Here is a 60,948-nt window from a genome sequence, read left to right on the forward strand (position 1 = left end):
CTTTTTGTCGCACTCACTCGGTGGCTTTTTGTTGTCCGGCCATGATGGGGAGACCATTTTCTTCTTTGTGCCCGGCCGGGTGGGTGAATTTGGAGGACGATTTTTCCGCTTTCATGCACCGATTCCGGTTGAGACCGCGTGAAAAGGCATTCTTCCGGGTGGGGTCTTGGCGCACCGAAAAAAAAAGGAAGGGAAAATCATAAACCCAAAATTCCATTCCGCCAGCCGCGTGGATGTACTTTATTTAACGTCGACCAGGGCGTACGCCGTTTGCTTTCATGTGGTACAAAGAATTCAATCCCGTGGCCAATGTGTGCCATTGCGTTGAGCGTAAAAATGGGAGGAATGTAAAGAAATTCACTCCCCCGATCGGAGTCCCGAGTCGTAAAAGCTCGTAGCCGCCCAGTTTCAAAAGGGCTTATTAAAATGACACGCGGCGTGAGAAATGAAAGGAAATCATTCCAGCCAAAAGCGCAGAATAAAGCGCCGATGGTCGAGTTTAATAAATACATGTTGGGTTGCGATTACTGCGGCCGAAACGAAATGACAACGCTTACATTCACCCCCATCGTCAAAAAGGATTAAATATCAGCCCGGTGTCACTGGACGCGATGAATTGATTACATCTGAAGTATTTTCAACCCTGTCACACACAATAGCGCCCACTGATCCGATGGCACAACAGATGATGGCTTGATTCTGGCGCAGTTTAATCACGCCCCCGCCATAATTGGGACATCAAATGGCACCGTTGAATTTGCAATCAACTTTTCACGTTAACGCGCTTTCATCGGGTTCACCGTTTGATGTCATTTTTAAAAGTTTCAATTCCCCGTTCGAACGTGCGATCGGTATAAATCCAACAGTCACCCTAAGCCTATGTCGCACGGTGCTCGTGAAAGTGGCTCACAAATTGGCTCATTTTTTCGATGAAACGATCGCTCTCCAGTGCGGGTTGAAAATGCGTCAAGAAAGGTTTCCAAATGCAGCAAAATTGAGTGCCGCAATTATGGTGCAATTTAAAGGGAAAAAGACTCCGTATAAACGACTCGCCGGATTACTGCAGGACCAGTTAACTAGATTGGATCGGGTGGTAAAACTGGCTTCGCAGGAACACAGCGTCAGGAGCAACTGCGCCAAAAAAAAAGCAGGCCATGGAATGCTCCCGAAACCACCGGCTCCACCATAAAACGACAACTTTCGGTAATGGAAACATAATACTTTCAGCTGCAAATCGGAACCGCTTAAATTTCACCACCATTTTCCACTCACGATAACAACGCGCGAAATATTCATCCTTCGCTTGTGATGCGCTTGTCTTCCACGCGTTCCAAGCACGTAAAAGGAAAGTACGCGACCTACACCTGTTGAAGAAAAATGATTTTCTCCTACCGAAAACGGTACTACCCCGTTCGGTGGGTATCACTCAATTACCACCGCCCCGTTGCAAGCTGCCCTGGCCCTTGGGGATGTCCTCCCGTTCGTCGCCATCAATCATTCGTCCCACTTTGGTCCGGCGCGCATGATTTATTCTCACAAATCTGCACCAAGCACGGGTGTATCGATAAGCGCGCCCCCGGTGGCCACATAAATAAATGTCACCCGCACCAAAGGGACAGAGTGCACAATATAAGAACAGCGAACGCAACAACAACAAAACAGCGCGTCCCATGATGATATAAACCGGAGCACAACTGATGGGGCTTCATCCACCCGAGCGCATTCCAACCGGTGTGCCATTCCGCTCGAATTCCATTCCGAACACGAATTCCCGCCCGGACTGACCGCAGAAGCGTGAGCCACCGAGTCAAAAAGGCTGAATAATGCGGTCAGGATGGGCCATGTTGTGATGGCTTTCGGGGAGGGTTTTTCGTTGCGTTATTTTTTTTTTTTTTGCTTTTTTTTCCCCACACCCAACTTCAGCCTCCCAAACGCCGCCAGAAAACCGCACCTCCGATTTATGAAACAAATTGCCACCTATTAGTGCCTTTGCGAGTCGCTCACACCGAGAATTCGCTCGGATCATTTCATGCACGAGTCACATTTTGCTCCGTTTAGCGTGGATTCGTTTCGTTCCGTCCACCTCGCGGTCACTGCCGCGTCTTGTACGGGGTTTTTTTTTGCCCACCCGTGGGGGTTTCGTTCCCGTGACCGCGTAATGTGGTTGATTAGGCGTGATTCAGTGCTCCAGTCCGGGCTGTATCACGGGAAGGACTAATATGCTCTCATTTTTTTTCTTGTTGTTGTTGCTGCTTTGCTTCTTTTCCAACCGTCCCCCGTTGGATTAGGAATTTTCAGGACCACCAGCCCCCGTTGGAACGGTGTAACGGTTCGTGTCTTCTTATCTCGCGTGGCACCGAGGTCGACCCGGTCCTATGTCCTACATCGCCGCACTGACCCATATTATCGGCGTGCGAAGGGCCAGCTCAGGGTGATCACCCGCTCTCAATCATTCTCCATGGCAACGACGCGCTCATGTGTGTATGTTCTACAACCCTTGTTCCGGATTGCTGCGATCAAGCGTTCTGCGTTTCTCGATAGAAAGAGAAATCAACTGCACTGCGGTGGGCGAGTCAAAGGAACCACCCCGAAAAGAATGCCAGTTCCGGCCGTTATTTTATATCAATGTCAGCCGGCTCACCCTTTCAGCGGTTCATCTCAACACCTTCGACGAACTTGCGCCGGTCGCATGCATCGCATCTTCCGGCGCACGTTCACGGGGCATGCTCAACCGACGTTTGGCGCTCATAATCAGCTTAAAGGGCCGCCAAAGCTCGCACGTCTTAGGCCTCACCCCAGAAGCCGGGCCCTTTGACGGCCGATTGAAGCAATGTTGGTTTTTCCTGCCACCCTATGAGTGGATGGGGGAAAGTGACGCTCGGGTGTTTCTTTTACCTTTTCTTCTCATGCCGAATCATCCCTTCTAGAGCCTACAACGCCCTACGCCCTGGCCAGATGTCGGATGCTTTTTGCTTTCGAGTGGGCTGTTTCGGGCGATATATGTTCGGTTGTGTATTTCTTCTAGCTCGCACATTTTTATTTTTGTTCGTTGTTCCTGCTTCTCCTGCGCCTTAACTTCCATTATTCTGTTCCGTTCGGCTTGTTAGCGTGTAAGTTATTGCGCCATAAACACGTGAGTGAGAAGTTTTATCGTGAGAAACGCGCAAACACACGCGCGTCCCGCCGTATCACGTATCTTCGCGCACACGGGACGAACGGATGGATGGGTGACTTTCATCACCTCCCAATCGGGTTGTGCCCATCGGTAATCTTTTCGCACTCGCGCCCCGGACCGGGTTGTGAAGGTTAGCAGGGCTTGTTCTCACACCCCCGCTTGGGCCCATCGAGATCTCGCTCGATGATGGTTTTATTCCGCGCCCGGAATCGTGCATTATGCCCGGTGCCCGGTGATAAAGATCCAGCCCCGTTCAGGTGCTTGCGATGTGCTCGAGCACGTGTTGGCACGTTTTGTGATGTGTGCCTCGGCTCGGCTCGGGGAGGGAAAAAGGCTTCGCTTTTGGGTGGCAAGAACGCGCTCGACAGAGTTTGAAAAGCAAGGCGGTCCTTGTTTTCACACCCCACGATTCACGGTTCACGGTTTGCTACTGCGATGCCTCTCATCGGAAGTGCTCGCTTATCATATGTAGGCCATCGGTTCCACCTGATCGTTCGCGCGGGAAAGCCCAACCCAAAATGCGATGCGTTTCCCGTGTTTTCGGGGAGCTCACCACCGTGGCTGGCCGCTGAAACGCGCAGTAAACGACGACCCACCAGCACCGACAGTTGCAATTGAAAATGAGTGTTTGATAAGGCGAGCGCAATTGCTGATCAAATATTTATCGCGATAACGGGCGCTTGGCCCTTCTCGAAATGGGGGCTTTTCACACGGAAACGGTGCGTTCGCCAGCAACATGCTTCCTCTACCGGCCACGCGTGGTAAACATGAGCAAACCCCCTTCGAGTATTGATAAACGTGGCCATCTGGACAGGAAGTGATTCGACGCATGAGCCCGTACCCACTGAAATGGCGCTCCCGCAAAGCGTTTGTCAATACGCTACTCCTCTTGGGTAGGTGTTTTTTTGTTGTTGTTGCTGGTTAGAAATTAAATTACTAACGAGAAGTGCACTCCGGTGCTCGGTGCTCAACAACACGGTCAGTGATTATCCACTTCCACAGCCCTCGGAACACGGACAAGGAAATCATAAACACAACAATTAAAACACAACCACTCGAGTCCCACTCGCAGGTGGTTGGAAAAACAGAAACACGAAAGGGTGCAAAAGAAGAAAAAAAAGGAACCTCAAGCGAGTAAATCATTTGCATGCGTCGCACAGTTTACGAGCGAACCGGAAGCCGCGGGAAAAACCACCAGAAAAGGCCTAAGGTGCCAAGAAGCATTGCAGTGCACACATACAAACCGCGGGTACACAACGAGCTTCCTGCAGAACGAAGTGAGATGGGAGTTTCAGCAAAGTGCCAAACACTGTTTGGTTACGTTCCGACCGGTGGTCACCAGAAGGAACCCGTGGCACTCGAGCCCGCGCGAGCCCTCGTAACAAATCCCATTTACAGCTCATTAACCGCCACGCATTTGCACAGCCACTCGGTCGCCCTTTTCGAGGTTGACGTCTTGCTAAGATGGGGGGGGTTTTCCCTCAACTCGGGGTCTCAGAATCACTTAAGTTCTCACCAGCTGAGGACGACTGTTCTTCCGGATTTGCATAGGCATAAAGGCTCGTTTTGTGCAAACATGTCGCGGAAAGATGAGACAGGCCAAAGGCTATGTGTGAGCCATTTTGTTTGGCTGGCCCCAAGGGCTCGGCTGGTGCTGTTTGGCCACGTAAACACGCCACAGTCGGGCACGTACACGTGGAACACTGCCATGCCCACTGAGCAGACCAGGCAAGTGTGAAATCTTATGCCGTGCGTTTCATTCCGAGGAAAAGCCAACTCCATTCCGTTACTGTGTGCAGAAGGTTCGTTTGGTATATGGTATGTGGAGATTTCGCGACCGGACAGTGGCGTGCCTTTCTCGAAGGGAGGAAAACTTATTGTGCGCTTTTCTTGGAATGCGAAAATTAAACAACCACCCGACTGGGTGACCTGGTTTCAAGAGACTGTGAATCACGAGTGCCATCGATTGGAAGATGATTAGGGGAGCTCGTAGTTGCGCTTAATGTTCATCAAACGATCAACTGATCGGGGCTAAACGTCGTGTCAGAAGCCATAAAAACGGATCGCGCACATGTCCTGGTGCAGGTGCAAAAGCGAACATTCCATCGGGGCGGGGGTTTTTCATACGCCACCGAATGCCTGTGCACCACGCGTGATATGTATGCAAATTGCAATCTATATGCGCGCGCCTTAGTGCCGCATAAATATGTGTCATGCGTTTTGCACACTTTTATCGCTACATATTGTAATTTTGTATTTATTATCCGCCACCACCGTCGATACCGTTTGTCGTCGTTTTGCTACCGCGAACTAGGTCACGAAACGAATCGTGTGGAAGAGAGAGCAAGAGAGAGAGAGAGAGAAAAAACAAAATCAAAACTATCCCTCCTTTGTCTGGGGCGCTGTCTCCGGTGAAAACACGCGCACCGTTTTCATTGATTTTTCTTCGTTGAATTTATTGTTCAAACGACGAACGGGTTGGAAAACGCGTTTTACTATCGCGATTCAAGCGCACGGGGTTTTTCCCGAACACGCGGCATAGCGCTTGGGTTTTGCTCTCGCCATCGAAGGTGTACCTTTGCCAGCTGTCGCCGAAACAGCATCCATATCGTCTGATATGCAAATGGGTTTGTCTGGCGTGCGACGGGAGCGCAAAACTAGTGGCTGTGCCAGACAAAGCGGACAAGTTAATTGCAGCCTGACGCAAATGTGTGATAGAAGAAAAGTGTCGTAAAAACAAACGCCAGCTTACTAAAATGCAAATTTTATCTCCATTTCTTTCACAGAAAGCGAACTTCACCAATCAGGTAAGTCAGGGCGGGCTTATAGTATGGTGGAAACATTGATCGTTACAAAACGAATGGCGTGATGTGAAGCTGTAGAAAAAAAACCTCTATTCTGCATCAACAATCTGTTCGAACGGTATTTATCGCTCGCAAGGATGGGCCAGTTTCTTTTTGTAATCAAAATTTACATCCATTCTAATCGGGGGGGGGCATGGGGCCTTTTTCCATCCCCATGATGGTAAGATTGCAAGCGTTGAGAGGCACTTATCGTAAATCAGTGGTGCCGACAAAAAGCCCCCACAACAGACCAATCAATCCCAAAGCCATAACTCCACGATATAACGGTGGTCACAGGGCAGGGGGCTCGAATAGGGCCAAAAATCGCCACGAATCTTCTCCACCAAGAAGCAAAGTTCCTTTCCGTCTGTGGCTGGAATTCTTTTCAGGCCATCCCATTCCTTTTCTAATCCCCAGCTCGTGTTCCTTTTTGATGTGCTGCCAAAAAAAAAGGAAACACCCAAAAACCCGATCCCGGAGCCCTTCTTCGCACGGGCGGAAATGGGTTCGTGTATCGGTTTCGGGTGGCATTAAACGGGTGATTTGCATGAAATCGAACTCCAGCAACGTTCAGCATGGTTCGCATTTTCCTCGGTCGCCATTTTGCCGATCCACCGGTTCCTAAGGGTGAATTATACGTGAGCAATCACAGCGCACGGCACTCGAACCGGGTGGCACAATACGAATTTGAATATTGCGTGGCGAATCCGGTACGCGGCACGTGTACCGTGGCCACAGCATCCAGCGTACGTCACGTTTCGATTCGGTTCGGGTTCGAAGTGGATCGGCTGCCGTCTTTCCACCGGGAGCGTGTCGGAAGCCAGCGTTTGCCAGGCTTTTCTTCTTTTCTTTTCTGTGATCCAGCGAACCAACGAACTCAACAATCGCCTTAGCGACCTGGAGCTTGATTCCATAAGCCCAATCCCACCCTGTTAGGGGTTCAACGGGCGGGAAAACGCCAGCAAAGAAAAGGAACGCGTCAAAAATTAACGGTTAATTGAATATAATACACATGCCAACATCGATGATTGCTGTTTGACGATATTATTGATTTCGCGAGGCAAGCGAAAAGAAAAAGCCTCCCTTTGTGGGGAGCTTTTTTCTCTCGCTTGTACCCGTGTATGTGCGTGTGTGCGTGTGTGTGATACGGCTTCGTGAAATTAATCGCACTCCCATCCCACGACCGAACCGCGAAAGGGCGCCACGATTGTAAAGCTCGCGAATGTCCTCCCAGTTCCTTTTGTGCCCAGCCACCGATTGCCACCCATTCGCGCGTGTGGCGCGCGTTTTGTTTGTCTCAAAATCAGCGAGCTTCCATTTTTTTTCTCCTCCTTCTTTCTTTCCATTCCTTTGTACCACTCCGAATGCCCCATTCATTGCATTCATAGGGGGTGGCGCGCAACCCGAGCTGGTGAAATAGCGGAGCTCCGGAGCGGTTCGGGAAAGGTGTTTTGAGAAATGTTATTAGAAGAAATCGGTAAGCATCAATCAATCAATCAAACAACGGTTTGTAACAAAAGTGTAGGTTTTCTTTCCACCATTTCCACCCGCCCCCCCCGTTTAGGGGGTGGCACCTCGTTCATCGACTCCGTTCGTCGATTCGGTTCGTGCTGCCGCCCCGTGGTGAAAATTCCACAAGCCTTCCGAGGGCCGCGCGTGATTCATGGCTTCACACCCCGCCGTTTTCGATACACCGTCGTTTGTGGCTGTTAGTTTTTCTCATTTTATTCGGTGTGCCCCATCGCAAGCCTGCGTCGTACGCCGGATACTGATTGGAATCCGTACCTCCCACCACGAGAAAGCCGAGAAGGTCTTAATCTTTACCTTAACTCGCGAACGAGGATGCTGCCTTTTTTTATTATCATTATTATTGTTAACGTATTCCCTCTCGTCGAGGGCCGCGATGCGACGTGGCAGTGGCTAACGGCACCCATTTCCCGGTCGCGGTGAATGATTCTTGTCCATCATTCATCATCATATGCAACCGAGACGAGCGGCACATTCTCAAACACGCCTCGAAAAAGGGGCCGCGGTTGGATCCACGCTGGAGATGGGGCCCTTTTTTTTTCTTTTCCCTGTTCCCACCCGTTTAGCAAACTCATCGCGCCATCTGGCGGCGGTTTTCGCGAGCCCCATTAACCACCCGCCTGTGGTGGGGAGGAGTGTTAACGGAATGTGACATCCGATTACACTAACCGCTTATCACGATCTTCCCCTTTTACGGGTCTCTTTCACCCACGAGCGGGCCGTGGGGCCTCCGTTTAACTTCGGCTCGAAAGTCACGCGGGAAAACTGACCCGCGCGCGCACCCGAGAAGCTTTCCCGTTTGGCGTTTGTCAGGTGACATGACGGATTGGTCTTAGTAGGCGGTGTGCGGCGTAAAGAAGCCTACTGCGACACCGCGGATGCGAAGGGCATTTGTCAGATGAGCAAAACAATCTCTGCCCGCTTTATTCACCCGGACGAAATCAATGAAAGCTCCCATATTTCATCCACTGTGTCGATTTGCGACAAACAAGCCAACTGTGAGTGTTGTAACGGGATGCGCCCGATGGAAGGGCCCGGAAAAAGCGCACCCGTCATTCCCGGAGCTTCGTTCCGCAGTCATTCGGTGGTAATTGCGTTCTGGGTGCTCCGTACGCGCCCGATCGTGATCTCAAAATGCCGCCTCGGATCGCTCGATGGCGTCGACAGGAAACCATAATGGACCTCACCCGTCACGGTTTAGAAGTGGTGCGGTAGAACAGGTTGCGATAAGTGGCAAAAGTTGGCTGGAAAGTCGCTCGTTAACGGCGTTCACTACGCTACTTTGGTTCCTTTCTCGAGTTTCCCGAGAGTCCGCCACCGCCGCCGCCGCCCGAACTTTAACGGGTTTCAAACGCTCCAACTTCAAGCTCCTTGGCGCATCTTCCTTGCGCCCATTTTCCCAGCGTTTCCTCGCGTCAGCCGGGTGGGAAACTTTCCCCGCTAATCGGAAAGACAAACAAATTTCCCACCCGCGTGCAGTTTTCGGTGGATGAAAATCCGGTTTCCCTTTTTGCCGGAGCCGGTTCAGTAACCCACATCGGTGCTGCCCGGGATTCCGGAACCGGGTGGGCGAATCGGGTGCTAGCTCGTTCCCGGTAAAACCCATTTAGCTTATCTCTGGCCCACTTCGGATGGGGAAAATGCCAAGCCCGAACCGACGATTACCTCCTGCGGGATGGCGTGCTCGTGGTTACGGCTGCCGCAACAGGCTAGCCAGCTGCTCGAGCATCGTGTCCCAATCACATCGTTGGGCACCGAACAAAAGGCCCTCTGGCTTTGGCCAACGGGTGCATTTGACAGCGTCATAAGAAGGGCTGCCAACTACGCCCACCGTACGCGTCCTGGAACGGTCGAGCTTATCCGAAGGGTCCCGGAGGAGTCAAGATCGACCCGGTTCCGTGGGTTCACGCTACGTGGCGAAAGGAGAGCAACAAGCTGGGAGGTTGGCCGGGATTCCAGAGACTTCCGAAGCCAGCTGTGGCCCGCTTCATGCCCGCGCGATCGTCTTGGGGCGAGATGATGACGGCTTAACAGGTAAATTACACCCCGGCATTGCTCTCGGATTGCTGCCGCGAATTAGAGTGCATCCTTCGCGACATGGTCCGGTCCGAAGGGCTCGTTTCGAAGCGAGCAATTTTGCAATGCCCCCGTCCGGGTAATCTGAAGTTCCGCGCAGCTACCAAAGCCACCCGAGCGGGAAATTTGCATCCGAATCCCATTGTGGCCGCACAATGGCGATGAAAGGGCGCTGAGCGTGCATTGCTTTCGCGTTAGGACCTCCACACGCTGCTACCGAACAGCGAACATTGTATCATACTGAACAAACAGCGTTTGCGGGAAGTGAGACGAAAAAAAAAGGATGCTCTTTCCCGGCGAGCCCGAAAGGAAGTGATCGGAAGCAGCTGGAAGCATGTACAAAACGCCATGTTGTTTGAATTAATTCCCGCACTCAGCTGCAACAACACGGCTTCAATGGCCACCATAACGTACTTTGGTCGGTTAGTGAAAGTTAGTTTCGACGCGTCTTCTCGCCCCACGGCCCCACCGAGAAGGGGTTAGAGATCAGATAAGTTCTCTGTGGCTCTGCTAAGGCAGCCTGCCTCCACACTTCTGGAATGTTTATGTTTCTCTCGCCACCGTTTCGAAATGGTGCTTGACCTTTCCGATGGCCACCACGGTGAAGGCAGAAGCGCCTGGTGTGCCGCATGGAATATGATGTCAGCGTTTGTAGAATACTTTTCTGCTTCGAAGGGGCGTTGGAGTGTGGAAAGGATTCAAGCCAAACGCAAAGAGAAAAGCGATTTAATTGCGGCACAAGAACGCTCGCATAGACGAGTAATGGCCATGCAATGGAGCAGATATCGCAACGACAAACTGCTAGACAAACGGGCTGTGTTTCGTGTTTCGCAGTGCTTCTCTCCAATTGTTATTACTCGTTTCATACGCTTATCCTCATCATCGTTCCATTTATGTCCTCCCACGGCTCCCCGTCCAAGGATGGGAAAGAAAATAATGACGGCTAAAAACCGCAAAACCCATCCCCGCGCGGGCTCGTAAAGTTGTACACGTGACGTTAATCCTTCCCCGTTTCGTGCTTTCGTGCATAAAATCCCTCCCGAGGCGGGGTAAAACGAACGGCATTGGATCGATAATATTGGATTAAAAAATAAATAAACATATCACTTTATTATATGCCGTACCGCGGATCAGCGGCCGGCGCTCGAGACCGTCCCAACGGTTTCGCGGGAAATGTTTTCGAAAAGAAGCGAAAAAAAAATCAAGCCAATGTCAATTTGCTAGCGACAAGAAACGTGGCATCATAGCATGCGCGTCGCCTAGGGAGCGCGTTCTCTCATAGCAACCAGTTTTAACAACAAATATGCACTATGGCGGTTCGGAAGCGGGAAAATGTCTTCCCCACCGAATGGAAACGCATTAGCGGGCGAAACGAGCTGCCCGATTGGAGCCACCCCCCGCCTGAGGGAATTAATAAATAATGCGTAATTGTGTCGTTACAGCGGCAGACACGCCACATCGCGCGCGACCACTTGTTGCTGAGGTGAAATGCAATCTGTTTATACTGGGGCTGTATTTACGTGCAGCACTTACGGGCAATTTTCATTCTAATCCGCAGCGCGAATTTATGACCGCTCTCAATTAGCACAGCTTTAATCGTACAATATTGAGCCGTAGAGTGGCCATTTTCAGTGACACCGTGCGTCGGCAGCGTCGTCTTTAAAGCGCACCTCTTGGGTTTAAACTTTGTTAACAATTGTTAAGCCGAGTTTCCGCGCCAAGCAAAATACGGTTGGAATTTCACCGCGTGAAATTCTCACCTCTCGACATTCTGCTCTTTCCGCAGGTAGCAAAGAGCAAAAATTTCCATTGAAAATTATTACGAGCAGCTTCCGCTGCTCATTTTCTCGCTTCTCAGGACTCCATCCACGTGGTGTGTGTGTATGTGTGCTCGAACGTTCAAGCTCGACTTTTTCGCTTGTTTCAGCGCCATATTTTTGCTTCTCTCGCTCCACGCCCACCCTACGCCATCGCCAGCAGCCTAAACTTTCTTCATTTAGCATCGCAACCTTCCCGGCTACACCAGAAGGGTGGAAAAAACATGCTACACGCGCTTGGTCGCACGCGCGCGCGCGCGCGCATAGTTTCATAATCATAAACTGACGAGCTGGGTGTCGAGTGGTGGCGCTTCCAGCGAACGGAAACACTTTGCACGTTCGCAATACCAGTGCCCGGCGATCCGTACACTCCCACCCACTGAGGGGTGGCTTAAACGAGGGCCTCCCTCGCGTACCCTAAAAGTGCACAAAATTACACCCCTAGTGTGACCCCGCGCTCCCTAAGTGGATGGGCAAACTTACGCCGTGGTGGCTCACACGGATGCACGAGAGAGAAGGGGGGGGGGGGGGGGGATATTTACGATTATTGTTATTAAACTCAAAATATCTAGGCCCCCTGGGCGAATCCATCCATTAACTGGTAAAGAGTGAAGCGGCCTCCGGGCTCGTCCGCAGCTCGCCGATTCACCTGCACTTGGGAGATCGGTTTGTTTGCGCTGTCAGCGCTCGACTCCGAGGTTGTCTTGGGTTTGCTCTGCCCAAGGCATAAGCTTGGGGTTGCGATGAAACACTCCGTCCTCGTGGTCGGTTGCACCGTGCCACATTATTAACCTGCCGATCGCGAAGGCGCGAGGTAACAAACAGCAGGAACCTGCTTTTGATGCTGGCCCACGGTGAAGGGTCTGTCGTGGTTTCGAATGAGCAAGAGAGAGAGAGAGAGCCCTTTTTGGGTGGGGGGGGCTTTTAAATTTCAAACGCGTACCCTTATCGACAGCTCGAGAACCTCGATCGGGTGTGCTAAACATTTCCGACACTGTCAATCGGAACGCCCCGGGGTACGCGAAGGTTGCCCATTTCCTTCCGATTTGACCCGTGCAAGACAATGGGAAAACTCACCCGGTTGGAAAATGTGGATGGGTTGGGAAAAAAACCCGCAAACCCTAAACAAGGTTGGCAGTTAAATAAGTTGAAATGGAAGGGGTAAAAAATGACACTTTCCTTTCGCCGTTCTTCGGGGTCCTTTCTCCCGGGCGACCCACTACTTTTGTACGACCCACCAGGACCAACACACACACACTTGTGGTAGCGAGCGTGGAAATTATGAACGAGTGAAAATCGCGAAAATCGTATGGAAATAATAATCAGCCCGCTGTCAGGCAGCCAAGAAGACTCACCCTAGAGGAGCGATGCATAAAGTTGCATGATTTATGATGTGGCCCCTTTTTCTGGTCCCCGCCGGAAAAACGAGTTCGAACTAGCGGTGGTAAAGAAAAGTGCGAGAGAGAGAAGAGGTGAACCAACGCAAACAAGGGTGACATCTTGGCGGCCCCGAGGCACGGCCACCGGTTAACGAATGTCAAATGCGGTGGCTCAATTTTCCATCAGCCCAGCCCGACCACCGGCGTCGACGTGACGTTTGGCACGTCGTATTTTTCTCTCCCCCCATTCCGTGGCGGACGCCCGGTGTGGGGTGGCTAAATAAAGACATACGTCCTGGTCGGGTCCGTGCCGAATAAAATTGACGCGCCACCGTCTTGGCCTCGGAGAATGGCTCGATTTATAATGATTTGTAATAATTTTGCTCCCCACGGTGCAGCATCATCGAAAGTTGGCTCCCTTTCGGTCGGGTGGATGGTTCGGTTTACTAATTAGTTATTGGAAGCCCACCGAAGAGGTGAGGTCTTGGCCTGGCCTGGACCACCGACGGGTCGTTTATCGCGAGTACACGCGGGCCAAGAGATGGATGGGGAAAAAACCGTCAACAAGACGTCATAATTTGGCCCACACTCATCTGCCTTGAACACAGGGGGGGTGGGTTCGCAAAAGGGGTACTACTCGATCTCGAGCTGCGAACCTGACGCCGTGACGTCCACTCGAAGGGGCCCGTGCCAGCTTGCGCCGGGAAAACGCCGGAAAGCTGGTGGCACAAAGCGGTGCGGTAATAAATGAGGGTACGTCCAGCTGGCCTTGTGCTGGATGTTAGCCGTTGGCCGGTAGCCGGTGCCCTCGGTGCCATCGAGAGCCGGTGTTGACTTTCTCGTTTTCTAATAACAATCATTCCGTCGTGCGAAGTACGCACTCGACGCATTACGCGCGGGGCGATGATTACACGATCCGTCCGATTTACGGCGTCCGTTCGGTGGTTCGGGAGGGGTGAGTTTTCCGTCCACTTATTTGACCAACAGGGGGAGGATCACAACCCACTGGCCGGCGGTGGTACCGGGTGGCTTACGCGACCGTCGTCATCCTTCGTTATTGGCTCGTCAAAGTCAGCGTGTTTGTGTTTCAAGGAAAGTAGCGCACTTTTGACGTTTGAGGATAGGAAATAGGAGTGAGAGAAAAAAAATATTTTACACAGAAAACAATCCAAACTGTTTGCCTGTTTGACAATCACAGCAAGCCAAAAAGGCCGATGAAATGACAGGAAAAACAGCACCCAGAGACGGCGTGGGCGTGATGGATTCGGAGACGATTCAACAACGGCCTAAAATGATGGTTTCAGCATAAAATATATGCGCCTCAAATGAATTTACCGGTTGCTTTAAGGAGCCGTTTTCACGCACTTGTCATAGCCCTTCACGGTTGTGTGGTGTCGTTCAGCCGTGAAAGATCCACGTCAAGTGTGAGTAATCATCGCAGTAAGCTTTGACTTTAATCGCTCGATCGGTACAAGTGGAGCCATCCCGTGGACTTCCCGGGGACCACGCGCCCGTCAAAGCCAGATCTAATCTTGCTCCGGTGGCAGCCTGAATCGCTTTTCTAATCATTTGAGCGAAGCGCGGCTGCCTTTAGTGTTTAGTGGGGTGCCAGACGATGAACTATTAATTGAATTAACCTCCCACGCCGTTGTACGCGACAGCCAGGTTCATCAGGCAAAGTGCTAATTCCTTCGGTGAACGCTCCACGCTCGGGGGCTCCCTGGAAATGTACGCGACAAGTTCCCTAAGGGATGGCATCTCGCAAGGGCTAACCGACATTGACAACGGTGTCAAGGGTGCCCCGTAAAACGCTGCGGGATTTTATCTGCGAAAAGTGACGCTCGGCTTCTCGCGTATCCCAACCAACGCGTTTTTCGATCACCTAACGCCTTGGTTTACATAATTGAATTTCTTACAGCTCGTTTTATGCGCCATCCCTCGAAGGGGCATCTGTCCGTTGTCCGATGAAATGAGGCCACATAACGCGCGGCATCGTCGGTAATCGTCGGTTAGTGAAAGTACAAACCCCGTAATTCTATATTTGAGCCCGAAGGGCACAGGCTCATTTTATGGGTCGAAAATTGACAAGCCTTTGCTTGGCCCTACCATTAGCTAACGCATGGCATTAAGGAACACGTGTAGGGGCAGCTTCAGTGGTCAAACCAACCATGGGGTCCAATCAGGTGTACCATCGAGAGAGTTAATCGATTTTAGCGGTGAGACTTTCGCGAAAGCCCGCGTACAATGTAACGTGAGCAGCATGCAGGGTTCGCCTGGACGGTGACACCCTGTGCTGGTTTGCGAAAGCAAAACCACCCGAAGGATGCCGTTATGTGATGCAAATTCGAAACCTGTATCAAGCGGATCGATTGCACGTTTCCAGCCGTTCGCGAACCGGAAAACATCGAATACTTTGTTCACAAAACGTGCCTTTGGGTGTTCCGCTTGCATTGATACGTCTGCCAGCTTAATGTTAATCGTTCCAACATATATGACAAAACATAATCCAAGGACATGACAGGATGACTTGAATGAGAACGAAACCTGACAGCAGCAAGCCATCGAAGTAGCCGGGGAAAAACATTGTTGCCTGTTGCGCTCAAAGCTTCTGCTAATGGCAGCTTTTAAAACAAAAAAAAAGTGATGTGAAAACCTATTCACGCAAGAGTTACATGCCGGCCAATTACACGCTTCCACGTGATAGCCCCTGGAGGATCGAGAACTATGTTCAAGCCACATCACCGTTCAGAGAATTTCGCTTGATTTCACCATTCATACGGTTTCGAAAGAAAAATCTGTTACACAAGCTCCCAATTACTTGTGATCCATTGAACCAACCAAAGCGTATCTAATATCCATCTTCACGTGTAGTAAGGCCGCGTGAGTGCCAAGAACGGTTCCAAGAATTCACCGACCCTCCGTCCGCCATCGCTCAAACACACACACTTGACGTGTTATTGAAAAACTTACAGCAAAATCCCTTTCGATTGGGCTCCGAACGGCTCGAAAGTAGTTCGCCTTTGGCGCACGTGCCAGCATCGTCCAGTAACTGGATATTAAACGACCTAATACCTCGAATGTTCCGGAGCAAATCCAGTCAACTTCCAGTGCCGGAATCGAGTCCTTCGTTTGTTCACCGGGTGGTAGCGGAAAAACTGGGCAAGGATTTGCTCGCACTTGAGACTTTGCCCGGCGCTCTCGGGTCTCTGGAGCGGGTGAAATCGTTTTATTGGCGGATTGGTTCACAATCCGTGTAATGTCGCCACAATCGATTCCCGATCGGTTTTGCTGGCTGGGTTTTAGTGAATGGGAAAAGCTGAAGACCCCCCATCGAGCAATAAATCATCGCTCACCAACGTGATGTGCGCGTTAGCTTTGCGCGTATCTTGCGATCGTGTACTAAAATTAAACGACAGCCCGGTTCGTCGCCGAGAGGAAACGTTAAAAAATTAGCATGTAAAATTAACGCCCCGCCAAAATGGCAGGATGCGTTAATTTTTTTTTCACTCTCTCTCTCTCTCTTTCTCTCTTCAAAAAGTCCTCAGAATACGGCTGGAAACGGGCCGCAATCTCCGCCCAGCTCGCACGCACCGGGCAGGATAAGATTTTACGAGCTTCCGCAAACCATCAATTGTGTCCGTAGCGTTGGTCAACCACGTCAGTCTAGGGCCGGCTACATTGGCCCTTACCAACCGGGCGTCGACGAACTTTCGCGCAAATTTTGGGCCCATCGTAATTTGCCACTTGCCAATGGCATTTTGATTGGCAATTAACCTACCCGCCCTGGTCGCTAATGGTGGCGTTCGCGATCCCAACCGGCACGCAAAATTCACCACGTTGGCTCGAAACCCCGTCCCAGCCGACCACCGCGTGAACGGTGAATTTGAATATTCAAATATTCCGTAAAATGTTTTCTCTCCCCAGGCATTCCGTGTGCACAGGGCTGCCGCGAGGCGCCGTACCCGCCCGAGACAAACATTCCGCGACATTGCACCACAAATCACTCAGCAAAAGCCTCCGTCGGGGACACTGGGGGACACCCCAAGCACATTATCGCCTTCGGGAATCTTGCTCCACGTTCGCTCGTTTTCTCCACATTATGGCTGCAGTTCTGGGGTCGGTTCCTTGGGCCTCCTTGCTTGTCCAACCAGCCAGCCGGTCGAGGTTCCCTCGAAATCAATTGCCAGCATTCCGGCGGGAACCCGGAGCCCCATAAAGCTTCACGTTTTGTGGTTTTCGGCGCTGCTAACGGGATGCAGATGGTATCGTCGCTACCGAACTGCGGGGGTATAAAAATTTAAAATTAGCAACTTTTCGTCACAAACACACCTCCCCCGCCAACCAACCAAACTAACCCCGTCACGCACGTCACAATCACATAAAGTTCGCCCGAAAGTTACGATATTGGTCTCCCCGGTGAAGGACCGGGAAAGTGTTTTGTAGGCTTGACGGCGTCACGAGACCCTTCGAAGTGGTGACATATTTATTGCTACGGTTAGCGAGGTCATCAAGGGGGGAAAAATGGCACTTTTTCCAACCGCTCAAAATGGCCTTTGGATGGGGCTTTGGAATTTAATAAGCCTCTTTGAGCGCAGGTGAACGAAATAGACAGCCACCCAAACCCAAGCGACACCAAACGTACCAAAACTTTCCAACCAACGCGAAGAACGCACCCCAATGGGGGTGAAGGTGATCGAGGTATCCCCAAATTAGCTGTAAATCATTTTCCGCTGATTTGTGGGCGAACGATTAACGGCTGGCGTGAGCGGGGAAGACGACGAGAAAATGGCAGGAAACCACCGCTCGTTCGCCAGGGCTAATGAATCTGATTTGTGCTTCTATCTTTCCGTTTTTTTTTTTGCTTTGCTTTGCTTTGTTTCGCTGCTTGTTGCCCTTTCGATGTTTTCGGCCGGTTTTCCCTTGAGGCCCATTGCAGCTCGATCAATTTACGAGCCGCCGACGTGGGTAAGTGGCCAATGTTGGGAAAAATTGGCACGCCAATGTTTTTTTTTTTTTTGGCGCGCGATCGATCGAGATCGAGAGCACCCGGTGGCCCCCGCTTGACCCTGAATTTAGACCCGCTGTGCGGGTGGTGACCCTGAACGCTGCGTACTATCATTATTTCGTCCCAGTGCTTCCAGAGACGTGGGACCTTGAATCCGGGCGCGAGTTTCGCAGCCCTGGCACGCTGGCAAGTGTTTCTGAGGGCAGCCTAACAAACGCCGGCAGCTAATGAACTTCCTCCTTTCCAAATGGTGGCAAAAAAACGGCGACCACTTGAACCACCCATCACATAAGGCTGCTGGAGGATCCATATGGAGGCCACCGAAAAAAGGGAGGAAATCCACGAGCGACCGCGAGAGAGAGAGAGAGAGAGAGAGAGAGAAAAAAAAGCACACCCAACGCCACACGGCAGCAAATGGGCACCGTAATGAATTTCCGCTGGACGCGCTCGTATGATGGAGGTCTCGTTTTGGGGTGTTTTTTTTTTGTTTTTTGCTTGTTTTACTTCAATTTCAAGCAAGCTCGGAAGAGCAGGCCGAGAAATATGAGTAATATCCACCAAAGTCCGGTCGAGAAGGCGCGTGTGTTTCAACGTTTCGTTCGGAGAAAACGTCTCCTGCGTCCGTCGGTTTTAGGGAGGATCGTACCCATGCCAAAAAGGAAAACGCGACAAACCGGTGGCCATCGAGTGGGAGTGATGGAGAGGGCGTGCGAGGAGAGAAGAATTAAATCAACTCGCGCCTGCGTAATGAGATACAGCCCCAAATCGAAAGCGCACTACAACCTGCCGTTTTGCCGTTGAATTGGGCCAACGCGATGTGGTGAATTTTAAATTTCCTGCAACCGTTTCGGTTCGATCCCGGGTGGCCGGATGGCCGGGTGGTCGAAACGAGGGAAAAGTCGTACCGCCGATGGGACGGTAGCACGTGACCAAGGGTTTGTGCCAGACCCGGGAAGCGGACGTGAAAGTGTGTTTACGAGTCAATATTAGGGACGTGTGGTTCAATCTTACTCGATGGCGCGTCTAGGAGGGCATTAGGGAATGATTTACCACCCGAATCAGGAAAGCTACAACGGGCTAATTTATAAGAATGGTCTCTTAACACCACACCGTCCATTCGCACCCATTTACCGCACCGGAAACCCTGGAACCACATGTCGGAAAATGCCCTCACCCCCCCGAAAAAGCGGTTCAATTAAAGCGATTTGCGGTTTTTGGATTTTGCGCGAAACTCAAAACCGAAAGCGCGTGCTCCGCGTGATGCGATTATCGGAGTCCACCCAGGCCGCTAATGGATGGATGAAATGCGAGCCTCATTCGATGCTCGGCAGCCGAATCCCGGCAGGCAGCTGACCTTCCGATCGGTATCGTGTTCCGGTGATTGTAAAACGCGCGCACGCGTGAAATCGACGCCGGGTTGGGGGTTGCGAATGCGCGTGAAATCTAAACCACCCCCGAAAAAAAACAAAAAACAGGTGGAATGTGAAGGTTTTGCAGGTGAACAAAACGATGACACGATGAGGGTTTGAAAAATTTGTACCAACTCAGAGTGATATTTGAGAGAGAAACGAGCAGAAATAAGTGAAACGCTCTGTCAAGTACGCGCGATCATCTGCCCATTTTTTTTAACCCTCGATCAAGCCATATTTTTCAACCCCCGATCAGGTATCCAGATAAGCCGGGCAGATAAATAGATACGCATAAATTCAACATTTTAGGTCATGTGCATGTGCCGGTTTTTGCGAAGATCGAAGACGATCGTCGTCGACTCCGAGGGCCACCCGAGCGAAGGATGTTTTTTTACTTTCGCAACCAGCCCGATCGATGCGTGCTTGCTGGAACTGGTTAGCAAAAAAAAAAGGGGGGATGCAAGCTTTTGCATGCGATCCTGATCCGAAGCTGCCGGCCACCTGGAAACAGGTCCTCCCCCGCCATCCGGACAAAATCCCAGACCACCGCAAAACGGAACCACTTCCAACGGGAATGGCGGCACGTTCGTGCCGCGAACGAATCAATTGCGAATCTCCGTTATCGAACCTACTTCCGAGGAGCCGTTGCTGCTGAAGCTGCCCTCTCCGGAGATCTGTCGATTTATCGTCCTCGACCACGCTGAAGTCGCCCGCAGGATGATGATGATGATGCGGCGGGCTGCACCGATCATGACACCGATTCCGTAGCGCTTCTGACACACATTTTCGAGTGCCGCGCACCGGTGGTTCCGGTGGTGCCGAATGAACCGAGCGTTTGCGGTGCAAAACTGCAAATACCACGCCACGAAGCAGCAAACAGCACAACACACACACAAAAAAAGCAGATAAATAAACAGCCCTTCGCCAGCGCCGATGGGGCACGGCGCGAATGGGCCATCCTGCAAGGTGCCGAATGAAATGTTCCTCTTTTCTGCCGTTCTCGACAACGAACGAAGTGATAGAGAGAGAGAAAGAGAGAAAGAGAGAAAGAAGTGAGATACACAAGGGCCTGCTTCTCGACACCAACGCCGGTTCTCGGTGTCCCAGATAACGCCAAGTAGCGGCCGTTTCTTTCATTCGTTTTTTTTTTATATAATTCCCCCACAAAGCCCTCTCAGTCAGCGGTGAGGATGCACAAGCGCACGATGCTCTTGCACGCATTTATTAATGATTGCATCTGATAATGCCGCCCGCTGGTGCCCGCGGGGACGATCTCACGGAGACAGGTTCTCCTTCACCCGGTTCGCGGCTATCTTTCGCTTTCGGTCCGAGGCAAGCAGTCGGAGCCATCGCTTATCATATCTTCGCAAAGGGAAACTCAAGCAAAGCTCAAGCCGGTAACGAGCAACGGCGGTTGAAAATCGAAAAAACAGGGGAGAGAAACACAGAAAAAAAGTGCAAGTGCACGACCACTCGACCGGTCGGTTGCAATTCGTCATGACACCGATTTGCCGCGATTTTCACCACCGTGTGCGCGATCGTGACTGCATCCCGAAGCTCTTTACCGCACTGGCGAAGGCTTCTGGTTCCTTTTTCGGGCACCGAGAAGCGCCCGGGATTGATTCCACGTTACCGCACGATTTATGCTGCTTAACTCGTCGATAATCAAAACCGATGAGGTGGAACCGCTCGTTGCCCCCGAGACGGGCCAACAGACGGGGATGATGATACCGATGGCCGACGCGCCATAATAATCGGCCATGATGGGCAGCTCAATCGACCGGTCCTTGGCCGGGCAGGATCGAAGAAGGTCTTTCAATCTTCATTAGCCATGGGCCACGGGTGACAGGTTCACGGGCTCGCAGCCGTAAGTTGGGCCGCTGATTGACTTTTGGTATTTCGCTGCGATCGCTACTCGGAAGGGCCAGCCTCGGAATGACAATGTAGGCACCGATGGAGAGGAACGAGAAACGGTGCATGCCAATCCGCTGGTGGAATCGTGTAGCTTCACGGGTTAACAGATATATTTAACGGACCGAACGGGGCTTCCCGGGTCTGGTGTGAGATATTTAAATTAATTTAATCTTTCCGGGCTGAGCCAGCGGTAGCCAACACGCGGCCCTTTCTCCGATTCGATCGTGAGGTTGTGGGAAGGAAGACGAAAAAATAATAACACACGCTGCCCACGGATTGCCGAGCGGTCCATCGAGCTGCCAATGAATTGCTCGTTTGCTTCACAATGAAATTCCGGTTCGTTATGATAGCCGATAGTGGGGAGTGTATCCGCCGCTTAATTTGTTTGCCAATGGCAGATGGTTTATTATTTCTTCATCTCGTCTGTTGTCACTGCATTGGCATCGTAGTAGGCCAAGCGAAAGCGATCATTCAATTATGAGCCCTCGAACAACCATTTGATTGGTGATGAAAAAGGTTTAGGACTCTACCTTTCGAAAACCTGCTTTCATTATTGCACCAGAGAATACACTACATTTTGGGCGTTGTTCAATGAAAGCTCAGTTATGAAAGCTCAGGGGAAAACTTTGCCACCTCGTGTAACTCAATGCATGCGTTGCTATGACAACATATTGAATTGCATTACTACGGCGTTAGATTAATGCCTCCTTGAATGAATGATGCCGAAATTTGTTGCAAATTTAGTTTGTTTGATCTTTCAAATTGAAATCATTTCAAAATCCGTTAAAAAAACATAAAGCTAATTCAAACCTAATCGCAAATCCAAACACGTGGTATTGCCATCTACAGCATCATTCATTCAGCTTAATATGGAGTTAATTTTTTTCTCCATGCTCTTCCATTAGTGTGGCCTCAATTCAAAGCGATGAAACGAGACTCTAATGATTTCGTCGAACTTCACATTAATTCTAACCCGCTCATAACACGAATGTCTGTTGTTTCTGCTTATCGCCGATGCGTTCGAGATCCCGCGGCTCGCCTCATTTTTAACGACCCATTACCATATCAAACGATAGGAAATTAAACATCCGAGATGGGTATCGTAAAGATGCAGCTTTAAAACGTAAGCTTTACCATTTCCCGATAATCGGTGTTAATTTCTCATTCATCGATACCGGCGCACCGGAGGGAGACGTTTGGACGTTGGACCAATCATTTAGAAATTCCACGAAACCATTCCGCGGTTTGAACGGTTGGGTCGAAGAAAAATAAATAAAACGTTGCCAAATTGAATTCCGATCTCCGATCGGTGGAATGCATATTTGAATAGCACCGACCCGGTCATGTTTCATCAGCGAGCGCTGTAACCGGGTTGCAATAACTCACCCCGTACGCTAGAACGCACGTTCGACCGACGCGCACGTTTTTGTGGGTGAAAAATGGTGTCTTCCAGCGGCGATTCCCCACGTCGCACATAATTAATCCTTTCGCGAGCGTGCTTCACGCAGCACGATACCAATTAAAAGGCCCTTCGGTGGCCTAAGGTCCTCCGCATGGGTGGACCAGTGCGCGTGTGTGTGAAAGTGTGTGTGCGAAAGACCACCACCAAAATGTGTCCGCCCAATGGGCGACCCATCGAATGGGATCAACGGGGATTGGTTTTCGCATTCACGAAAGCCACGCATAATTATGATAATTCCGGACCGGCTAAATTCTCGGGCTGAGCCACTTTTCCAAACCCAAGTGTGTGTGTGGGGGGTCCACAAGCAGGAAATCGATCGGTTGCCATCGATTTGGAATCGGATCGAAATAGCAATCGGTTGGTTTTTGCATGGCGAAGAAAATAACAAACGGGCGCCAAACATAGAGCGGTCGATTGGCACAGAATTGGCTCACACACACGCACCCACAGCCCTGGGAAATGTGGCGAACGGATGCGATAAATGAGAAACCGTGCTGGTTCGGAGTGAAGATAGCGGTCCCAGACCTTCCACCACGGCTAATGTGTCCTGAATTTGACCGTCCAGACTCCGGGCGCCAGCTCCCGGGAGGACAACCGTCGTGTAATGATCTCCGGCCCAAGCATGGAGGCCCCCCTATTGGCATGCAAATGGAGCCAAAGTGCTAAAGTGTCGGTGGTGAGCCACCGTCACAGTCAGGCGTAGTCATTAGATGCGTGCCACCGTGGTGTAGGCGACTTCTCGTAACTTCGAGTTCGATTACAACGCATCCGTTTCGTTCGAAGCGCTCCTTCCAACGCGTTTGGATCGATTTCGAGTTCCGGAAGACTCCGGCTACAAGCCTTCCCTGCGTGACGTGCATGGGATCATGTTGATGTTGTGCCCTTTTTTTGTTGCCAGCTAACGGAAGACCACCTGCGGTCGCAAAAAACCCCCGAACCCCGAGAACCGGCTCCGTCGTCGTGGAGAGCTTTTCCGGGCGCGATCCCGCTGGGAAGGAGTAACATGGAAAAACAATCAAATTCCATACGATGCCGCCCTCACCCCACAAGCAGGGGGACTCGTTCGTTTCAACAGCTGCAACAGCTCGATTGGACCTCGGTGTTGTTTGTTCTGGCCCCGGGAAACTCGCAGGCTCCCAAGGGCCGGGCCGATAGTTCACGTCCCCGTTCGGTCATGGTCTGATTCGCCCGTTGTACACCAGCCGTCATTTACACTTGTAGGCTACAACATTTTACCGCGACCGAATCGAATGCTCGGAGTTCCATTTCCGCTTCTCTCCTCTCGTGTGTCTCCCGACCTCCTTCAGTCACCACCGAGGCAGGCCCACTTCAGAAAAAGCGAGTGCTTCGAAGTCCGCTAGGCAGCTGGGGCGAGCGAGCCGTAAGATTGAATTACACACTTGTCGCGAAGGCTCAATCGTGTGCAGATAATGTGCGTTGTTATTGTGCCATCCCTTCACACCCACACCCTAACGTTCCGCACGACCCACCGAGGCTGGTGACGGGGCTTGCGGACGGTGAAGCTCATGATTGAATGGTTCCGATCCGGTGGCGCCTGTTGCTGCGCCATTCGCAACCCTTGGCCGTGTGTGTGTGTGTTTGTGCCGGCCAAGCACGACGAAAAGCTAATCGGAACGAACCGAATCGATGATTACTAATGGCGAAGACGATTTTCTTCTTCCCTGCCGTGCGTGATGGGATGAGTTTGTTCGTTTGTTTTCCCTTCCGTTTTTCACGCCGTGCCACATCGGACTCTCAGGGGGGTAAGGGGAAATGAGCGTCCTCCCTGGGGGTGACCGAGGCGCCGGTTCAATCAAAATGGCGGCTGGGTTTTCTTTTTCCATCGCGAAAAAAGCTAACGCGACATCCAACAGCAGCAAAAGCAACAAGCGAACGCGCATTTTTATCCGTTAAAATCAGTTGAGAATGTCGGTTCTCGAGAGGTTTCAAGTTTGCAGACGGTTTCGCGACTCAAACTCGGTTCCCGCGCGAGCGCGTTGCTCAACGTGTCACGAAAAACGTGGCAGGCATCTTATCGGAAAAGCGTCGCCAGCCCGTGGGAGTCGGAAGGAGGGTGCCTTCTTTGCGCGAAAAAACAGAAAAGTGTGGTAAAAGAAAACAAAAAAAACACGGAAAGGAGAAACAAAATCTCACACAAAGTATTATTTATGGCGCAAAAATACTTCCACTCCGGCGCTTTTTTTATGGCCGAAACTTTTCTCCCTTCCCCACAGCCCGAATAATGATCGGTCGTTTTTGATTTGTGTGGCTACTTTTACTGGCAAAATATTTTATCGCGGTGAGTGTAACGCACCCGCACAGGGAAGAAGAACCATTCCAACCGAAACCATCCCGGCGGCTGCAACATCTTGGTTGAAGACGTAACAAATTAATTGTTGCTTCGCGGGCTCGCGAGGCAGCATCGCTTCCCGAAAGCTTTACGACTTTCTACGCAAATTGTCGCAAAGTTTGTGGTGTGAATTTTTCGGTTCGCGCTTTAAAGGCGCTTTCGTTAGCTTTAATGTCTTTAGGAGATAGGTTTTCCCCCAATTTCTCATGTACAGAGTGTGAGTTTCATCCTTGAAATGGGGATTATTTCAAACGCACGTGTCATGCTTATTTAGCATTATTTTCCAGATGAATTATCTCACGTTTCTTCCAAATGATAGTGCCCCTTCGATAATGACGATTTGATGGACTGCAAAACGGATGTAGCTACAATTGGCTAGAAGTACAACATCCCGCCAACATATATGTCCCTCGACCGCAACTTTTATTGACCTACACGCGTACTCCACGCAGACGATATATAAAAAAAAAATCCCCCACAGCGCGGCATGACGCGGCGCGAAAGCTCACTTTATGATCGGTGCGGTCAGTGTGAAAACAAAAGCGGAAACTTCGAAAAAAAACAACAACGAACGCTCGCACACACGCTCGATCGATGGCGGCGTGACTGATTAACAATGGAGACCCCGCGTGGTTGTGGTGCAGGGATGTGCGCCGCGTAGTTCACTCGCCAAAGTACGCAGACGTTGTTTTCATCCGGCGTTGTGTTTTGTGGTTTTTCTCTCGTTTCATTCCACGCTGCTGTTGCTTTGGCCTGTGCCCGTGTGTCCAGACGGCGTGGCCTTTCCCTGCCAACCCCGCGTTATGACGCACTTTGTGCGCCCTCCCGTCCGATGATGTTGGCGTTGTTGTTTTTAATCTTTTTTTTTCTCTATATTTGCCTGCCCTATTGTCGCCCTTCGCCCGCACTTCGGACGCGTTTCCCTTTCGAGGGGCCACCGTGTGGGGGCGTATGGCGTTTTACGCCGTCATTTCGGTCGCGATTCGCTTTCCGCCAAGCTGGCCCGCATCTTGACTTCTCCGGTCGCTTGTGAGAGTGTGCTTTTTTTCCTCCTTCTTTTGTCGCTTTTGTGTGATTATTTTTTTTTGTTTTGTTCAAGCTTTTCGGTAACTAAGGCCAACGGACTGCGCCGCCCGCCATTGATCTAGTTTCCATTGCTTTTCCCGGTGCAGCGGGAGCATTTCTTTTAGGCCGCGGTTTCTATGGCTACCACCCGTCTTAATCCCTTCCCCAAGGTGACGCTCCAGAAACGACCGTGGGGGTGACTTTCCCGACATTTCGATATTGTTTTTTTTTTTGGTTTTGTTTTGTTTCATTCGCCTCCTCCACCACCCACCTGGTGGCTGGTTGTTTTGGTTTTGTTTGGCTTGTGTTTTCTCGGTTCGGTGTTGTTGTTGCTTCTTTTTCTTTCTCTCTCTCTCTCGAACGCGCCTGACGCATTTTCAGATGATCCAGTTTTCGGACCGGCGCATTGTTCCGGCCCCCGGACCGAAAGAATGGTAGAATGGACCGTAAATGGGCCGGAACGGTGGAGCACAAAATCAGCCCTTCGGATCTTGCAAGCCTCCTCCTGTGGTGGAAAACTTTGCCGCTTCAACACCGGCCACAGCTACGAACACACACGCGCGTTGAGTTACCGAAACCGCAAGGAACTTTCCCTTACGCGGGCGAACGCCTCCTCCCCACGAGAAGCCAAACGGACAAAACAATTGCACGGCCGCCGGCGCTCGTGCGCCAGTGTTTTTCTTTTCACGTGCACCGAAAGTGAAGCCGATGTTTTGTTTTGCGCCGAAAATTCGCACTCCATTGAGGCACCATGATGGACGAGCCGGCATGGATGGCGGAAATCAAAATACGCCGGCCGTTCAAAATGACCCCCAGCGTGCGCTTTTCCCACGGTTTTGTTTCGAGCTAGGCTGTGTGAGTGCGTGTGTTCTCGTTGTTTTCTCGCGCATTTCGATTTCGATTTCGGGGTGCATAATTACGGCCGGACCGAATCGGACCGGGAGTTTATCAGTTTAAAATGTAAATTTTGCGACCCACTTTCGATGGCCGCGGTCACAGGTTTTCTCCTCCCGAAGCTGCTGTGCAAATATTATTCGTTTGAACTCGAACCCGGTGCCTTTGTTTTGTTTCCTTTTTATTCGCGAATGTTCGCGGTGTTGGTTCCGGTGTACGGATGAGTTCCTGCCGGCGCTAAACATTCCAACCGGTTCGATCGAGAAAGTGCCGAGATTAAACGGGTTCAAAAATCCAGCCCCAAGCTGGCTTCAAAGTTGACAAATGAAAATACACCCCGAGGATCACGAACCCGCTCGAACGATGCCGATCCTCGGCGTCCTCGACGTGCTCTTCCACACAACTGTGCGGAAAATTGGTTTATTGAATTATAAATTTAGATTTTAAACACCCTTCGCGCTTTCGCCCGCAACTCCACCGGAAAAACGCTTGCCATTTGGTGTTCGATCGGTGTGTGAAAACTGAGCCGCAACGCGCTTTCGCGAGAGGGGGCCACCTTGTTAACGAGATGATGTGGGCGCGATAATAATGCAGTGACCCCTCCCCCTGACATTATTCTCTTTTGTCTCGTTTCGCTTCTTCTAAACAAAAAAAGCCTCCCTCGGTGCGAGATGTTATCATCTCCCTCTCCCAACCCATGAATGGTTAAAGCATGAAAATATCATTAACTGAAAAGTGTGGTTACCCCGAAACGCCGAATCACCACCCATCATCACCTGTACCAGGCCGGCGTCCAGCCTGGCGTCTCGTTACACGGATCGACGTTGAATTTCCCGGTTCCGCGAAAACGCCACCCCACAAACCACCCTCCGGAGCTCGACACTTTGCTTGACACACTCTTTCGGAAACCGTTTTTCCGAGGCCTTTCGCTTGAGTTGCCGCGAAGGGTGCAACTCGTTTGCCACCTGTGTGCACTTCATCGCAGGAACAGGAAAACTGGGCCAACGGCAACCATGCAACGCGGCAGTGGTTTGGCAGAAAGGGGAGCGTTTTTGGGGGGCGCGCCCTGCCCATCATCAGTGGGTCAGAATGTCAAACGGTCACGGCGTGGTGAACGAACGCCACTCGATAGCGAATGGAACAAAGGCGAGCAGAAGTGGGGGATAATAACGAAGAAAAAAAAGGAGGAGGAAAGAAAAAACAGCCCTGCACCACAAAAATGCACAATCGCGAAAGGCCATCTAAGGATGAACTATTTGCCGGGCAATTTGCTGCGGCATTATGCTTGCGGCACTCGCGCCAACCAATCTCGGGCGACAGATCTTTTGATATTTTATTATCACGCTTTAATCTGCCGAGAACGTTGCCATGTCGACGTCCAATTACGAACGTCCGAACGAACCCCACCCCCCTTGGACGGGTTTATTGGCGTTTTTCGTGGACAGCTTGGGTTTAAATAAATATAAAAGCTTTCCTTGTTTTTCTTCTTTCGCTCCCTCTCACTCTTTGCTCGAAGGCGGTAGATATCATTCACTTTCTCGTCTTATCATCATTAGCAGCGCTCCGGAATCGAGTGGACGGGTTGTTTAACAAGTGTTCCCTTTTTCACTGGAATTTGATTTAAGCAGCATGGATTCCCAGCAAAGGCACAAGAACCAGTGGGTCTTCCTCATAGCTTCGGTGATATTTACACACACACCCATCTGGTTCCTTTCAGTCCCATCTAATCTCCCTGAGCTGCAATCTCACCGAACTACACCGCCATCAAAAGCCAATGCCGGACAGTTCTATCCCCTACTCCGGCAGAACCGTTTTTCCGGCTCACAGTTGCTTCCTTTCAAGACCGGTGTGTGTGTGTTTTTTGTTCCGTACCATCCTCCTGACTGGCTGCTAGTTTTCCTTCCATTAACGAAGAGCAGCTTTTCCCTCGTGTCCCGTGCGCCCGAGTGGGGTCCTTTTTGGGTTGCTGAAGGTTCCTGCTATCAACTGAAAACCCCCCGAGAGTGAGAGAGAGAGAGAGAGAGAGAACGATGGTTGGGTTTATTTCGTACGATCGAGCATGTTTTCATTTCGTACGAAATTGGCAGAATTGCAACTTAACACCAATTAAGTTTCGTCCCAGCGTCCAGAGTGGTGGGAAGAAAAATCACATCCCCCAGTCCGGGTAGACCGGGCAATGAAAAGCTCCTTTGGATGCGCCCAAGTCCGGTGGAATCGTTTTACCCGTGGTCATTATTTTGGAGGCCGGCGAGGCTTTGTGGCTTTTCGGGTTGGTTTTGTTGGCGCATGAACGTTGCATTTTAATTGAGGTGTGTTACGATGCCGGGGATGCGTGTGGCCGGAAAAATAAAAGCTCGAGAAAAAACTGCAACCCATTAGGTGGAGCCTTTAGGGGTGTCTTCTGCTGTTCTGTGTTTGAAGTCCGTGTGAGAGAGTACTTGTGCCGGAGTAAATGGAAGGAGCTACTGAAGGACTGGGTGGTAATATTTCACAGCTGCCACTTACTCGAACAAGCCAGAAGGACTTCAAAGAACCCCCTTTTCAAGCCACACTCTATTGTTCCGGCGTGAATGCAGTTGCACAGTCATTAGCCGAAACAGGATATGGGTTTTCCCGGTACAGCCGAGCCCCAAGTTTGTGGAATGTATGATTTGTATTCGATCAAGCAACAGCTTGGGAACTGGTGGGTTTCTAATCTGCCCGTTTGATAGAGGAAAAACGGTCGACTATTTTCCACCTTACAGGGCTTAGAAGCTTTTCCCATGAGAGTACGGATGGGAAAAATTCCCACAAGATCCTCACCATCGTTTGGTGGATTCGCTCATCGAAAGTGATATTGATTGAAAGCGAACCCGCCTGGCTGCCAGTCATCGCAACGGGGGAACAACAACAGCACATGGCATAAAAAATGGCCACTCTTGCGTGTTTTCCGTCGAGTCAGCGATGCAAAACTGCACGCCTTCACTGGCGCATGTAAACCGCATGTAAATATCACCTTCACACGTCGTGTGGAGAATAGCACGCTTGCCCGAGGCGTAGCCGAGTCCGTCGGCGGCGGTCGAAAATGCACCATTTCATGCGCCATCCCATAAATCATGCACCGAGTCGGTCGCGCCGAACCCAACCACCTGGTGCCGTGCGGGAATAATGTATGGCACACGCGCGGTTTCGCTGTCCGGGCCCTGGCCCGGGATCGATAGCGTTCCGATCGCGTTGCGGTCGGACTGCGGCAATACGGTGCAACCTGTTGGAGAGCCTCTAGGCAAGACCAACCCAGGTCCACTATACGGTTTTGTTGCAAAAAAGAAAAGAATATGTGGTCCCCGTAGCCGAGTACCGGGGAATCCGGAATGGTTCGCTACCCCACCCGAAACATGACGCTTATGACGAAGGAAGGATGATTTACGGCGGAAGTTTGTCGACGCTGTCCAGTACGCCATTGGGCGGCCGTGAGTACTGGCCAGTTTCGCCACCGAGCGTTGTGAGCACCTCATAATTCAAGCTGAGCTAGCCATGCTTCCGAAACCCCTTGTTGGGGGGGTGAGTCGGCATCACGAGGACAGTACCGAGACAATTAACTAATTAACTGGCCCATGGCACCGTTGTCGGTTGTGCTGGCGCATGCCAAGATGCGTCCCGGGGTGGAATGTTGACTTTAATTCGTTTCCACAAACCCAGCACGGGGGACTTTTTCCTGGCAGGAAACGCAACAACAGAAAACGCTCATTTCCCGCAGTTCTTTCCACGGCTCAATTTGTAATGGATTGCTGGTCGAGTGTCCCTATGCAAACGGACACGGGCGTGCGCATTTTAATGCATTTTCGCCAGACATTTTCGCCAGACCGAGTGGAAGCCCGAAAGCCTAGGAAGATGTGGCTGCCGAAGGTCCTTACCGTGCGTAAGCTTACCAGGGGATTTGAATGGTTTACCGACAGTTTTTCTCTCTTTGTGTAGAGGACTTTCTCGTTGAGCCGAGATTAAAAAACCCTCGAACCGAAACGTCCAGGAAGAAAAAAAAGGACGAACGATGGTGCATCGGGTGCTCCATTATCGTAATTGCTTCCGGTCGGGAAATCAAACCCACGAAGAACCCACGCGCATATTGGATGTGCTCGTGCGATGTTTAATTACGAACGGACGGCGAGTCCTCGAGCCATTCAATTCTCGTGTGCCCAAACGGGTGTTCCGTCTCCTTCCTCGGTCTCGGTTCTCCTGCTTTTTTTTCTGTGTGTGTGTGCGACTCGAGCAAGCGCTCGTTGAAAGTTTTGCCCTTCTTTTGTCGCCATGTAATATGCAATAATATCATGTTTCGAAATAATGGCCCTCCCAGCGTTTTTCCACCGTACTCAACAAGTTTTTCCCTCTTCCTTGCAGATTCCACCCAACCACCGGAAGTCCGGAACACCGGAACGCCACGTAGCCAGGTAATTGCACGGAATCATCCAACGCCAGTGCCATTCACTGAACCCAAGTACACCTTAACAATTCGTTTCTTTTTTTGCCACGATTCATTCTCACAAAAAACCTCCCATCGCTGCTGGCTTCGAGTTCTGCCGTTCGGAAAGCCCATAGACGGGTGCACTTTTCACTCAAACCCGTAGTTTTTTTTTTATTCTACACCACCACCAGGGCACTGAAAAATTAAGCCCCGTTAGGGGGTTGTGTTACCACCACCCCACGCGGGACCCATGTTCTTACGAATCCCACTGGGTCCACCCTGGGATGGATTGATGGTACGGCACGGAATGCATGCACTTCCGCGCACCCGTGTGCGAAACTTGCCGGTTCGTGTTTTAGTTCTCACCGCCGATGTTTAACTTTTCCGACCACCCTCCGAGTGCAGCGTGAAGAAAGCTTCAGCTCCCTTTGGTCCAGACGAACCGCTCCGAAGAAAGGACGAAACAAAGGACGAAAATGGTGCCGAGGGTCGTTAATTTATAGTGCTCGCGCGGCCATTTGCAAACGGCGCAAAGGCTGGGGCAAAGGGCGTAAAGTGCGCGCGATCCAACCGGGCGTAAATCAGATCGGCCCAATAGGAGATATTGAACCGGACCCAACGCCGCTAATCCCGCCGGGCGTATGTAGTTCAACCTTCGAGGGAGGCCATGCTCGTAGACCATGGCGTGTGTGTGTGTGTGCGAGAAGGGTGCCTGGGTAGGACGCGAATCGCTAGACGAACCGAGTGAACTGACCTTTTAATGGGCCAAGTCACACGCCACACTCCCGCCAGTTGGGACGTCGCACTGACCGAGTTCGCCCGGGTTGTAGAAGCAAGTCGACGTGTGGTCCAAACCTGGCCAGCCAGTGCGATATCTCTCGTGTTTTCGTACTCCCCCGGGCTCCCATGGCTTGGGACGGATCCCCTGGGTACCGGTGCCGGTGAAGTCATGAAGATAAAGTGAATAAATTTTACGTTGTACTGCCGGGCATCGTCCGCCTGCCTGTCCGGGGAGGAGGTTTGGCCCTACCCCGAACGGTGGTGGTGAGTAAATAGGACACGTCCAAATGTCCAATATAGCATGTTTTTTTTTTTCTCTCTACTCCGCTCCACCCAAAGCTCGTTGATTTCGCTTCAGGTAAGGGTGCCGCACCCAGGTGCATCAGCGAACACAGCGGGACTCTGATAGCCCGAGGGTCGTGGAAAGGGATGGCGCTCTGGGGCTCTGGAGGCTCGGTGTGAGTAGGAGAGCGAGATCAACAAGGGCTTCTATTCTCCACCACCACCGTTGTTTTAGTAAACGACAAATTTTCCATCACATTCAATTTATGAACATGAGCGTGATAAATTTTACCATTCCGCCACGGAACAACCGGGTACCCGTGAGCATGGAGGCGCATAAGATTGGGGATTTTTTTTCTTGCACTCGAACTGAAATCTGGTGCTCGTTACTCTAAGCCTGCTAGATTGCAAAAGGATCGTTGCTATGCAACATCCCAAATGTCAGACTTCCAACGCGCTTACGTTATTGAAAACCAAAACATAGCGCTAAACAGTAGAAAAAGCTCACTCAGTAGTAAAAGCTCACTCAGCAGAAAAGCTGCATGTATTTACTTTTGTATGATAACTGAATTTTTCTCGTAATATAAGCGGCAATGAATTTCATAAATTCGGATCGCGTGAAGACATAAATGAAAAAATATCAGTGTTATTCAGCTATATTAATTTATTTGCAATGGAAATCAGAAATATGCTAATCGTGGATTCCTTTCCATAGGACCCCCCCATTGAGTTTCCTGCCAAAACGGCGACCCGATAAAGAGACGCCACTCGATCCACGCTTTAAAGGAAACGGTACGGTTCAGTTCGTTCGCGATATGTGACGACCCGCGGCTAACACGACTTCCGCCATCGCCACGAGGTTAAGCGCATGTTTATTCATCGAGCCGTATCGATGAGAATTTAATGAAGTCGTCCTTACTAATCTACTCCTCCACGGACAAGGGATGTTGCGCTCACTTTACATTCAAAAAGTCACACAAACTTCCCATCCAAAAAGGCAGCTAAAGTCACTTCCACCATTCGACGGTCGATGGAACCGGCACGAGGTGGCCCACTTCAAGGGCCAAGTGTTCCGCACACAGATTAATTAACACCGACCGCCGGAGAAGCTCGGCCTGCCAGTGCACTTTGCACCCAGTCCGGGTCGGGGTTGGCCCCAAAACCGTAGATGACCGTTCCGGCGCACGATTATCATAGGCAAATATTTACCGACGGAAGTTCCGACCGAAAGGAGCGACGGTGGCTGTTTGCCCACTCACACACACCCCGTCCGTTCTCGCTCTCTCTCTCTCTCTCTCTCTCTCTCTCTCTTGCTTTCTGTCTCATTCACTGCAGGATTTATGGATACCATCAGGCGGCTGTAAATTCCGCAAGCGATGAATACACCGGCGCCCGCTTCTCATGGCCCCATAAAACAAGCCGCCGGTGGGCTTTTGATGCGTCCACCGCGCACTCGGGACCATTTCTTTTTACGGCCATAATTAAGCGATCCATCCCTGCCGGGTTCATAATCCACCATAGAATTCCCCGCTCTCGTAACAGGCGGCGGCTGCTGCTGGGGCCACTCGCCATTGGGCGGTTGTCATGTCAAACGCCGAACCATTGCGTGTGAGCCCAGGCCACCGGCCGGAATCCGGTGCGTGTGTGTGTGTGTTATGAAGACATTAAGAAGACACGGATGTGCCCGGTTGGTCCGGTAGCATTGTCGTCACACCGAAACGACCAAACGGCCGGCCATTTTTGTACGAACGAGCTGGGCCCGTGCCGCCCTTGATTGGGACGGCGGTTTCCATTGACCATCCAGCCCATCCTGGACCGGTTCCGGTGAAGGTGGCACGGCCAGTGCCACATCAATTATCTGTCATTTTACAAGATCTCACCCGTTTCGAGCCCTCGAGCGGTGAGGACGCCGCGCTTGTCATTCCTCGCGGGCATGTTCTTATCTGCCGACCAAACCGAAGGCGCATCCAGATGGCCCCTCGTTATAGCATCGTTCCAAAGATGGTGGCACGCGATGGAGCATCGGTTTGCTCGCTGCCCCTTAGGGCTGCCGGGTGAAACCGAGGTTATTTTTTTTTAACCCGCACTCAGTGCAAACGAAGCGATTAAAACGATTGTTTTCGATTTGCGCCTTTCGGGCGTGTTTCAACCCGGCGTACGGACGTGTTTCGATTTCCGTCCGAATGCGCACCCTTCGGGGTTGGGTTCGTCTTCACTCACCCACCCCCCCGGTTGGAGGGTGCATTTGTGTTCCCCCCCCCCCCTTTTTTTCGCACACAAAGTCAACCGACACCCGCCGGTCGGATGCGTTTCCGAGATATCGAGAGAGAGAGAGAGAGGATGCACCCGATCGCACAAAACCCGCGCAACGCATTATGCGCCCATCCGAAGCGGACCGTCTTCGACCGTCGATGGCAATCCTTTTTCGACGTAATTGTTTCCACCCACCTCCCACCCTTCTGGGTGGGGTGACAACGCTAGCAAATGGCGTCCGCTTGCATCCCTCGGGGGGGGGGGGGCATCGCGCGCGCATCCATTAAACCCACAGGAAAGCCACAGGCTCCGGATGCTAGAGCGACGGAAAAGCGCTCTCAAGTTGTCCGGGAACCACGCGGTCGTCGTAAAAATTCTCCCAATCCCGCCCGGGGTTCCGATGGGGAGATAAAAGAGCCACCACCAAAGTGGACGCCGTCACTGCGGCCGTTTCGCGTTCGGGCGGCAATTTCCCCCGCAGGCTAAAAAATTATAATTAATGGAAATTGAAGCTAAACGAGTTGATAATGGGCCGGATGGGCAGGATGCGCCGTAACGAGAGCGCGATTTAAAGGGATGCCGCGCAAGGCCAAACCCAGGAACGCACGCATTGCTCCGGAGCTACGGGTTGAGACAAAGCTAACACAACGACAACAACAGCAGCCACAAGATGGCAGTCCGATTGCGATGCGCAGTCGAGGCTTCCTTCAGCAGCTCAACCATGCGCGTTGTACGTGCGTTGTGGCTAGGGTTGACCTTGGGGCTTGTGGCATCGAGTGGAGCGATTCGCGCGCGATCATTTGCAAAACAGCGAAAGGGCCGTCCTTCGGAAGGCCACCGGCGAACTTTGCGGAAGAGCTGCGCGGCGGCTATCAGCACGCGGATCACCGGACAAAATCGCGCACAAGTCAAGGCAACTTCACGCTGAGTACGTACGCAGCCGACGGGTATGAATTAATCAGTAGCCATCATTAGCGCCTAGTGGTGGCGCCCAATTTTCCACCACCCCCGGATGTGGGGTGGTGTTTTTTTAACGGGGTGTTAAATTTCCTCCTTTTCGGGTGTGCGCGCGTGAAAGAAAAAATGAATGGCGTTAAACCAACGCCTCCTTCGATGGATGGTGATCGTTTTTTTTTTTTGGGAAGGAAGTACACATTTTACGCCAGTACTGCTGCGGGGTTTTGGACTTCCTCGTGGGTCCAGTTGGCGATCGCGTGGGGCTCGATCGTGTTGACAATGTGCCTTGGGGTCTGTGACAAACGGTGTTCTGTGATACGTGAACGTGCCTCAAATCGTACAGGTGTGAAAATAGTCGAAGCTAGTGGTAGGTTGGATCGTAACTTATTCTCCAGTGTTACGGGTGTTTCATCAATTTAATGAAAATTAAGAATCTTTGAGTGTAACATAGTTCGACTTTGAAGTTTCAACATCATCTCTGAAACCCTCCCCGAGTGTACTTGCCGTGGGTTCTCGTGTGTCGTACATTATTAATGGGAATATGCATCCTAAAGCACCATGCGGATGTACTTCTCATTCCGTAGAAAGCTACAACACATCCCTGCACAGTTTCTCCGTGCCATGAAATATCCACACTCAAACGCACACATTCCAGCTCAGCGCATCCTCTATCATCAGTCGGTCGGTCGGTGTGTTCTGAACACCACCCGGTAATGAAATGACACACCTTCCCCGTTGGGAGGCGGACCCATTTTCAAGGACAAATGGGAGAAGAGATGATGACACCTGAAAGGTGCTGGCTACGAATCGACAAGCACAAGACCCAAGCTGTTGCACGAACTCAGTGCCATTTCGTAAGTGCGACTCAACGCCCGTCTGGTCGGCTTGGCAATACGCCAGCATCCGAACGGCGCGAAAGGTTCATGCATCGAACAACTCAATAAACGCCACTGGTCTGGGGTGGCAACCCTTCGATGAGGGCGGCAACACGAGACACAGAAATATGACCGCGCTCGGTAGGGGGCGGCACAATTTCCCACGAATTTTTTCCACGACCCCACCACCGTAACGGGCGCGAGATGAAATCAGCAACCGGGCACTTTATTGATTGCTTCCCTGAGGTCCCTACCCCTTCACAAACATACACGCGCACACACACACAGGTCCTGCCTATATCGGTGGGGTTCATCACACCGTCTGTGGTATGTCGCGTGAGGTTCTAGGGCGCAAATGGTCGGCCCGGTCGGAACCGATGCACTTGCCGGGCGGTGTTGCAAGTTTTGAATGAAAAATGCTTCCCGCGGCGGTACAATTTCACACCTTTTGCTACTGCCATCCGGCGACAGAGCCGTCCCAACGTCCTGCGGACGTCGATCGTCCGACGCTTGCCTCTGGAAAGGCGTGTCCTCAAAGGCAAACACAGTGCGGCCTCGAGGTTGGGATGATATCATCCACCGTGCGCTTGGCCGGATGGCCGCACGACCTGCAAGGCAATGGCACCGGTACTGGGATCGCGAGACCACGTTGAGTTCAAAACCAATTACTCTCTGGCTGTGTCATATACTTTCAGCGATTGTACGAGCGCGCGTTCTTGCATCGTCAGGTCGCGTACCTGGTTTGCTCGAGCGATGGTGACCTACCTTAACGGGAACCAAGCTCTTTTCGCGGGTTTTCCGAACTGTCGTGACCGTGGGCAGGTGAGACGGACCAGCTTCACGCGCTCGACAGGTTCGATTAACGGACGCGAAGGTGTGCCACTCTATTAGCTCTTGATATTGCCTTATTTATGGGGCGCATTTTTTTTTGTTTTTGCCTCCCTCCTTTACTTCATCGCTTCATCGTCCTTCTCCCCGGGCGAGTTCCCGGCACTTTAAACCATCGGCATCGCGGGTATCGTTCGAACAGCCATGCCCAACCCTCTCATTTGGAAGGCGAAGATGAAGAAAAAATCGCCTGGGCGCCTGTCTTCGCCTTTGCCACGGTAGGATTTCCTTTTGCGGGCGGGTTTTTCTTTATTTCCACTCTTCTGTTTATCTTTTCTTTCCGATTGAAAGGGATTAATCGCAGCCGTGCAGGGGGGGATGTGCAAGTAAAACCACCTTTCAGCGTATCCGCCATGCTGTTACTGCTAAGCGGAATAATTCTACGACGGCGGAAAGCTCGAAAAGCTTCAAATATGATTTTTTTTTAAAACCGTTTACTAATCTCGCAACATGAGCTAATAATGAGAAAATGCTGCCGAGCTGCGACACAGGCGCCTAGGAAATGATGGCCAATGCTGTCACCGAGGTCATTATTTTCCCCCTTTTGCTAGTGAAAGTAAACCAAAGCTGCGTTACGTTCCCGTTCGTGCGCTCGCATTAATAACGCGAAGAAGCTCTTAAGACGTCGTCGGCAGCTGTTTATGATAAATTGTTTCGTCATCCGCCTGCCGGTTTCCCGGCCCTGTGCAAGTCAACGGGCCTAATTTCAAGGATGGATTTCCAAAAATTAATGGCCAACCATCCAGTACCGTGCGGGTTTGGGCGCACTTCGCTCACCTTTTTGCTATTACGCGAGCGCGATGTAATAATTAGAACTGGTTCGTTATAAATGGCACCTTATTTATCATGAACGGTTGTGTGTGGGAGGGGAAGAGGGTGGGGGTGGGTGGGAGAGTGGAATGGGATTCCATTTTTCTATCATTATTACGAGCTCTATTATTGGGTGGTGGTGTAATTACGCGATGCCACATGGGAGTGGTTGCTCTTATTTGCCCATCGTTTCCATTCCATTTGCGCCCATTACATCTCGTTTCAGAGGGATCTTTTTTGTTTTTTTTTTTTTATTCTTCACTCCTAAACCCATTACGGGCAAATGAAGAGGCAACCTTTTGTGTGTGAGGAGAGCACGCTGATGCATTCCCATTTTTGTGCGTCTTCCTTTCTTCGGATCGCGTAATCTTCGAGCTGTTTACCGTACCCAAACGTTATTGTTGTTGCGATTGTTTTGCACGCATTTTCACACGATCAAGCCACGCGTAAAAGCACCCCTGCAAAGAACGCGCGGAAAACGATCAAAACGCAACACAATTCCATAAATGCTAATTATACGGATGATGCACATCGTTCGATGATATATTTATATCTCCTCTTCGTTTGTGCCCTCCCACTGGCGCATTCAAAGCTCCACGCTTCCCCATTTGCTTCTCTTTCGCGATCGTGTTCCTTCGCGCGGTGATCGCTTGCAACATTGGTGCAGCAATTTTCGGCGATGTTGGTAAATCAGGGGGGCATCATTATTGCCTCGGCTCATCTTCAGATCGGCTCTTTTGCCAGCGCACCGGCACAGGGGGTTCCGAAATTCCATCGTCCCCCCTCCCAGGTACGGATGGGCCAATTTGATCATCATTCCATCCGAAGCCTGTGGGCAACACTTTTGTAACCGTTTTTTTATGCTCTACCTCTCCACCTCTCTCTCTCTCTCTCTCTCTCTCTCTCTCTCATACTATCTCGTTCTACGCTTTTCACTTTCAGCACGAATTTAAATCGGAAATCCCCAGACCAAACGATCGCCAGCTCGATCGTGCAACGCGAATCTCCCAAACCCTGGGGCCAAGCAGCAGCAGCAGCAGCAGCAGGAGTATCATCATCATCATCGGATTCCAATGGCGATAGTGAGAGTGTGACGGCACTGCTGCAAGATTCTACCCACCCCCCTTATAATGCCGATGCTGGCGGTTATGATGATGGTAATGAAGCTGCGAATCACGCTGACCATAATGACGCCCGGTCCGGCTAGGAAGATCGTGTAGCGCATAATTTCCTGAGAACCGCTCCAAACCGCCTGTGCCCGTGGTGGGTGAGATGAGCCCCCGTGTTTAGGCCACATTATTTCGGCGTGCCAGTGATTGTGCCTTCCCAGTGGGGCGTTTAAGGTTATTCTTGGGTTTTTTTTTCTCCACTCTTGGTGTTTTTTTTTTGGTGGTAAATCGCCCTTAACTCGATAGCCGCTAGCATCGGACTTTGTGGCTCAGATGAGAGTGTGTATAGCGGAGTGATTTAATATACATCAACAACATCAACAACAACAACAGCAACAGCAGCAACAAAAACGCACATTTCCTAACGAAACACGCGATCGAGAATCGAAAAAAAAACGCGCAACGTAATTGACGAGGAGTGAAGGCGAAAAGTGAACAAACCACGTGAAAAATTGTGATCCAACGGTCACTTTGATTATTGGGTCAAATTTGAGCGGTAAACGTCCGAGTAAACCTTGCAAGTCATCGGGATAGTGTGCGGTGCGTGGTTTTTTTTTTCGTTTTGGCTCGCGTACGCCACCCCAACTGATCGCGATCGAGCGGGTTGCATTAGGGTTTGCAAGCACCAGAGCAGAGGGTGGATAAATTGACGAACGCGTTACATTTAAGGTCGTCAAGGAGCTTACCCAAAAAAAACTGCTGCAAAATGCTGAAAAACATTCACGAACGCACGGTGAAGAAGTAAGTGTATTACTTAGGCGTTACATGCTTAGGCGCTCCCGAACAATCTTTAATGCGACTTTTCGTTGTCCGTTTCCCACAGGGTGAAGGGTAACCACTATGTGGCGACGCACGGACGAGATACGGTTGATCTACCGTACGCCCAAGCCAACCGAGGCTACTCGACAGACGGCGAGGACAGCCAAAGGGCGCCATCGGAGCGCACCCTGTCCGAGTACACGGTGGCAAACGAACGGGCAACCCCACCGACGGCTCCAGCTCGGAAGTCACGCTCGGAGCACAAGTACCAGAACAACGGGGGACCCCGCCCACTCTCTAGTCCACCGACGCGTGCCCCACCAAGGGCTCCGTCCGCGCTTAGCTACGATCACGGGGGCGAAACTGGCAGTGACATCTACGTCACGTCGGCGGCCTACAAGGCACCATCGGAAATAAGGTAAGTGTACGGAAAAAAAAGGGTGCCACGCCCGAGAAGCGCGCATATGTGTGTAATGAGTCCACTTTTCCTTGCGGATCAACCGTTACAGCCGGTACAGTGCCCACCGGACGCACCAATCTCGTGGACCCCGGAGTGTTTACAGCGTTGCCAGCACGGCGAAAACGGGACGCAGTTCCCGACGGCACGGTGCCAAGGTGGAGGCGATGTCCGCACCGAACCCGTTCTGTCCGAACGTGAAGGGCGTGTGCTGTCTGATGTTGCTGCTGAACCTGGGTCTGATCCTGATTACGCTCGGGTTTGTCATCGTGATGCAGTTTATGGAGCCGCTGTTCGTGTGGTAAGTAGCCGTCGAAGATGGGCGCACACATGGGCGTGAATGAAGGACGTGCATGTACTAACAAGCGGCCATTTGCTTCCCACAGGATCCTGGGTGTGGTGTTCCTGATCTTCGGGTTTGGAACGCTGATCGGCAGCATGATCTACTGCGTGATCGTGTGCCGGGACGCGAAAACTCCATCCCAGCTGAAGAACGAAGATCTGTACTGGACGAAGCACTGGCAGAAGAGCATCGGGTACACGCCGCAAGAGATCGACTATAAAACGGACCGGTTCGACGAGCGCGATCGATACTCGGATCGATTCTCGGTCAGCAAAATGAGCGGCAAATATTCCGACCGTGACATCACGCGGTACTGAGGATGAACCGGGCGAGCTTTTGAGGGGAGTGATTTTATCAACATCAAAAGGACACTTGACGCACGGGACCGAAGAACACTGATAACTGACGCTAGCCGGCAGAAGAGCTACTCTTACAGATAAAATTATCGTAATTCGCGTCTTCGATGCATCCGTTCCACTCCAAACCATACCTACTAACCATTTAAATTAAATGATTTCGTTATGACCTGTACGGAGCAGGTCCAGTGGATGCGATTCTAATGGAGATTTTCGCATTCCAGTTGCACGACGGAAAACGAAAGCAAACGAAACGAAAGCAAAAGGAAAATGAATGTTCAACGTCGAAACGAACAGCGAGAACTTTAACTAGTTATACAATTTTACATGAAACGTAGAGCAATAATTGTAACCTGATTAGAAGGATAATCTGTAACGTTTACTAATACTGTCAATATGCGTAATAATTCCCTCCCATGAACACCGCAGGCGTGGAAACCTTTACACTTCCCACGTCGAAAACATTTTTCTTCCTCGTGAAAATCCCCGCCCCTTATTTACTGTTTTCTACAGAGCCCTTTTCCCCGTAGTAAAGCGTTGTGTAAATAATCCCGCATAACTTAATGTAATAAAAGAATGAACGTTTTTAATCATATATACGTAGCGTGGCGTATCGTTTTATTCAAGAACTACAGCGACATACAAAATTGGTTTCGCACTTTCTTACCCCATTCCTAATGGAGATACTGTTTTCGATGTACCAGATTATTATTACTTTTTGCTAATGCAGATCATGACAAATCGGTAAGCGTACGCGTTCTTTCAGGCAGGGTCCGGAAAGTAATGTCGTTCATACGCTCAATACAACCAGCTTCATTTCATTTTACATCAAAGATGCACAGTAATTAAGTATGGCCTTGTCGTGTTGCTACGCCAGCCTTGTTCGTTTTGGAGAGATCATGCGACACTCGAACACAAGCCAGGCTTTGTCAGCTTTCTCATTCGACTCCGAATGTCCTTGACCAGTCGATCAAGAATGGTATTTCTTCGATGCATTGGCGTACGCAGTAGCGACATTACTCTCCGATTACCCTAACATTCAAAATGAGGTCTCGATTTGTGGCGTAAAGGTTCTAAGCAAAACATAGGCAGCGTTCTGTAGCTTGGACGATGGAGGAGGAACACGCGTCAAAGTCGAACCTAATTCGGTTCTTCATATCGCACTGTTATACGGTTATACTTCCACATTTACTGTCGATCCTACTTTTTAACTACCTTCTTTGTACGTACGTTTACGATCCAGCACCAAGGAAATCTTTTTTATTTTCAAGATATCTCTCTCTCTCTCTCTCTCTCTCTAATTCTCTTTCTCCTTATTTCGAATTCGTATGACACTCTATGCTATATCTGCGTAAACTCTTTAACCTAACCAACGAATACAGCTCACGCTCCTTAGAGCTAGGGCTCTTATCTTATCTGCTAGAGAAACCCCCGAAGGAAAGATTGATATTCGCGAGCTTAGGGTACGCTTAGCGAGATAAAATGAAGGTGGATTCAATCCGACTAAAACTATGTTCTTACCGCTACTGATGATGGTAAAATGCACTAACAAAATGGACGCAAGTGGATTGGGATGTAGCATGGTGGTGCATCTTAGGATAAGCGGAGAATGTCCATTACTAGCACTCGTCTATCTGGCACGGAGGAAGTGGTAAGCGTTACGACAACAAAAAACGGTCATACCCTGGGGAAGTACACATTCCCAGACCCAAGTACCACCGCACTTTTTGAGCATTCGAACGCCATTAGACATCCGTTTGTTGGGTGCTTCCTTTCTCGCCCTTCGAAGCTTTCGATATCTGGACGCCCATCGAGCCGAGCAAATTGGCAGCCGGGCCAGGTCCTCCCATCTGCGACTGATAGCTTTCCATCATGTTCCGCAGCGTATTCACGTCGATGTTGACGGGCTTAAACGTCTCGATGTCATCGAAGTCGTCTCCCGCCGTGCCGCCATTCGAAGCGGACGGTTTGGCATCCGTATCGTCGTCGTCGATCGCCGTTTCGAAGCTCCTGCCGATGGTGGTGCTCGCCAGCTCACGATCCATCTGGTTCATGTACGTTTTCAGCTCGTTTTGGACCGCTCTGTTCGTACGTGTTGGCGACATATCCTCGATGTTGCGATCATACTCATCCTGGCTGTAATCGCTCATGTCCGATTCGTCTGACGAATCCCATCGATCTTCGGGAATCAACAGGTCGAGCATGTTTCGCACGTGCATCCCAAACGCACCCGCATCGAAATCAACCGTTGCCGACTGGTGGAAGGGTGATTCATTGGTGGCTGTTTCTGATGGCGCCGCCGGATGGTGACCCTTCGCCTGGCGATCGTGTGCATTTTTGCTCTTCGTTCGTTTGGGTTTCGTGGGAGACTTGAAAGGGCCTAGATCAAGCTTGGACAGTACTTCCTTGGCTGCTCGTTCATCCTCCGGTCCCACCACACCGTCGAACTCGCTTTTCTGGTCCAGAAAATCGCTCACCATCGTGGTGAACGTTTCAGCCGCATTTGCGTTGCCATTTAGCGAAAACAGCTTCTTCGCTCCGTAACGCTTGGTAAGCATCCGGTCCAGCTCCTCTGGCGAGATGTTCATCCACTCGTCACTGTCTGCGGGCGGCAGATCTAGCCCTTCCTTTCGCAGTTCCTCCACGTCCCATTCGTTGCGTTTGAGAATCGAAACGATTTCTTCTCCAATCTTCGGCATGGTACGCATCGAGTCCCTGTTATCTACATAGTACTCTCGGGCGATGGTTAGCAGCTTTGTGTGCTCCTGCGAACCTTCGATATTGTCGCGGAAGTAACCCTTTGCTTGGAGAGATTCATAGTAACTCTTCCATCCCTTGTCCGTTTCCCAATCAGTGCGGGATGATTTTGCCTGCGATGCTAGTATTTCTAGCCCACAGGCTAGCTTCACACCCAGCATGTGCGCTTTGTAGTCGGGATCAGTCGACAGTGGGATGCTCCAACCCGTGCGTCGATCCGGAAGGTACCGACTCTGAGCGAGCATCGCGTACAAACATTTTGTGAAAGTGACGCTAACATTCACACAGTTTTCGGGAGGAAAATATCTCATCGCCCGGCACGCTTTCAGATCGATCGGATCGCGACCGCAGAAAGCCAACACTGCCGGAGCGATTAATTGAGGATTCTCGCGCAAAACCGCCGCCACACCAACCGGAACGTTAACCGTCGCGCGATGATGGTGGTCGGCAATATTGTCCGGAAATCCCTGAATCCTCTCCCGTATGCATTGGTCCACCTCTTCGCTGACACAGTACTGCATTCCCTCCGTTCCGCGGACCATTTCGAGTGCATGCTGCACGTCGATCGACTTCTCAGCCTCATTTTCCGGTGGTCCCACGAGGCGCAGCGTTCCATTGCATATGAATGCTTTACCCTCGCAGCATTCTGGATTCGCCCATCGGGGCAGCTGTTCCGCGGCTTCGATTAGAAGGAACTCTCCATCGGCATCCACTACGCGTGCCACCAGGCCGGGGATGCGTTCGGTAAGATAAAACAGCAGGGCGACGATGAACCACTCATCTTGAACGTTGTCACCGACGTGCGAAATCCCGTACAGATGAGATGGTAGTTTTGCTATAAATAGAACGAACAAAGTCCAACTTTTAGATGCCATTCGTTACTAATCGAACAAAACCAGTTACACTCATTACCGTTGGTCTCACTGTCCCCGGTTGCAGCGGCGATGAGCATACGCGAATCGTTCAGTAGCCTTGGAACCACTCGAAACCCGTCCCGATGCCAGATGTACCGCTGGCAGAAAATCTCCGCGAGTTGGTTCACCTGCTGCAGAAGTGGCTCCAAGGAGTTTTCGTTGTTTTCCAGCTCCACATCGGAAGGATCGGATGGGCGTTCGGGAAACAAAAAATATTCCACAAAATCGTCCTCCCGGATCGACTGCAGTATCTCGCGATGCGTCATGTTTCCTATGGAGGTTCAAGTACAGCGGCCCTTTGTATCCAGCCAACTACACCCAGCCCGTTAGCCTTCGAAAGGTGTTTGCCCCCCCCACAGAGGGATGCAATCGATTTTTATGCGGATAGTAGGAAGACAAAGATCTTCTTCTTCACTTTTCGTAACAGGATATGTCCACCTACGTTAGAAGAGTTTGTGATTTTTCCAGGACCATATCTTGCAGGCCACCGTAATTACAAATGCACATCAAAAGACTGATTGTAAATGCGCTAATAATTGAAAAAATAGTGATATTTGAGGCACACAACAAAGCTGTTCAAAACAATCTCGCGCGCTCCTACCATACCCTTTGACACACAAAATGTCAACAATATTTTGAATAAAATGTGCGTCACGTGCGTCGCCGTTAAATATCCTTGTTCTGCATTCCTTGCTTTAATAAACTGTTTCTTCTTTACAAACTGAGTTAAGTTTCACTATTCTGTAGGCACTGTTCTGTATTCATTAAAAGATAAATTCATAATAGCACGAGTAGAAAAAAAATCTTTTGAACTAGTTCATTAAACACTTATCTTCGGAAAGTGTTGTCTTTAAATTCAGAGGAGAAGTTTAAAAGATATAAAAGCCATTTCGTAACGTTGCGAAATGCTTTCCTTGTAAAAAAAACTTACAAGCTTACCATTTCGCATTCCTGCCGTCTGAAGGATGACGGAAAATATGAATCATACTACCTCCCATTATGTAAACACAAACAATTCTTATTCAAGCACTCGATATGAACATCAAGAGATTTGCTTAATTTGTTCAACACCGTAATAGGGTTTTTATTTACTAATCATACAGAAATTCCATACATACAAACTATGACATAGCAATTCTTATCATACAAGCTCCTCTCTACTTCCACGTCGTCCTTTCCTTAGCTCACAGGGACTAAAGTCTACTCGCTTTTCTTCTGTTTCTTGTTGTAATCCTCAAGCGCCGCTTTGATTGCATCTTCTGCCAGCATTGAACAATGCAGCTTCACCGGGGGCAAGGACAACTCTTTGGCAATGTCGGTGTTCTTCAACTGCTTTGCCTGGTCGAGGGTTTTTCCCTTCACCCATTCGGTAGCCAGAGAGCTGGACGCGATGGCTGAACCGCAACCGAAGGTTTTGAACTTGGCGTCAATGATTTTGCCATTGTCATCCACCTTAATCTGCAGCTTCATTACGTCGCCGCAGGCCGGTGCGCCGACGAGACCCGTACCGACGTTCTTGTCCTTCTTATCAAGTGATCCAACGTTCCGTGGGTTTTCGTAGTGCTCCAACACGTTCTGGTGATAAAGGGCACACGGCACGCTGCGGGTACGCGAGACCTTCAGCAAGGCACCGATGTTACGCGGGAGAGACATTTTGTTGACCGGCACCTGAATTCCACGGAGAATTTGGGATACTTGTGTAAGCTGCTCTGTTAATTCACACCGCTTCCAATAACACCAAACTATTGCGTTGTGATGTTGCCTTTGATGTGGTGCAATGTTTTCCTGCTGATTTCTGTCAACCCGTTTACACCACACAATGCAGTGGTTCATTTCGTTGCACAATCGGCGCACGTGCGACGATAAAATCAAATAAAAAATTGATTGAATATATCTGATCAGCTAATGAGAAATCATTGTTACAATTGGTTGATAATCTTTGTTTTATTTGAAGAATTTATTGCCCCAGAATCAAAACCTTACATCTTAGAATATCGTAAGATAAATTCCTCAAAAATTGCAGTTTGATTTTGAATGCATTCAAAAAACGTTTTATATTGTTTATTTACTTGGTTGTCAAATGAATCCGAACAAATAATAACACACGTTCTTTTTGTGGCTCAAGAATATTTGAAATTTATTGTATATCCGTGAAATATCTTCGCAAAACATGTCTTTCGTTGTACCTCATCAAAAAAGGAGTCATAATCTAATTAAAAATGTTCAGCTGCTTAGTAATTTGGCTCTTCCCCAACAAAAGGTGATCGTTATTCATGGTGAGTACGACGGTGGCATGGAAATAAGTTCAATGCCTATACTGATTGTACATTTTAGATAAAATTGGACTCGAACCCATGGCAACAGAACTCATAACTAAATGGCTTCAAGAGCAACGAGATAAGATAGCTTTTCCGTGTGGAGTGAACCTCTTGAATGAGTTCTCAGAATTTTTGCTCATACCAATATCCAGGTTAGAACGTCGATTTAAGCCCAGTGAGCTATTCCAGTATGTAGCGCAATGCAAAAAGAAGGCTACCGTTGTTCATGCCTTCGTGTGGATCTCGGAACCAAAATTGCAACAAGCTTTTCTACTGCCATATCTTGAACATATGGCTGATACGGTTATAACGTTCGAGGACAGCTCACATATCTCACTGTTGGTGAAAAAAAGAAGCGGGAAAGTCACCAATAAATACTACATATTTGATTACAACAACGGATCTGTTACCGTGGTAGAAGAAAAACATCCTTCAGTTACCAGACAGCCCACATCAGATAAGGTGGATCCGACTCCGAATCCAGCCGCACTTGGGACATTTAAAATTGACCTGAAAGATGAGGAGGTTGCCGCGAAAAATGCTTTAACATTGCCTTTCGAGTTGTAAGTATTGTCAGTAGTAGATATCAAGTTAGTTGTGACGGTATTTTCCGTTTAATTAAACGTATTTCCAGCTATAAATCTACCCCGGAAGGAGGGAAAATTCTCTACCACCCAGATGCGGAAGATGATCTCGACGAGGAGGACCCAGACGATGATTTGTTGATTTAATATAAACATTACAAACGTAGCGAATGTTCTTCTTTGGCCACGCCGTATTTGAGCATGCCTTGCTAAAATAAGTAAGATGACTTAAAGTTGGTTGGTTTATTCTTCTTCCTCAAGTAATGTCAGACATTTACGACCTCCATGCAGATGGAATCGTGTCCGAAGAGGTCAATTGGCCTTACTCACGTGTATTGGCGTCAGAGCTTTCATAGTTCAGATCGATCAATGGTATAATACGTAAATGCCTCTGCTATGCAATTCATTTAATAATGTTTTATTCACGCAAATCTCCTGCACAAGATAATTTGATAGTGTCCTAAACGACTTTCATATATAGCTAAAAAGCTAACTAGAGATTTAAATTTACTCAACGCTCCTTATAGACATGTTTCTTTTTGTTTTTTGCAATTGGCAGTTCTGACTGATGAACACTGACTGCTACGTTTCGCGTTGGCTCAAATGACTGCAGTACCTTTCTTATGAATTACCATAACTTTCGAACGTGACTATAAAAGCATTTGATCGGTAAAAGCATAAGATTGATTAGTGGAAGAAATGTCGTGGCGGCATTACGAAACACGCTTATCGATATGTAATCTAACGACGGATTTTCATTTCACATACGTGGGGTTTGCTGATAGATGGAAAACGAGTATATAGGACAGTAGAAGAACGTGAGGACTAAGGAATAACAATCAAAACAACAAAACAATGGCACAATTTCCATTCTAATCTAACCCGCAGTCCCCCAATCCCATCTCGTAGTACTAGTTCGACGTCACTGTTTCGACGTAAATATCACTCTTTGGATCCGCCGCCAAGCTGCTCCAGCTGGTGGACGAACAATCCGCAAAATGTCCCGGTTTGTTCGGTTCATTTCCTGGATACCATGCTGCCCTTCCTACTCCTCCTTCTCCTCCTTGGATAAGGCAGGTCTCTCGAAGGGTGAAAAATTGTGTTACCAGCTTATCGAGCTGTTGATGAAACTGATCGTCCGATTCCAGCAGATGATCGTTGCGATCATGATCTCCGGAATGGCCAACGGGACTTCTTTTGAGATCTTTGGCTCTCATGCTGCTAGTGGCCGCATTGGTAGCCCCCATCCGTCTTTTCCCCGCCGGCAATGGTATAACCTGCCGATGAGTGTGCTGCTCCAATCCATTCGGCGACTGCTGATCAGTGGCGCGGTACGTTGGTGCGGTAACGAGAAACCTCGTCGCTCCGATAAGCACCTTCCCGTGCACTAACCGTGCCCCCCAAATACCCTCCGCGAGCGGCAACTTCAGCTTGTTGCCCTTTACAAAGTGGTTGAAGGTGTGTGCTGCCCCGTTGGGATTGTCCTCGATCGTGAAATGACTAGAAGTAACGGCCGCCCCCATGGGGTCAATCCATTCAACGGTGAGCGAATAATTCGTCGCATTGGCTCCCTTCACCTTTTCAGAGTCGATGGGTGGAGCGAGCCGAAAAATGAGCGCCGGTTCCGCATTCGTACCGATGATGCGCTGGAAGTTCCGCGACAGCTGCTCCTTTTCGTCGTAATCCGTGCTCACTTCCAAGTGAATCACGCGACGGGCAAGAGACGTGCTGCGAGTGACTTTTGCGGTCACAATTGGCGATACCCACGTTTCGAGTTCAACCAACACTCCGGTATCCTGCAGGATGGCCTCGTGGCGCACGAGAAACCCACGGTAGCTGTCGCGTTCCAGATAGTGCGTTATCTCTCGTATCTTGAGCGGTTCATAAAGCTGAGCCCCATTAGTGCGTGCGTTAATTCGTAGCAAACTGTGCGCTACATTCAGCATTGCACCATCCACCGTCGTGGCGGTGTCCTCGTGATGATACACGTTCTGCCAGTACGCGTGCAGATTCACGTAATCAGCCGGGTACGGACCGAAGATCCATTCTTCTAGCTGCAGCACAATCGCCTGATTAACCATGGCTTCGAATTTGCGGGCAAAAAATAGCTTTTTGTGCTGACTAGCCTGCACCCGATCCCAGTCTTCGTTCCTGAAATTGTTTGGACTGCATCCGCACCAATCAACGATGTGCCGATATTGGCATTTGCATCCGAGCTGCCGTTTCCAGTTCGTCATGTGCAGATTGTTGTTCGTGTACGTGTGACAGAAACGTGAGTTTCGCAGAGCCGTGTGAAAAAATGATTCCGCCGGTAGTATCGTGTACTCAAACACCCGCAACAGACCACGCACCAGCTCGTCCCGAGACGAGCTTCCATCGTTCGTAACGTACCGGGCAAAATCACGCGATAAACACACCCAATCACTTCCACCGTCAATCGTGATGCCTGCAGGGAGCGTTCGATCACCGATACGCCACATGCGATTGTCGCACTCGACGAACGTCATGTCGAGGCCTTGCTTCTGGATAAACCTCTGTACTTCGCGACCGTGATTGCGCACGAAGTTTTGGCCTCGATTGGCGGTCAGAAACGTCACCAGCTGATCGATCGTCTTGAGCGGGAAATCGCTCTCGCTGAGGTTCAGCACAAAATCCCACTTCCAGCCGGATTCGTACAGAAGATACTCCATCGAGGAGAGCAACATCTGGAGCAGCGAAGCACCGCCCCAGATGGACGAGAACCGCTTTCGTGCTAGCCGAATGTTGGGGAATTTTGGTTCCAACTTAAGCAGCTCTCGGTACAGATATTCTTGACGCTGTAAAAAAAAGCAGCAGCAACAAAACATACATAAATTTTTTTCGTTAGATGAACAAACGCCCTAACGCTTGCGTACCGCATCGATATGTATGTAGTAAAAGTGACGAGGGCTGTACAGCGCTTTTAGTAATCGATGGACCTGTCGAACGGCACGACCATTCAGCGTGAGCAGAAACGCTATCTGTACAGTTTCATCCGCTGATTTCGGTACCGTTTCTGTGCTCTGAGCAGCAAATTCTACAAAGAAAAACACCAAAGAGAAATCAACACCTCAACAGTTTCAATTCGTGCGGTGCGTTCGCACTCCAATTACGCACTACGTATGCCGGTTTCGTAAACGTTAATGGTAAAATAACCTCCGCATGCCTGTTTCGCGTCTCCCGGACATTTAATGTTGCAGCTGGAATCGGGCAGCTTTGCGGACGCCTTCGGTACTTCATCGCCGCAAAAGCATTCATAGCTGCGTGATGGGAAAACAATAAATTAAAACGATTCATGTAGATTGTTCTTTTGTATTGTAATTCATCGTACTCACCCATATTGCACGCCTGCGAAAGGATAGCCCGATTGCAAGCATAACCTTATGCATCGTTCCGGAGAATTGTTCGTTTTGAATGTTGAGTAATAACCGGACAGCAAACGAAAGTCCTTCTGATCGCGAAAGCATCCAAGAGCTCGATTCGGCGAGTGATCGCCACGTGGGCAGTAACTCGGCAAACGTTGGGGGTAGAACTTTCCCGCCTGAATTTCGCACGCTACCTCGACGATCTTTGCCTTGCACGATTGGCTCTTTGCCCGGTGGATGGCGGAGATGGTTTCCTTGCGAGTCAGTTCGCACGGTGGCACAAATTCGAGCTCATCCAATCTTAACGTGAGCTGATTCGTATTGCTATCCCTATCGGATCGGATGTGCCCCGCGGCGGTTGCCTTTTCACCGTTATGAGAAATCGTAAGGTTCGAGCCAACCGTTCCGTCTCCGGTGGATGGCTTTCTTACGTACTTGTCATAGAGCTTCCGGCTGAGATCGCGTTCTTCCGTGGTTTCGTTTCCCGATAGTGGTAAGCGCAGCAGCTTGTATGCCAGAAACAACTGCGCAGCCACGATGATAAATCCTATCAGGACGAACACCTTATAGCGCCACAGCAGGCGCAAGGGAAATTTCTGCATGGCACTTACACTGCACTGCAGCCGTAGTGAGCGATACTACTAAACGGCTGATGGCGAGTGCTATCGCTGTAAAAAACTGCACGTACACGCGGGCACTGCTTGGCAATCATTGGCTCGCCACGAGAGAAGGATGCTACCGAACCAGAATGCGCCACACCGTGACAATGTGATACTGCAGCCAGCTCATTCACCTGCCGATGGTCCACATGATCGAGTAGTGCTAAGATTCCTTGCTCTGCCGTTTCAATCAACCAGAATATGTTAATTTCCTCTCCAGAACTGTTGACGTATGCACTCAGCGGCACATAAACGAACGTGGATTGGCGTGAAGCATCAAATTACATCTAATTAAGCTAGGTCGGTGCTTATCTTCCAGAACGAGTAGATAGTGCCAAGTTGGATGGATTCATCATTGCTTTGTGAACAAGAAAGGCGAGGGTTATACATGAAGGAATATGGTTCCAAATGTATTTAAAGTTATCGCTTACGATCGTATTCCACAACAAATGATGGGTAATTCTCGAAAAATTCTTAGAAACAGAAACAAAATGCCACCTCGTGACTATGTAAACAATGGTTTCTAAACATTCGTACACGGACATGAACGGATGCAGCACTAATGTGACATAGAGGAATCGTTATTGTAACACTCGTATAAAACAATGGAATTAAAACTTCACGAAATGTTCTCAGATGTGCAAAACATATAAAAACACTTACAAATCCACGAACATTAAGCGTATGTTGTGTACATGCCTGTACAACCAGCGAGACGTCAACATAAACGTCAAAACATATTTCGGAAAGGTGGAACCGCAATGACACAAAGTATATAACGAGGAAGTAAATAACAAAGCAATACATAACATCAATTAAAGGGTTATCTAGCATAGAAGATGAAGGACCACTTTATACAAATGAAATACAAGAAACAAACTCATTACCATTTTAAAATATTGATATTTTTAATATTGATACCTATATACTACACAAACAAAAACTACAATCGAAAAGGAATCAATCGAGCGTTTAATGGTTTTTCTTCACACGATAAGAAAGATCACTTTTTAAGTCCGGTGAAAAGGTACTCCAGGAAGTTTCAGAACATGCTTCAAACTGCTTCCATTTAATATATCCTGCGTCTGTTACTCCATTCGCAATACACGTTTTTTCAAGTTTGAAAAAACGTGAGATCGTTCTACTAAGTAACGGATGTTTCCTAACCGTCAGAGTATTATCATCGACTTTGCATTTATTATCGATAAGTTCCAAGAATCCTGTCTTGTGACTCGCACCTCGAGAAGTATGTAAATTAAACGAAACTATTGGTTTGTTTGGTGTAATGAAGAAATCTATCGAACCTTCCGTGCTGCCATTAATTGCAAGCTTTGCGCGCCAAACACCGCCATCGAGTGGAGCTTTTAAAACCGTACTATGCAAAGCTCGATGATTGAAATTTGCTGTATACTCTGTAAATGTAAAGTTTTCGGAAGCGATCACTTCACGCTGAGGATTAATCCAATCTACTGAAACAGTATGATTCATCGCAAACGATACGGTTTTTGTGGTTTCCAAGTGCAGTATAAGTATAGGCAATTGATCAACGCTGTAAACACCGTGATAGTCGGTAGGAATTTGTTCTGAGATGTCTATAACGTTTGAAATCTCAAGATAACAAAGTTTCAGTTTACCGGTCGATCCGTACAATAAACGATCCGGTGATCGTTCAAATTTGCTTGTTGGCTTGACAAACAGCTCCAGTTCCAGTCGTTCGTTGGCCACCCATGCTCCATGCCGAATCAGAAAACCTTCAAATACGTTTTTATCGAAATAATGTGTAATTTCCAAAATATCAACATGATCGTAAGGATACCCGTTAGCATGTGCATTCTTGTTGAGCAAAATGTATGCAACATTTAGAAGTGCAAACGTTCTAGAATTGTTGCATGGTAAATCATCTTCGGAGTGAAACACGTTTTCCCAATAGGCATTTAGATTTGGTATCGTTGGAGGGTATCTGCCGTACATGTGCTCTTCAAACACCAGGATAATCTTTTGATCTACGATAGGGTTAACTTTACGGATAAAAAATGTATCATCTTGCACACCCAACCGTAAGAATGGCCATCTATCTTGGCGTATTGCAAGAGGGCTACATCCTTTCCATTCGATTACTCGATTCGATGCACATCCAAAACCCGGTATCCAGCTGATGATGTGCAAGCTACTATCGAAATGCGTTTGACAAAAATGTGAGTTTTGAATAGCATGGAGGAAAAAGTTTTCACTGCTGAAACATGTAAACTCCATGAAGCTCATGAGATCAGCAATCAAGTCATGCTTTTGGTCAGTTATATACTGGGCAAATTCTTTATCTATACAAAACCAATCACCTCCACCATTTAAGTTGATTCCTCGTGGAAGCTTTCGCGGTCCTATCAGCCTCATTCGATTACCGCATTCGACGAAATTCATCTCCATACCAGATTGAGCGATGTACGTATCCACGTTAGTAGCTGATTGGGTTTTCAAGAAATTTCGACCCCGATTTGCACTAAGAAATTGTGTTAATTTAGTAAGCGATTTAATCGGAAAGTCACTTTCACTTAGGTTCAGTATGAAATCCGCTTGCCACGCCGGCACACTGAGAATTTGTTTCACACATCCCAACATTGTTTGTAATAAAGAAAAACTTGACCATTGTGGATTATACCGTTGACGAGTAACGATAATGTTCGGAAATTCGGCTTCCAGTTTCAACAGCTCTCTGTATAGATAATGTTGTCTCTGAAAGCAATCAATTGAAGCTGTTTAATCGGATACAGTAATGGGTTGTTTTAATATTCACCAAGTCTACGTGAAGGAAATAGTAATGGCTCCGATCGTAAATTGTGCGCAGTAACCGACGAACCTGTCTGAGATTTCGCTTATGAAGCAAAAGAATGAATGCTATTCGTACAGGTTTTGCTTGAGGTCCTGGGAATAGCCTGATTGGAGCCAGTGGACGCTCTGTGTGAAAGTAGTTAGTAAAGTCTTAGAAAAATTTATGGTTTCACCTGACTTACTCGCTAGTCCTGTTTCGTATACGGCAGACGAGATCGATCCTCCACAAAGTAGCTTGGGATATCCCGGGCAAGGAAGGCTACACATTTTATCAGGTACCTTAAATGTCGGTTTATCGTCGCCACAAGAACAAAGACCTCTGAAAGCGAGATAATGTGTGCAAAAATATCGCAACAGTGAAAAAATATATACAAACACTCCGTACCCATTTTGAAGGAATGCGTAGCGAAAATTACGTTGCGTGCAGTAGTCCACACAATCCGTGGGTGTGTTGTCTTTTGTATTCTTCGCTGATTTAAAGAAGCTCGTCTTATGGATGCGGAAGCACCCTACATGCCGGTACGGTACGTAGGATCCCCTTGGACATGTATTTTCAATATAACTAGGGAACAGCGTACCCTTAGCACTTTTACACGCGGCATTTGCCAACTTAATCTTACATTCATCACTAGTCGTGTTACTAATAGCATTAATTGCGTTTGGCTCCGTTATAGCGCAGGGAAATCGGTAGGTTGTGCCAGTTTTGGTGGTGAACGAAACAATCGAAGAATCGCGACGCGCCACGGTTAAAGATTCATTTAAAAAGAGGTGTTTGTGGTATAGTTTTAGCACAATCAATAATACAGCTACGATAAGGATGTATTTAAAATAGGAATATCGTTTACAATTGCCAAAGAATAGCTGAACTGAAGCCATTTGACCGCTGTCGAGGGAATACACGATTAAACTAATGAAAAATACTGCCAAAAAGAGCACGGAGCCGATAAGCCTAGAGCATCTGTTCAAACAAATCAGTTCCACACGTGGGGTGAACCATTTACCGAATAAGATGAATTTCGGCACACAGTCGGGGGTTAAAAAACGCACTCTTTTAAAACAATGAAATTAAAAGATCTTTAAATATTCTCAACTGGGTAAAACATATTGAAAATCTTCCAAATCCATAAAAATTAACCGTATTTTGTGTAAATGCCTGTACCACCAGCGAGGCGTCAACATACACGTCGGATTATTTATTATATTGTATTTCGTAATTATACTTATATATTATTATACTTCGGAATGTTGGAACCGCAATAACACCAAGTATATAACGAAGCAGTCATTATCGAGAGAATACATACCATCAATCAAAGGATATCTAGAATATAGAATTGAAAATCATTACCTACATCGTGCAAAAGAAATAAAAGAAACTCACTCATTACCATTTTACAACATTGGATTTTTCAAACTTTGACACAAATATTAACTACAATCGAAAAGGAATAAATCGAGCGTTTAATGGTTTTTCTTCACACGATAAGAAAGATCACTTTTTAAGTCCGGTGCAAAGGAACTCCAAGAAGTTTCAGAACATGCTTCAAACTGCTTCCATTTAATATATCCTGCGTCTGTTACTCTATTCGCAATACACGTTTTTTCAAGTTTGAAAAAACGTGAGATCGTTCTACTAAGTAACGGATGTTTCCTAACCGTCAGAGTACTATCATCGACTTTGCATTTATTATCGATAAGTTCCAAGAATCCTGTCTTGTGACTCGCACCTCGAGAAGTATGTAAATTAAACGAAACTATTGGTTTGTTTGGTGTAATGAAGAAATCTATCGAACCTTCCGTGCTGCCATTAATTGCAAGCTTTGCGCGCCAAACACCGCCATCGAGTGGAGCTTTTAAAACCGTACTATGCAAAGCTCGATGATTGAAATTTGCTGTATACTCTGTAAATGTAAAGTTTTCGGAAGCGATCACTTCACGCTGAGGATTAATCCAATCTACTGAAACAGTATGATTCATCGCAAACGATACGGTTTTTGTGGTTTCCAAGTGCAGTATAAGTATAGGCAATTGATCAACGCTGTAAACACCGTGATAGTCGGTAGGAATTTGTTCTGAGATGTCTATAACGTTTGAAATCTCAAGATTACAAAGTTTCAGTTTACCGGTCGATCCGTACATTAAACGATCCGGTGATCGTTCAAATTTGCTTGTTGGCTTGACAAACAGCTCCAGTTCCAGTCGTTCGTTGGCCACCCATGCTGCATGCCGAATCAGAAAACCTTCAAATACGTTTTTATCGAAATAATGAGTAATTTCCAAAATATCAACATGATCGTAAGGATACCCGTTAGCATGTGCATTCTTGTTGAGCAAAATGTATGCAACATTTAGAAGTGCAAACGTTCTAGAATTGTTGCATGGTAAATCATCTTCGGAGTGAAACACGTTTTCCCAATAGGCATTTAGATTTGGTATCGTTGGAGGGTATCTGCCGTACATGTGCTCTTCAAACACCAGGATAATCTTTTGATCTACGATAGGGTTAACTTTACGGATAAAAAACGTATCATCTTTCACTTCCAGCTGTTTAGTTAGCCATTCATCTTGCTGTATTGCAAGAGGGCTACATCCCGTCCATTCGACTACTCTATTCGATGCACATCCAAAACCCGGTATCCAGCTGACGATGTGCAAGCTACTATGGAAATGCGTTTGACAAAAATGTGAGTTCTGAATAGCATAGAGGAAAAAGTTTTCACTGCTAAAACTTGTAAACTCCATGAAGGTCATGAGATCGGTAATCAAGTCCTGCTTTTGATCGATTATGTATCGTGCAAATTCTTTATCTATACAAAACCAATCACTACCACCATTGACGTTGATTCCTCGTGGAAGCTTTCGCGGTCCTATCAGCCACATTCGATTACCGCATTCGACGAAATTCATCTCTAAACCAGTTTGAGCGATGTACGTATCCATGTTAGTAGCTGATTGGGGGTTCAAGAAATTTCGACCCCGGTTTGCACTAAGAAATTCTGTTAATTTAGTAAGCGATTTAATCGGAAAGTCACTTTCACTCAGGTTCAGTATGAAATCCGCTTGCCACGCCGGCACACTGAGAATTTGTTTCACACATCCTAATATTGTTTGCAAATACGAGAAACTTGCCCATCGCAGAATATATCGTTCACGAGCAACGATAATGTTCGGAAATTCGGCTTCCAGTTTCAACAGCTCTCTGTATAGATAATGTTGTCTCTGAAAGCAATCAATTGAAGCTGTTTAATCGGATACGAAAATGACTTGTTTCAATACTCACCAAGTCTATGTGAATGAAATAGTAATGGCTCCGATCGTAAATTGTGCGCAGTAACCGACGAACCTGTCTGAGATTTCGCTTATGAAGCAATAGCATGAATGCTATTCGTACAGGTTTTGCTTGAGGTCCTGGGAATAGCCTGATTGGTGCCAGTGGACGCTCTGTGTGAAAGTAGTTAGTAAAGTCTTAGAAAAATTTATGGTTTCACCTGACTTACTCGCTAGTCCTGTTTCGTACACGGCAGACGAGATCGATCCTCCACAAAGTAGCTTGGGATTTCCCGGGCAAGGAAGGCTACACATTTTATCAGATTCCTGAAATGTCGATTTATCGTCGTCACAAGAACAAAGACCTCTGAAAGCGAGATATTGTGTGCATAAATATCGCAGCAGTAAAACGCTAGAACACAAAAACCGTACCCATTTTGAAGGAATGCGTAGCGAAAATTACGTTGCGTGCAGTAGTCCACACAATTCGTGGGTGTATTGTATTTTAATTCCTTTACTGATTTAAAAAAGCTCATCTCATTCATGCGAAAGCATCCTACATACCGGTACGGTACGTAGGATCCTCTTGGACATGTATTTTCAATATAACTAGGGAACAGCGTACCCTTAGCACTTTTACACGCGGCATTTGCCAACTTAATCTTACATTCATCACTAGTCGTGTTACTAATAGCATTGATTGCGTTTGGCTCCGTTATAGCGCAGGGAAATCGGTAGGTTGTGCCAGTTTTGGTGGTGAACCAAACAATCGAAGAATCGCGACGCGCCACGTTTAAATATTCATTTAAAAAGAGGTGTTTGTGGTATAGTTTTAGTACAATCAGTAATACAGCTACGATAAGGATGTATTTAAAATAGGAATATCGTTTACAATTGCCAAAGAATAGCTGAACTGAAGCCATTTGACCGCTTTCGATGGAAAACACGATTAAACTGATGATAAATATTGCCAAAAAGAACACGGAACCGATAAGTCTAGAGCATCTGTTCAAACAATACAGTTCCACTCGTGGGATGAACCATTTACCGAATAAGATGAATTTCGGCACACAGTCGGGGGTTAAAAACCGCACTCTTTTAAAACAATGAAGATAAAAGCTCTTTAAATATTCTCAACTGGGTAAAACATATTAAAAATCTTTCAAATCCACAAAAATTAACCGTATTTTGTGTAAATGCCTGTACGACTAGCGAGACGTCAACATACACGTCGGATTATTTATTATATTGTATTTCGTAATTATACTTATATATTATTATACTTCGGAATGTTGGAACCGCAATAACACCAAGTATATAATGAAGCAGTAAGTATCTAGAGAATATATACCATCCATTAAAGGATATCTAGAATATAGAATTGAAAATCATTACCTACATCGTGCTAAAGAAATAAAAGAAACTCACTCATTACCATTTTACAACATTGAATTTTTCAAACTTTGACACAAATATTAACTACAATCGAAAAGGAATCAATCGAGCGTTTAATGGTTTTTCTTCACACGATAAGAAAGATCACTTTTTAAGTCCGGTGCAAAGGTACTCCAGGAAGTTTCAGAACATGCTTCAAACTGCTTCCATTTCAAATATCCTGCGTGTGTTACTCCATTCGCAATACACGTTTTTTGAAGTTTGAAAAAACGTGAGATCGTTCTACTAAGTAACGGATGTTTCCTAACCGTCAGAGTACTATCATCGACTTTGCATTTATTATCGATTAGTTCCAAGAATCCTGTCTTGTGACTCGCACCTCGAGAAGTATGTAAATTAAACGAAACTATTGGTATGTTTGGTGTAATGAAGAAATCTATCGAACCCTCCGTGCTGCCATTAATTGCAAGCTTTGCGCGCCAAACACCGCCATCGAGTGGAGCTTTTAAAACCGTACTATGCAATGCAAGATGATTGAAATTTTCTGTATGCTCTATAAATGTAAAGTTTTCGGTAGCGATCATTTCACGCTGAGGATTAATCCAATCTACTGAAACAGTATGATTCATCGCAAACGATACGGTTTTTGTGGTTTCCAAGTGCAGTATAAGTATAGGCAATTGATCAACGCTGTAAACACCGTGATAGTCGGTAGGAATTTGTTCCGAGATGTCTATAACGTTTGAAATCTCAAGCTTACATTGTTTCAGTTTACCGGTCGATCCGTACATTAAACGATCCGGTGATCGTTCAAATTTGCTTGTTGGCTTGACAAACAGCTCCAGTTCCAGTCGTTCGTTGGCCACCCATGCTGCATGCCTAATCAGAAAACCTTCAAATACGTTTTTATCGAAATAATGTGTAATTTCCAAAATATCAACATGATCGTAAGGATACCCGTTAGCATGTGCATTCTTGTTGAGCAAAATGTATGCAACATTGAGAAGTGCAAACGTTCTAGGATTGTTGCATGGCAAATCATCTTCGGAGTGAAACACGTTTTCCCAATAGGCATTTAGATTTGGTATCGTTGGAGGGTATCTGCCGTAGATGTGCTCTTCTAACATCAGGATAATCTTTTGATCTACGATAGGGTTAACTTTACGGATAAAAAATATATCATCTTTTACACCCAACTGTATCAATGGCCATGTATCCTGGCGTATTGCAAGAGGGCTACATCCTGTCCATTCGATTACTCTATTCGATGCACATCCAAAACCCGGTATCCAGCTTACAAAACGCAAGCCACTATCAAAATGCGTTTGACAAAAATGTGAGTTCTGAATAGCATGGAGGAAAAAATTTTCAGTACTGAAACTTGTAAACTCCATGAAGCTCATGAGATCGGCAATCAAGTCATGCTTTTGGTCGATTATATACCGTGCATATTCTTTATCTATGCAAAACCAATCACTACCACCATTGACGTTGATTCCCCGTGGAAGCTTTCGCGGTCCTATCAGCCATGTTCGATTAGCGCACTCGACGAAGTTCATTTC

At 48.6% G+C, this 60,948-nt stretch overlaps 6 protein-coding genes across 6 annotated transcripts; 3 read left to right on the plus strand and 3 right to left on the minus strand.

Moving 5' to 3' along the window:
- Positions 1 to 30,313: 30,313 nt before the first annotated feature.
- On the plus strand, positions 30,314 to 39,411 carry LOC128724759 (uncharacterized). Its single transcript, XM_053818481.1, has 3 exons — positions 30,314 to 30,397; positions 31,291 to 31,340; positions 39,142 to 39,411. The coding sequence occupies exons 1-3, from the start codon at positions 30,314 to 30,316 to the stop codon at positions 39,404 to 39,406; spliced, it is 399 nt and encodes a 132-aa protein (XP_053674456.1). The 3' UTR covers positions 39,407 to 39,411.
- Positions 39,412 to 40,019: 608 nt separating this feature from the next.
- On the plus strand, positions 40,020 to 41,832 carry LOC128723440 (uncharacterized). Its single transcript, XM_053817182.1, has 4 exons — positions 40,020 to 40,109; positions 40,192 to 40,545; positions 40,637 to 40,885; positions 40,971 to 41,832. Exons 1-4 carry the CDS (start codon positions 40,075 to 40,077, stop codon positions 41,242 to 41,244), a joined length of 912 nt encoding a protein of 303 aa, XP_053673157.1. The 5' UTR covers positions 40,020 to 40,074; the 3' UTR covers positions 41,245 to 41,832.
- Positions 41,833 to 41,896: 64 nt separating this feature from the next.
- On the minus strand, positions 41,897 to 45,220 carry LOC128725092 (protein ecdysoneless). The gene is made up of 2 exons (XM_053818811.1): positions 44,953 to 45,220; positions 41,897 to 44,875 (listed from the first exon to the last, which is right to left on the minus strand). Exons 1-2 carry the CDS (start codon positions 45,218 to 45,220, stop codon positions 43,029 to 43,031), a joined length of 2,115 nt encoding a protein of 704 aa, XP_053674786.1. The 3' UTR covers positions 41,897 to 43,028.
- A 790-nt stretch (positions 45,221 to 46,010) lies between these two features.
- On the minus strand, positions 46,011 to 46,691 carry LOC128723733 (iron-sulfur cluster assembly scaffold protein IscU). Its single transcript, XM_053817499.1, has one exon. The coding sequence runs from the start codon at positions 46,605 to 46,607 to the stop codon at positions 46,155 to 46,157; it is 453 nt and encodes a 150-aa protein (XP_053673474.1). The 5' UTR covers positions 46,608 to 46,691; the 3' UTR covers positions 46,011 to 46,154.
- A 433-nt stretch (positions 46,692 to 47,124) lies between these two features.
- LOC128724760 (elongator complex protein 5) lies at positions 47,125 to 48,003 on the plus strand. The gene is made up of 3 exons (XM_053818482.1): positions 47,125 to 47,230; positions 47,289 to 47,835; positions 47,907 to 48,003. The coding sequence occupies exons 1-3, from the start codon at positions 47,125 to 47,127 to the stop codon at positions 48,001 to 48,003; spliced, it is 750 nt and encodes a 249-aa protein (XP_053674457.1).
- Positions 48,004 to 48,767: 764 nt separating this feature from the next.
- LOC128723588 (xylosyltransferase oxt) lies at positions 48,768 to 51,841 on the minus strand. The gene is made up of 4 exons (XM_053817344.1): positions 51,210 to 51,841; positions 50,992 to 51,134; positions 50,751 to 50,911; positions 48,768 to 50,672 (listed from the first exon to the last, which is right to left on the minus strand). The coding sequence occupies exons 1-4, from the start codon at positions 51,839 to 51,841 to the stop codon at positions 48,768 to 48,770; spliced, it is 2,841 nt and encodes a 946-aa protein (XP_053673319.1).
- Between the last annotated feature and the right edge of the window lie 9,107 nt (positions 51,842 to 60,948).

The sequence above is a fragment of the Anopheles nili genome, chromosome 3, assembly GCF_943737925.1.
Source record: "Anopheles nili chromosome 3, idAnoNiliSN_F5_01, whole genome shotgun sequence".
In the NCBI taxonomy this organism is placed as follows: domain Eukaryota; kingdom Metazoa; phylum Arthropoda; class Insecta; order Diptera; family Culicidae; genus Anopheles; species Anopheles nili.

What these genes read in the sequence shown, in the direction of transcription:
- LOC128723733 (XM_053817499.1), bottom strand. Translation starts at nt 46,607, where the DNA reads ATGTCTCTCCCGCGTAACATCGGTGCCTTGCTGAAGGTCTCGCGTACC.
- LOC128725092 (XM_053818811.1), bottom strand. Translation starts at nt 45,220, where the DNA reads ATGACGCATCGCGAGATACTGCAGTCGATCCGGGAGGACGATTTTGTG. An exon ending in CGGGGACAGTGAGACCAACG is followed by an intron (nt 44,876 to 44,952) that starts GTAATGAGTGTA and finishes TTCTATTTATAG; the next exon opens with CAAAACTACCATCTCATCTG.
- LOC128723440 (XM_053817182.1), top strand. Translation starts at nt 40,075, where the DNA reads ATGCTGAAAAACATTCACGAACGCACGGTGAAGAA. An exon ending in CACGAACGCACGGTGAAGAA is followed by an intron (nt 40,110 to 40,191) that starts GTAAGTGTATTA and finishes CGTTTCCCACAG; the next exon opens with GGTGAAGGGTAACCACTATG. An exon ending in AAGGCACCATCGGAAATAAG is followed by an intron (nt 40,546 to 40,636) that starts GTAAGTGTACGG and finishes CAACCGTTACAG; the next exon opens with CCGGTACAGTGCCCACCGGA.
- LOC128724760 (XM_053818482.1), top strand. Translation starts at nt 47,125, where the DNA reads ATGTCTTTCGTTGTACCTCATCAAAAAAGGAGTCATAATCTAATTAAA. An exon ending in AAAGGTGATCGTTATTCATG is followed by an intron (nt 47,231 to 47,288) that starts GTGAGTACGACG and finishes TGTACATTTTAG; the next exon opens with ATAAAATTGGACTCGAACCC. An exon ending in TTAACATTGCCTTTCGAGTT is followed by an intron (nt 47,836 to 47,906) that starts GTAAGTATTGTC and finishes ACGTATTTCCAG; the next exon opens with CTATAAATCTACCCCGGAAG.
- LOC128723588 (XM_053817344.1), bottom strand. Translation starts at nt 51,841, where the DNA reads ATGCAGAAATTTCCCTTGCGCCTGCTGTGGCGCTATAAGGTGTTCGTC. An exon ending in TTACGAAACCGGCATACGTA is followed by an intron (nt 50,912 to 50,991) that starts GTGCGTAATTGG and finishes TTTTCTTTGTAG; the next exon opens with AATTTGCTGCTCAGAGCACA. An exon ending in ACTACATACATATCGATGCG is followed by an intron (nt 50,673 to 50,750) that starts GTACGCAAGCGT and finishes TTTTTTTTACAG; the next exon opens with CGTCAAGAATATCTGTACCG.
- LOC128724759 (XM_053818481.1), top strand. Translation starts at nt 30,314, where the DNA reads ATGATTTACGGCGGAAGTTTGTCGACGCTGTCCAGTACGCCATTGGGC. An exon ending in CAGTTTCGCCACCGAGCGTT is followed by an intron (nt 30,398 to 31,290) that starts GTGAGCACCTCA and finishes TCTTCCTTGCAG; the next exon opens with ATTCCACCCAACCACCGGAA. An exon ending in CCGGAACGCCACGTAGCCAG is followed by an intron (nt 31,341 to 39,141) that starts GTAATTGCACGG and finishes TTTCACTTTCAG; the next exon opens with CACGAATTTAAATCGGAAAT.